At 36.9% G+C, this 72,089-nt stretch overlaps 2 protein-coding genes across 6 annotated transcripts in view; both read left to right on the top strand.

Annotated features, from left to right (window-relative positions):
- Positions 1-17,310: 17,310 nt before the first annotated feature.
- On the top strand, positions 17,311-41,054 carry LOC121314127 (coiled-coil domain-containing protein 106-like). 5 transcript variants are annotated; one of them, XM_041247062.1, is made up of 7 exons: positions 17,311-17,431; positions 17,918-18,025; positions 19,481-19,606; positions 38,130-38,355; positions 38,645-38,830; positions 39,637-39,816; positions 40,346-41,054. In XM_041247062.1, the coding sequence occupies exons 4-7, from the start codon at positions 38,151-38,153 to the stop codon at positions 40,693-40,695; spliced, it is 921 nt and encodes a 306-aa protein (XP_041102996.1). In that variant the 5' UTR covers positions 17,311-17,431; positions 17,918-18,025; positions 19,481-19,606; positions 38,130-38,150; the 3' UTR covers positions 40,696-41,054. The 5 variants fall into 5 exon arrangements, with proteins under 5 accessions (XP_041102996.1, XP_041102999.1, XP_041102995.1 ...); XM_041247065.1 differs by lacking the exons at positions 17,311-17,431; positions 17,918-18,025; positions 19,481-19,606 and adding an exon at positions 36,077-36,171; XM_041247061.1 differs by lacking the exons at positions 17,311-17,431; positions 17,918-18,025; positions 19,481-19,606 and adding an exon at positions 36,086-36,281.
- A 30,635-nt stretch (positions 41,055-71,689) lies between these two features.
- LOC121314126 (myosin-IIIa-like) overlaps positions 71,690-72,089 on the top strand; it is a 70,683-nt gene continuing 70,283 nt past the window's right edge. Inside the window, exon 1 of the mRNA XM_041247060.1 lies at positions 71,690-71,865. Coding sequence (XP_041102994.1) covers positions 71,698-71,865 — 168 coding nt within the window. The 5' untranslated portion in view covers positions 71,690-71,697. The remainder of the gene's footprint in view (positions 71,866-72,089) is intronic.

The raw sequence follows: 72,089 nt of genomic DNA, 5'->3' as shown, positions 1-72,089 counted from the left end.
GCTGCTCTCCCCCTGCCGGTGGAGGTGGCGGAGGCAGAGGCAGCTCCTGCTGCTCTCCCCCTGCCGGTGGAGGTGGCGGAGGCAGAGGCAGCTCCTGCTGCTCTCCCCCTGCCGGTGGAGGTGGCGGAGGCAGAGGCAGCTCCTGCTGCTCTGCTCCTGCCGGTGGAGGTGGCGGAGGCAGAGGCAGCTCCTGCTGCTCTCCCCCTGCCGGTGGAGGTGGCGGAGGCAGAGGCAGCTCCTGCTGCTCTCCCCCTGCCGGTGGAGGTGGCGGAGGCAGAGGCAGCTCCTGCTGCTCTCCCCCGGTGGAGGTGGAGGAGGCAGAGGCAGCTCCTGCTGCTCTGCTCCTGCCGGTGGAGGTAGGAGCGGCGTGTAGTCTCCTGGTGGTGGAGGTGGGAGCGGTGTGTAGTCTCCCCTTGATACAGGGGACTGGTGCGGCTCTCCCTCACTTGCAGGGGACTGGTGCGGCTCTTCCTCCCTTGCAGGAGACTGGTGCGGCTGTGGAGACAGCGGTGGGACCTCTGCCTTCCTCTTCCCCTTTCCCCTTCTCTGCCACCTCCTCACCTTCCTCTCCTGCGGCAGTTCCTCCTCTCCTTCCTGGTAGGGGCAGCGCACCACCGGGTGCCCAAACTCCCCACAGGCAAGGCACCAGCCCTGGTCCTCCAGACCACCGAGGAACTCCTCCAGGTCCTGGCAGCCATCTCTCCAGTCCCAGCCTTCCATGTTTTATTTTTTTTTTTTTTTTTGTTGTTGTGGTTTTTTTTTTTTTTTTTTTTTGACAAAACGCCTCTCCTGGTCTGACGCTTGGAGGCGCTGTTATCCCACGCAGGACACCACGTGTCACAGAGACGGCCGAAGTGGGCGGCGTCAGAACCAGGAAAGGTAAGGCAATACACAAACCACAGGACGGATGAAATGAAATGAAATGATGATGGCGCTTGCTTGCGCCGGTTTATTGCAAAATAAAAGGGTTGAACAAACAAACAAAAAAAGGACACGGCACTGGTAGCCAAAATAAAACAGACAAACAAAAACGGACTAATACTTAACAAAAACGGTGAGCAGCTAGACACACTAACAAACAAGGTGAGTTTTAAATAAACAAGTATCGTGCTGGTCCCACCAGCACGTAATAGCAATTGAAATATCTAACTCTTTCCTCCTCCTCTCTCTCCCGTTCCCTACTCACCGAACACCCAACCCCCAGTATGTGCCAACGTGCATCTATATATACTATTGTGCTGGGATTCAATTACCAATTAATTATTCACTTGAATCCCAGCACGTGAATTAATAAAGTGCAATTCCCCGTGCTCACATATTATTACATTTTACTTGCACGTGAAGTGCTGTGCAATCCTCGTGCCTAAATACACATATACATTTTAAACACTCGTGTTACACAGACCCGTTTATATCCCGTGTACCAATGACTATACACCAACATTTAAACACACCACACGCAACACATAACAGATAATATACACAGGGGCGGGCACTTTGTTACACCCTATAGAATTAACACATTTTGCTTCATAAAGTCAAATGAAACCTGTTAAATAATGTAACGTTAACATATGAAATTACATACCACTTTGTAGTTTTCCATATACTTAACAAAAAACTGACAAATTGAAAAATGTGAAATTTCAAAATCTAACATGAAACACTATACTACTCTCGTAGACTTCTGCGATATCATTCTGTAGTTTCTTGACTACATGATGTTGAATTAAATATCTAAATTATGTTAATTAGTTTTTTTTTTATCTCAATACTAAAATTATAGCTGTATAAACCCTTCTTTACTAATATGATATGTGGAATTCAGTGTCAGATAAATATATAAACGGATCCCTGTACAAAAAGAAAGATGTTTTTTTATTACATCAAACATATTTAAGTAAAAATAAATACCATGTATTTTTTGTGCAGATTTCAAACTGTCGGATCATACCGTACTTGTATTTAAGCTACCAACACTGCTGCATAGCACAGAAATGTTTAATTGCATGATAATGGACCATTAGCTACATATAGTTAAAGCATATTAACTGAAATTGTATTGCATTAAACTGAAAACGGTATCAAAAGTACATGATTAAAAAGTTTATTTCAAATGTTGGGCCTATATATATTGCAAAAGTCTTTATTCTCACGGATGTGACTGCCTGAACGTGACAGACTTAAGAAATGTACAGAATAAAGTTTTTAGATGTACTTGTCATTTCAGTGAAAAAATGCAGCTGTCTCTGCAAACAATCTGAAGCAGTAAATGCTTAGGACAAGCAAGTGTACTAAGTGAATCTTCACAGTGCTCAGTTAATCCACTTGAACAGGATAATCATGAATCTGATTTGCTACACTGCTGCAATCAGGATCATCACAAATCTGATTTGCTACGCAGCTGCAATCAGGATCATCATGAATCTGATTTGCTACACTGCTGCAATCAGGATCATCACAAATCTGATTTGCTACGCAGCTGCAATCAGGATCATCATGAATCTGATTTGCTACGCTGCTGCAATCAGGATCATCACAAATCTGATTTGGTACGATGCTGCAATCAGGATCATCATGAACCTGATTTGCTATGCTGCTGCAATCAGGATCATCATGAATCTGATTTGCTACGCTGCTGCAATCAGGATCATCACAAATCTGATTTGGTATGATGCTGCAATCAGGATCATCACAAATCTGATTTGGTACGATGCTGCAATCAGGATCATCATGAACCTGATTTGCTATGCTGCTGCAATCAGGATCATCATGAATCTGATTTGCTACGCTGCTGCAATCAGGATCATCACAAATCTGATTTGGTATGATGCTGCAATCAGGATCATCACGAATCTGATTTGCTATGATGCTGCAATCAGGATCATCACGAATCTGATTTGCTATGCTGCAATCAGGATCTTGTTTAGTCTGTTTAGCAGATGATGATTTACCTGTGATGATTCACTTCTGGTACGCTGCAATCGAGATTAGAATGTGTACTAACTTTAGTCCAAGCAAGTGGACTAAACCTGCTCAGTCCACTAGTTAATTTGGTACGCTGCAATTGACCCATTTATGTTCAAATATTTGTTTTTATTTACATAGTTTTGGTTGTGTATTTGCGCTTTGTTATGTCGTATATAAACCTATTTATTTTCTATTTTTTTTTTTTACATTGTTTTGGTTGTACAGTTTCATATAAAAATAATACTTTTTTTTTTAAATGTTTGTTTTTAAAAAAATGTTGCTTTTTTTTTTGCAGTTGTGCTTTATATAATATGTCTGTGTATAAACCCATTTCTATTGAAACGTTCATTTATGTTTCGGTTGTGCAGATGTTTTATATGATGGGCCTGGATAAAACTATGACTTATATCCCACTGTTTATCCTTTCATTATAATATTTATGTTGTTTTTAATACAGCTGTCATATTGACCGCTCATGTTGCTTCTAGGTACGTGTATAACCCCGTAGTTCTAGTGTTAAAGGGACATCATGTGACCAAAAAATAAAAAAATAAAAAAAATTTAATGAAGAGCCCTGCATAGAACACAGGGACTGGGATTCAAACCTGAAAACAAAGAGCCTGCATATAACACAGGGACTGGGATTCAAACCTGAAAACAAAGAGCCTGCATATAACACAGGGACTGGGATTCAAACCTGAAAACAAAGAGCCTGCATATAACACAGGGACTGGGATTCAAACCTGAAAACAAAGAGCCTGCATATAACACAGGGACTGGGATTCAAACCTGAAAACAAAGAGCCTGCATATAACACAGGGACTGGGATTCAAACCTGAAAACAAAGAGCCTGCATATAACACAGGGACTGGGATTCAAACCTGTAAACAAAGAGCCTGCATATAACACAGGGACTGGGATTCAAACCTGAAAACAAAGAGCCTGCATATAACACAGGGACTGGGATTCAAACCTGAAAACAAAGAGCCTGCATATAACACAGGGACTGGGATTCAAACCTGAAAACAAAGAGTCCTACATATAACACAGTGACTGGGATTCAAAAGATCTGCTCCTCAGTGCCCTGAGCTCTAGCCAGGCCATACTACCATCTCCTGAGTGCATCTGCAAAGGCCTGGAGCATTGCCAAATGAAATCTTATCATTACGTCCAGTGTCTGAATCCACTCCCAGCTCTTGACTTCAATTTGTTATCTTTCTCCAGCAGTGCGTGAATTTATATTCACTAAAGCATAACTGTACTTCACTGTGGAATATACTATTTAATGAAAGAAAGTGTTTTTTTTTTAGTCTAGAGTATAACTTTTAAAGGTTTCACAGTGTACCCCTGTAAAGAATTAAGCAGTATTTTATTATTTTGCATAATAACATGATTCAGTATGTTTAAAAAAAATACAGGCTGTAAATATTAAAAAGCTAATCGTTTTTTCTTATGATTGGTGATCAAAGAATGCATTTATTTTCATACAGTTTCCAGTTTGATGTATTTTTCTATTAGGTCGTTTGTTTGTCACAGCACTGTGTACAGCTACTGATTTTCCATTCTGGGGAATAGCACATTCCGTTTTTCAAAAATAACTAATTCCGTTTTTCATACTTTTTATCAATTTTCTGAGAATTACACATAAATATAATGTTGATAGTTAAAATAAGTAAATTAATAAGTATTTATTTTGGTACTAATTTAGTCATTTTTTTTTATTTTAAATCAGATTTGGGTTGTAAGTAAAGCACCTGAAGACACTTGCATGTCATTATGTTTATAAACATCATTTGGCTCATTGCTGGCATTAAAATAAGCAGGAAACCGTAATTATATTACAACTGTTCAGTAAACCAATGTCCAGCGCTGTTGTGAGAGAATCATATGTACCATCTGCCACTGACACTGTAGTTCAGCCTACAAATGATGGTATTTGAAAAGACCTGTTTGGCTTATTGCGGGCATTACAATAACAATAAAACATATGAAACAATTTAGCAACAGTCCAGCAATGTCACGTGAGAGGAATCCTATTTGCAGTACTCCACCAATGGCATTTAGCGTTGTACTGGCATTACAATAACTACACTGAACAAAAACATAAACGCAACATGCAACAATTTCAAAGATTTTACTGAGTTACAGTTCATATAAGGAAATCAGTCAATTGAAATAAATTCATTAGGCCCTAATCTATGGATTTCACATGACTGGGAATACAGATATGATACCTTAAAAAAAAAAAAAAAAAGGTAGGGGCGTGGATCAGAAAACCAGTCAGTATCTGGTGTGACCACCATTTGCCTCATGCAAAGCGACACATCTCCTTTGCATAGAGTTGATCAGGCTGTTGATTGTGGCCTGTGGAATGTTGTCCCACTCCTCTTCAATGGCTGTGCAAAGTTGCTGGATACTGGCAGGAACTGGTACACGCTGTCACACACGTCGATCCAGAGCATCCCAAACATGCTCAATAAGACATGTCTGGTGAGTATGCAGGCCATGGAAGAACTGGGACATTTTCAGCTTCCAGGAATTGTGTACAGATCCTTGCGACATGGGGCCGTGCATTATCATGCTGAAACATGAGGTGATGGCGGCGGATGAATGGCACGACAATGGGCCTCAGGATCTTGTCACGGTGTCTCTGTGCATTCAAATTGCCATCGATAAAATGCAATTGTGTTAGTTGTCCGTAGCTTATGCCTGCCCATACCATAACCCCACCGCCCCCATGGGGTACTCTGTTCACAACGTTGACATCAGCAAACCGCTCACCCACACGACACCATACTGTCTGCCATCTGCCGGATACAGTTGAAACCGGGATTCATCCGTGAACAGCACAGTTCTCCAGCGTGCCAGTGGCCGTCGAAGGTGAGCATTTGCCCACTGAAGTCGGTTACGACGCCAAACTGCAGTCAGGTCAAGACCCTGGTAAGGACGCAGGTGAAGAAGCTGGATGTGGAGATCCTGGGCTTGCATGGTTTCATTTGTCTGCGGTTGTGAGGCCGGTTGGATGTACTGCCAAATACTCTAAAACGACGTTGCAGGGGGCTTATGGTAGAGAAATAAATATGAAGCACTTTGATAAAAATGCGCCCTGTTGTCTGACTCGCAGATACACAGGTTCACTGCTGTGTGTCATCTGATTGTAATTTAAATAGCGCCCATTTTAATGTAAACACATAATTAATCTTACCAGTTGTTTCTTTGCTAATTCTGTCTTGCTATTTGCAAAATTTAACAAGAAGTGTGTGTGACCAAATGTCTTTTTTAAACAAACGGTGTATAGTGTAGTGACTACATCCTTTACACAGTAAAGCGATACATTTCATTTAAGGAATGTAATAGCTAGAAAAATTGCTTTTGAGCTTGTTTCTTCATCGTCAGATAATATAATTCAATTAAGAAACACTCATGGTTTAACACTGCTAATTACAGTCTTTATTAAATGCACGTACAGTGGAAAGAAATAAACTAAACACCAATGAAATACGCAATTAATGTAGTGTGCTTACTTTGGGAAAGCCCCACCTTGAGCACAGTACCTTTGTTCTAAGTTTTCAGCATATTAGAAGAATGCAGTGCTTTACCATTTTTTGTTGCTGATGTTTTTGCTTTCTTGTTTTTCTATGTGTTTACAACTGACAATATGATCTGGTATTGACTCGTACATGATCAGTCAAATGACAGCAAAATTTGCAGAATAGTATCACACCATCCTCATGTAGATAATCGGAAAATGTTTGAGTTTCAGCAGAGACACGCAATGAATTACGCAACTTGGCTGGGTGGTGGTGTGCAAAAAATAAATAAATAAATAAATAAAACACTTTGGCCTTAACCCTTTCCATGCTTTGTACTGCAGTAAAGGAGGATTTGTGTAAACAACATATCATCAAACTGCAAACTAGAGTTCTCTGCTGCTTTTACAAAAGAGATGTTTCACCTGTAATTTACCTAGACCTATAATTGCATAAACCATGCAGATTCCTTGGTGTCAGTTTACAACGTTTACATTCTGCACCACGGACATTATTAATACCCTTTGTGCGGGTAGTGACAGCATTTCGAAATGTCTTCTGTTTTACTGCAGGTTATTTCTGCAGCGTGGCAAATCGATTCGCCATTCACATACCCAACATTAATAAGGCTGTTAATTGTATGGGGACAGTTGAAGGTGAAGTAAATATGCCATGACAGATTCCAAATATTGAGGTACTGCAAGGAAGTTTGTATGTCAGCTTACTCTTTTTAAGCTCTTTGATGACCGCTGGATTCCCGTGAAGCAGTATTGCACTTTAATCATAGAAAATGTCATGGTGACTAATACATGGTGGGATTCTGGAGATGGAAGTATATATATATAGCATATAATGGAAATATAATAACTGATTTACAGTATTATTATTATTATTATTATTATTATTATTATTATTATTATTATTATTATTATTATTATTATTTTAATGTATGCACTGCATTTTCTTCTGCAGATAATTATTTATATTTTAATGAATATTTGAATGTATTAGTAATAATTTAAAGGAGCCAACAGTGAACAGAATTCAGAGTAATTATGAAGGTTCTACAGCAAGCCATTTTTTCCCTACTATTTTAAATTTGATGTCAAATAATACATCTTGGAAAATTCCAGCGATCTGATAGGCTAGCAACATTCCAAAAGTGAGCATAAAGCATACTGGAAACTCAGTATGGTACGACTGACATCATGAATGGACTTTCTTTGTGACGTGCCATCCAGCAGGTGAAACATGAGCTCTGATTGGCTGAAAGATCCTCAGCAGTTTCTAATACATTAACAAACATACTATCACGAGTGACCCTAAAACCCATCTTCCCTTGTACAAGGTGTGAGTTAAAGGTGTATGTGGCAGAGATGGATGGCTCTTTGATAGAAACAGCTTAATCACACCTGTGGGTACTTTGACAGACTCACTGAGAGCATAAACTGACCCAAGACTGTCACAGCTACTGAAAGCAGACTGATCTTTGAGATACAAATTGAACATTTGTGAAACTGTAGCAAATATTGCAATGACTGTAATGTATTTTAAAGTCAGAAATATTAAATAAATTGTTAAAACACACTAGTCAGAATTTTTTTTTTTAATAATGTACTCTGTATTAGTCTATGAGAACATTGTAGGATTCCATATTCCTGTTTATTCTAGTATAACAGTAGAAATATATTATTAGTGAATATGTAAGGTCAGGCCGACCTGCTGAAAGTTCCAAACCTCCCTTATCGGGCAAAGGCATCTTTTTTTAATTAGGCTCAGAGCCTCAAACATTTTAATCCAGTGAGAACAGAACGGAAACATCTGTGGAGCACAGTTAATATGCCAGGGACAATTGAACTAGAATAGTTTTGTGCATCTAGAAGACTGTGAGATTTTAAAATAAGAAACTTAATAACTTTAGTAAATACATGAGAATGTTAGTCTATATCAAAGTATAACAGTCCTAAGTTTTAATATTCAAGGTTGCATTTGCTGCTAAGCAGGGGTCTAATAAAAAATTAACCCCTTGCCTTCTGTGTATATCAATGAAGTAAAATAAAATTACAATTTATAAAAGAGACTGCTATATTGAAGTATCTGAATTAGAAATGCATGTCATAGAATCTTTTAGAGTTAAACTGTTACACAAATAACATTGTTATTTTTGAAAGAACATATTACAGTTAAAAATGAGAGAAGTTCAGTATTAACTGACACTGCCAGAATATTGTAATTTTCGTACTGTGTTTTAAAGAATATAAAACCAGCATAAATAATATTGCAGCAAATTATGAACAGGTTATAAGGATTTGAACTAAGTGAGCCATGAGCTCACATTCAATTCATTTTGAAAAGGGAGTTACCTGTATTCTTTAGATATATTGTTCACTTATAGATAGGAGCTGTCAAAACAGAACAAATAATTAGTTTTAACTGGATCTGGATTATTAAAAGTTGTCTGGATATGTTGCAAGCCCTGTACACAAACAATACACTACAAGAATCCAAAACATCTCTGTCTGCCTTAAATGTCTCCTGAGTTTAAGAGTGTGCTCATAGCAATAAAAGAAGTACGTGTGAAATCTGACAATACAGCCTGTCTTGTGTTCTTGACACACATTGAAGTAATTATAAAATAAGTCACTTTTATAATGGCACCAACAAGTATTTAAACATTTTATTGCTAGTTTCTAATATTTTTTTCCCCCTGAAATAATAATAATAATAATAATAATAATAATAATAATAATAATAATAATAATAATAAACTAAATAGTTTATATTTTAGTGTTAACCATAATTCCACTGATTTTCAGTTAAGGCTAAAGAAGGTATGGGAATTGGATTTCTGAAACTTTATTTCGCAGCGGCACTATGTTGTATCATATTCCTGGCTTAGCCTAAATCACCCAGGAACTGTTTACCCAACACTCATTAGATCCTGCATTTAATTAACTGGGAGGTCAATGAAGGCTACATCTCCACATATTAACAAGAACAATGCACACAATTCAGTGTACTTGCCTGTCGCTGATAAATGAGCCACATTAACTTAATATCAGTTCATTCTTATAGGGCTAAATCAATGCATCGCCCCTCAGGGTTTCATTTGCTTACTGCACCATCATTTACTGCAGGAATTTTTTGCAACTTGATTACAGGGTGTTAGACTGACTGTATGTAAATGAAAATGTTCATTATAGACAAAGGACTGACATCATACTTATTGCATTTCTCTCTAAGAGTTTGTATAGGAATTAACTTTAGATTATGTTATCAGGGGAGATCAATGGACCATTATTCGTACTTATCCAGGACACCACGATTCACATTCAATTCTGCCTGCGACAAATATTTTGTAGACTAGCCTACCCTCAAATCTTTGCTCTCTCTCTCTCTTTTATTATTTGAATACATATTATTTTAACAGCCTGTTTTTAACCTGGTATGGGAACAAATTATGATATTCAAACCTGTATAAGGCTATATTTGCTGAGCCATTCGAAAAAAAGGCATAATTCCAGTAGTGACGTCAAAATGGCATATTCGTCTCTCTAGGTTAGACGATTACACTTGACCCTCCTGTGCACCCCAAAATCAATTTCAAACACAACATCCCTCGTTTTCAAATATTCGACAACACTCACAATTCGAGGTTTAGGCACTTTTAACAAATCTGTCTGACGACTTAAACATCCTCCACCAACGGGAACATCAAACAAGCCAGTTCTGACAACGACTAAGAAAAAAAAAAACCCCTATTGAAACAACTTTTCCTTAAAAACACGTTATATTTTGCAGTTCATTATCTAAACAGTTTAATTCATAAATTATTATTCATAAATTCAGTTGCAATTTGAACCTTTAACACCCGTTTATTGTCTTTTTAAATTACATATACTAATATCAATAATAATAATAATAATAATAATAATAATAATAATATAATAATAATAATAATAATAATAATAATAATAATAATAACAACAACAACAACAGATGGTCTTCAGTGTTGAAATAATTCTATCTCGGGTGTCTGTGACAGTTTATAAACTACTCGGCCTAACAGGCATCAAACGCAGATCTAGAGGTTTATAACGGATATTGCAGCTCTGCCATGTCTTGTCTTTTAAGAAAGAAAATCCTACCTATTACAGAAAGCCGACAACACACAGATCTGGTTTGGAAAAAGATTAAAACAAAAAGCAATACTCCCCCCGAGTGGATACAACTTTTATTGCAAGCATTGCCCGTTTTACTTTTTAAATTATCTATATTATTATTTTTGTTATGCTCGCTTTAATCCAATTAAAGCAGACAGTTTTACATTCCGTGCTGACTGACACTAAGATCTGACGTCAGAGCTGTAGGTCAAGTTTCTAGTTCGCCTTTTTTATGGGTTGCTACAGGCAATATAAAGCAAACGTACGGTATACGAATCTATTTTTTTAGGAAAAAAAAAAAAAAAAACCCAAAAAAAAAAAAAAAAAAAAAACAATACACCAAACATGTATAGAATCAAAAGTGATAAACAACTAGAATTTATGAACAATAACACATAACTAATCTTGTTCTTTTAATAGTAGTTGTACCTTTGCTATTACTGTTAACTGATCAAGCTGATGCTACACATATTTGCAGTGCTTGTGATGTGGCATTGACATCAGTGCTGCTGTCCATCGGATGTGTTACCTGCACAGGCCTGGGTCTAGGACTCGCGGGGCAGACAGTTTCTCAACATCCCCGAGTAAAGCAGTTCAGAAATCGAGTCCAGGGCGGTCCCATTAAACCAATAAGTGGGAGGCAGTGCGTAAGTGGCTGGTTTAAATGTTACCATAAATGTTTCTTTAGCATTTTCAATGTTGTAGCCTACTTGCGGGGAATACATACGGTATATCAAATAGTTGCATATTTGCAAACAAATGTACGCTGTGACGTAGCCTACCCTGATCATTTCATAGACAGGCATATGGCATAGTCATTCATGCAAAGCATCATAGTGTAACGATGTGTCGGAGATCTTCATATTTATCGTTAAATTCAGTATGTTCAATATGTGTAATAAACACCCTCATAGCATTCACATTTAAATTAGTCCTGGATGCAGCGTTCCTTGAAGATAAAATACAATGCTGGCATTATTACTTTAAAGATGCACGTTACAAAAAGGAGCACATAGAGTATTAACAGCAAAACAATATGAAGTTGGAAGGTTTTGCATGTTATTATGCCGTTCATCTCAGTCCATGAACATGTCCATGCGACTCAAAACGTCTTCCTTCACTATTTCATTCACTGTACTTCACTGTGCTTTTAACATGGTACACTTTTAATTTGTGATAGTAGTCGTAATAGTTATTGTATTTGTTGAAATTGATGTTTGGTGCAATAGCTGCAAGAAAGACCAACAGTTTCAGTTGTGGATAATTGTAGAAGGATACTGAGTTCCACATCACTACAAAGTCTTTAGCAGTCACCACTGGTAAGTGACACAGCAGCTGCAAGGGGTAAGGGGGACAGAGCTAAAATACTTTCAGAATGACGCAGAATGTCAACAGACTTGATCTTGGTTCCACCTTCTGACAGGGTACACAGAAATTTGAAAGAATCTAGTAAACAGCCCCAGATCATTTCAGTTTCAGTCTAGAGCCTGGTTGTGGGACAGCACCTGCAGTGTTTTCGGTGAGAACTGACATGCTGAAACTCGGTCACTGAATTTTGAAATCGAGGAAGGGAAAGTAGAAATCTGAATTTCTGCTCATACCAAATATTGCTGCTCCTGGTCCGCTGCTTATCTGTCTCATCTATGCACTGAACTGTGGCATAGTGTATAATAACACTGGTATGATCCTCTTTTGACAGCCATTAAGTCGGGGAATGGGGGTATTTTATATAGAGCATAGTGTGTATTTGTGTTGACTGAGTGAGTTAGTTTGCTAATTACTTAATACTACAAATAGTTATAAACATACAGGGATGTTAATATTATTTTCAAAAAGTAATATACTACAGATTACTGGTTTCAAAAAGTAATCTGTTACTTACTGATCACTTTTTCACAGAAGTAATATCTGACTCATTTATACATATTTTGCCAATAATAATTAAAATGCAAAGCACAAAAGTAGTCAAATTGTTTGTCAATATTACTGTAATAAGTTACTCAAAAAAGTTATCTGATTTCAGCCTTCAGCTGATCAGTAAGAATAATTGGGATATTTTATTTTAAAAGGACCAAACTGAAGAGCAATATGGACGAGGAAGCTTTGTATCCTACCTACAGAAATGTTGAGGGCAGTGACAATGACAATGACCATTGTAACTATTGGATAAACACCACAAGAAATCCTGTTTATCACAAGCACATGGAAGAAGGTGTAGGTTATAGGTAAAGCAGTGTATTTGCTGATTACATATACATATGAGTTATAGGTAATATATAATATATATATATATATATATATATATATATATATATATATATATATATATATATATATATATACACACACCATACATACCTACCTACACACACACACTTTTTAAAAGTTTTGTGTGTGAAGTAATAATGTTTTAATTGAAGCTTTCAGGTGAACTATGGTGGAAGGGATGCCATGGAAAACGCTACAAAGCCTGTAGCAAATAAAGGTTATTTGCAAATTTTAAATAAGATATATTGATAAATATTTGAAATAATAGTATATATATTCGTATGAGCTTAACATGCAGCCTACAGCACTCAGTATTCCCAGGTGGTCTCCCATCCAAGTACTAACCAAGCCAAACATTGCTTTGCTTAAGCATTGCTTTGCTTAAGCATTGCATGGTAAGTTTGATTTGAAGAGCTTTTTGTCGTCAGAGACGTTGCCCAGGGGTCACTACAAGGAAGTAGCTCTTCTTGACCTCCGAATTAATAGTGAACAATCCTTATGAATTCCAGTAGAAGAGCTGCTGTTCCAGTGGGGCTGCATGTTCCAGTTCACATCATTCTGAAGCTGAACAGTTTTTGAGTTAACTGTAAAACTATGTGCATCAGGCACAGTTTTGGACGGCTTAGCTGGAAACTTGACTTTGCGTTTGACACTGAACCGTTTGGCATCCATCAAATTTTTGACGGAAAGCCTTGTTTGTCTCCTCGGAACCAAAGTGCGGCTCTGAGAAGCTTTCTTGTTTATAGTAACTCCGCGAAACCTGTGGACTCGTACTGAGATCTCAAGATTTGAACGGTATCGCTAAAATAGGGGTGTGCGGTGGGTGTGGGTGGGGGGGGTTGGTGCTTTTGCAGAGTCTCTTTCAATACTGTACATTGATATTGCTATTGTTTCCAAAATTAAAGTCATGTTTTTCTGGTTTGATTCTAAACTTGCTTTTTCGTTTGTTTAGGTCAGTTTGGTTATCAAGGACCCAGTGTGCCGAAAGTGATGATTCGCAAAACAAATGAGGAGGAAATTAAATTGGTAAGCTATATAGACGAAACAGCATTTTATTAGGGTAATAATTTATTTGAATTGGGTGTATTCTTATCTAGGGAAGTTAATATGTCAGAGTTTAAATGTTGAAATGTTTTTCCAAGTCTTAATAAAAGGGTTGCAAATTTTCACTAAACATTTAACCTTTGTCAAAGATGTGCATGTTAAGTGTAGTGTTTGTAAAGTAACGCAAGGTTATTTATCAGAATAAATGTTCTTTTTACAAATTTGACAACAGTGTTATGAGTACTTGTTGTTATTGAAAGTAGTTAACTAGTAGGTTGTCATGACTTTTTTTTCTAGTAGAAACACCTGAACAAGATGGTGCTCTGTGTGAATACACTTTGTTGACACACGTTTCTAGTTAGGTGTAACACTTCCCCACTATGTTTATCTCTTTATTGTTTCAGCTTGATTACCAGCTGTGTAATAAAGCAGTTGGAGGGGCTGCTCGCCAGGATTCAGAAGGTAATTAAGCATCAAGGAAAGTTTCAGATGACACACTATCTTGACAGCTGATTGAAGTGTGTCATCAGTTACTTACTGTGACAAGGTACTTTCAATTCCTCAGAAAGCACAGTCTCGGATAATGCAACTCCAGGGGTCTGTTCACTTCATCTCGTGGTGGCAGATCCTAATACAGTTGTGACTGAAATCAATAAATGGCCACACAAACGTTGCTCGGGATTGTTTCATAGCCACAAGACCATTTTTACAGTATGACAGTATTTTAGGCTCTGAATGTTTTAAACAAAACGTCTTTGCTGGGGCTTCATTTCTGCAACTCAGATGTGACTATGTATTGCACTGGAATTGGCAGCATGCCGTAGGTGAGATCTGTTGTTTTAGAATGCAGTGAAGTGGAGGTGCTGCTCTGCACTATTCTACTTCTTTCTAAGGATAATTCGAGAGGGTGCCTCGCAGTGTCTGGCTTGCAGTGAGATGGGAAGGAAACATGGAGGAGGTACAGACATGGAAACAAAAACAACCAAACAAACAAAAAACACAACAGCTACCATGTACAAGATAATGCTTTTAAGACAAGCAGGGCACAAATGGAGTTTTCCTTTTAAACATCAGTCTTCTGTTTTTACAGGGTACATTGTGTCCAGGAGACCACGTTGTAATGAATTTGCAGTTTCCACTGAACACTTGCGAGAAATAGTGTACAGAAAAGCAAGGCAGATTGTAGATGGTATTTTAATTTTTTTTAATTTTATTTTTTACAAATGTCACCAGTGTTTTTAAAAATGTTTAATTTGATATCTTTGATATATTTCAGTAAACCAACTCTCACCTCTACCTGGCCGAAAACATGAAACGGTAACAAACCACTGTACAGTATAACAAGGTTTTCTTAAATAGGTGTACAGTAGTGTAGCTGTATTGTAAAACAAAGCTTTACCATTTGCTTGAAGACACCAAATCATCTTCGAATACAATAATACAACCTATCGTTCTTAGATTTTGTAATTCTCAGATTACTTCTGTGTCTGCCAGTCTTAACCCATTAGGTGCCATTGTCCTCATTTGAGGACAGGCTACTTTGTCATTGTTTGGAGCGTTTTTTACTGGCCTCTACCCTAGAGTAAGTTATTATTATAATAATTTACTCTAATTTTCTTAACCGCAAAAGTTAAGTCTAAATGCGATGTATCAGTTTGCATAAATACAGCTTGTGTTCTGATAAATTTGGTTCCTAATGGGTTAAATGCATTTTCCACTAACATCCTGGCATTTGTAATTGAAAGTTTCTTCAGGAATAGGTTAGTGTTCTTTTGCATGCCCCTTTTCAAGCCTGTTTCCCCGTTGTACATTCATCTTGGTTATTTATTCGTTTCAAAATACTTCCAGGGAAATGATGACAAATGGGCTGTTGAAGATGTCAGGAAACAAGGTAAAATTCACACAAAATAAAGCTTTATCCTTCGGACTGCCGTTAGCTAATAGACTTTTTAATGGCATTAAAGATCAATTTTCGGTGGGTATGAAATTGCACAGTGATAATATATAATGTATTCTTCTTGATGTTTAGAATCACTCTGAATATCATTTCCTGTTTTAAGTTTTGGTGAATTTTCAGTAAGCAGAAGTTTAAGTACCCCTGTGGTCTCATGGGCTTTCAAACACGTCTTATCTTTAAGTTCAGCTGGGACACCAAAGTGTAACCATTAACCTGTTCCCTTGCAACACACTGCCCCTAGTGGACATGCAGGAGGCATTTCTTACATTCACTGGAGCATGACATGCAGAGCGATTCTAAACAGGAAGACTACTGGACATTACTGAGGATATTTGTGATATTTCAGACCCATACCAAGTGGCTCTTTAACATGCCAGTTGACTTAATAGTTTTCAGCTTTAACTTCAGTTCTGGAGGATGGACTTCAGCGCGCCCCCCACACACACACATACACATACAGATTCTGTAATGTTTCAGTGAATCATAACTTATAAATTAATCGTCACTTCTCCTGTCTTGTGGTTAATTAGATTCACATCCTTCCACGCCTCCACCTTTTTTCTCCTGGTTAACCACAATGACCCTCAAACCAAGTGGATTTCAGGCCAAACTGTTTAATTTTGTTCCATACGCCATAATCATCAAATAAATACAATTTACAAATGACATGTCATGAGGGGTTGTCCTGAACTAGTGAAGCTGCTTTTAATGGGTTTTAAGGAGTTAAAAGGGGGCCCAAAGGACTAGCAGGGCCCCTGGCCTGTATAGCATCTGGTGCCTGACGTGTTTATACATTATCCATTACAATGCAATATTTATTTATATAACGCCTTTCATCAAATGCGCTTTAGCACAGATATCACAATAAAACAGCAGTACAAATAAGTAAATATGAAGAAAAAAATTAAACTTAGGTTAAAAAAAGCTAATTTATAAAAATGAGTTTTTAATCAAGATTTAAAAACAGTTAAAGTCCCAGCTTTCCTGACAGAAACGGACAAGTCATTCCATAATTTCGGCGCTTTATAACAAAAAGCCCTTCCTCCTGTTTTCATTTTATTAACCTTGGGAATAACCAACAATCCCACATTCTGTGATCTAAGATTGCAATTAGGAATGTAGGGGGTCAGCAATTCCTGTGGATAAATAGGCACCAGTCCATTCAAGGCCTTGTAAGTTATATGGGCCTGCTGAATGCCTCACATTATTGGCATTGTATTACGAAGCGACGTGGTCATAAGTTTGTCTGTGGCCGAGAAAATATTTCAAGAAGCATGTGACAAATAAATAATGAATTAAGTGTTTAAACATGCAAGTAATAACGTGGACTGCGTACTTATTCTTTCACTTCAGACTGGCAGCATTTCATGCCACAGAAACTGGAAGTGAGGTTCACTGACTACCATCCCTGGGGAAAACCAGGAGGGGGTGCCCGGGTAATAGACAGTAATGGCAAGCTTCTGCATCCTGCTGGGAGTCTCAATAGCAGCAGCAGCAAAGTATGGAAGTACCTTGTTAATATAAACATTCTTTTATGAAAGCGCTGTAACGTAAGGCTGTGTAATTTGATGCATTTTCATTCCAGGATTCCTCTCACCAGTTGTGTAGCAGCGTTAGTTTCTTGCTCTCTGTTGCATTGTCTGCTGTTGTCTTATTGTTTGATATCCTTGTTCATGAGTTTCTTTGCTTATTTTGAGCCATGGTCTTTCTCATAGTGCTCTTTTCCTTTTCCCTTTGTCTTCAGCTGTTGTTTGTTTTGTGTGACTAACGTTTATCAAGAGATGTTATAATTGTATAATCCTTTAGTATTACTTTAGGTACTTAGCCTTACTGGGAACTTTTTTTATATTTTACATAATTCAGCATGTAACTGTAACTATAGCATGGCTTTGACATTTTCAGCAAACGTCTGTATTTTTTTTTTTTTTTTGGTGTCATTGTATAAGAGATAATATATGAAGTTCCTTTTTTGAATGGATTTTTAGGAATATAATATTTGGGGCCCAATCACTGAGACTGGGCAGAAGGAAAGAGAGGCAAGGAATGCAATACCCAAGGAAAAACAGAAGATAACATCTGATGCTAATGAACCGGTAGGAAGCATGTCTAATGTTTATTCATTAGATGATTTGCATACTGTAGGTGTCAGAGCAGTATAACAAAGGTCCACACTCATAGGAAAAACAAATTAATTCAAAAAAGGCATTTTCATTATTCTTCATTTCACAGCTTCATTCTTTGAAGGTCAAGCAGATTAAAGTTCTAATCCACAAAGAAAAATCACAAACATGTTTCAGCCAAAAAACCTTCATCAGTGTGTATACACTGGTTCAGTGCCTCGATTTAAATATACTGAGTTTAACAGGTAATTACAATTATGTAAAATATTAGTTCATGGGCACACAACACAAATTACCAACTGATTTACCACACCTGATATATCACAGATATATGTTCATCAATTTTTGCTTAGACATTATTAACATAGTTTTAAGGTTAGGTGCTCTTTTGTAAGTAAAAAGAGGGGGAGTTTGAAAAACAAAACCCAAAGACCTGTCAGAAGACAAAATATGTCAGTGTTTAGTCACTTGATTTGATCTTATTACCAAGAGGGTTAAATGTTAATGCGTAATTAACTAAACATAGTTTATGTTGTTTTGATTTTATAAACAAATAAACGGTCACGCTTGACACTTGACTTTGTAAAGTGTATCATTCAGCCATTTTTCTATATGTCACCGTGACCGAAAACGGTCCAACAGGTGTTTAGACTCTCAAACTATTCCTCCTTGGAAGTCTTCTCTTTAAGGAGGTAAGATGATAAATATTATAGAAACGCAAACAGGAAGAAGCAGTAGTAGTAGTAGTCTTAGACAGTTCAATTTCATAAACTGATTAATACACTAGATTATTGATTCTCTCTCTCTCTCTCTCTCTCTCTCTCTCTCTCTCTCTCTCTCTCTCTCTCTCTCTCTCTCTCCATACATATATGATTATGATTATGATTCTGGCAGTTCTAAGGCCCTGCACAGGTAACTTTGTAAATATAGTGTGAGTGTGTGTGTTTTCAAATAAAGTTCTGGTTATTTGAATTCAAGGTTGGCAAATTCAGATGTGGAATGTGGCAGACAGTGTCATAGGGGACTGGTAACCAAAGAGCTTTTATTTTGGGATTCTGTACCATCCTGCAGGAGTGCTGGAGGAGTGGTGCTGGATGCACTCATGTGGATGGCCAGCGAGGAGGCAGAGCACAGCAGCACAGAACCTCAGATGAAAGCTGTGATTATTACCAACCCCCTAAGGCATCATCTGCCACATTTCACACCTGGATTTGCAGAATGGGATTTAAATCCCATCCCTGCCAAATTTAAATGAAAATAAACAGCTTTATTTACAAAATGACCTGTGCAGGCCCTTTGTCCTGCCACAATGATACACTAAAATACACATGATTTGTTATTATTGCATTACTAAACCGCTGGATGTAGTTTAGAGTTTGTATAGCATACTTGGCAATTTAAACCATACACTTCCATTCTTTTGCACAGTACTTGAAAAAACAGCAGGAAAGAAGGCAGTCGCCAGACTATTATGCTGATCTTGCCCAGCAAGCACAATACAGGAAACGGCAGATTAAAGAAAACAAAGCGAGAGACTTAGCTGCAGAATGCATGGTAAGTTTCCAAAATGCCACAAAGTCTTGACATAAAGTGAGCATACAGTATTGTAGATTACTGAGTGCCATACCCTACTCTTCTAGCCTATGAAATGCTCTTAAATAGGGCTAAGGAACCTGCCTTCTGATAGGTTTGTTTATCTGTTGGTTTTTGCTATTAGTCTGTTTTTTTTTGTGTGTCTTTATATTTGTAAATGCACCTGTGCTGACTCCTCAGAAAAGGTAAGGAGTTACATGCCAATCACAAACACGTAGGATCCAAATACCAAATGGGAGATAAGGAACTAGAACAGGCTGACCAAGAGAAAGACTCATCGCTGTCGGCAACATGACAGTGCGGGGAAGCAATCAAAAAGGCAAACAGGATGCTTGGCTATATAGCTAAAAGTGTTGAGTACAAATCGAGGGAGATCTCCTCGTTCATACATATTCTTGTGTTGTTTGAGTTGTTTTTAAATGAACAGGTGTTTAAAAAGGGAGTTGAAAAACAAGAGTGAACACTATTAAAATAAGGTCCTTACATTGTGCAAATGAAACAGAAACTAGAAACAAAATACTTGTAATTTCAGCATAATGACACAATGCAATTCTGCACATGGAGTAGACCAAGACACGGTGTACCAACTTCCCAAAGAAAACAATCTTTGACCTCAGCTGACATTATGCCACAAGAGCAGGTATAGCTTTACTGTAGAAATGTGTGTTATTGCAACTGAAGTATCCTAAACTTTTATATAAATCTGTATAAAGTGAGCTGCTGCTGTATGGCAGTCAGGTAAATGGATTAGGATTTACAATAACAACATTTAGAAATAACACCTTGGTCTTATTTTCTTTTTGTAGTTCAGAAGACCAGGGTTTTCTGGGGTTCCATTTGTAGTGCGCGGTCGTTAAGAAATGAAGACTATCACAGCGCTTCAAAACAGATTCACATCCATCCCTTCATTTGCACTCAATAAAGAGTGAAAGTTAATAAAGACTGTGAAAATATTTTCTGCATACACATAGAGTAGACTCGCTAATGAAAACCAATTTGGACCAGAGCATTTTTAGATAAGCTTGTTTATATGGATAGGCTCAACAATTATTGATGAATTTTTTTTGACGAGTGTCCGAAATATTCTAATGTTGTTGTTGTTGTTTTGAGCCATGAGAAATATTTGAGAAATATGATCAAACCAGTTGGATACATTTTCCCCATCATGCACATCCATTCATTATGTAGGTACAAATGTGCAGTTTTGAAAGAAACAAATGTTGTATTTAAATAAATCTCTGTTTGCATTTAATGGGTTATTTCACCTGGAGGGTGCAACTGGCCCACCCCACTGGCTTCTATCCTGTCAATAACCAATCAGCTGCTTCCCCCATTTACTGATATGCTTTCAGCCAGTAACCTGCTTTGACCCAGAATACACTGCTGTGGTGAAAAACTTAGGAAGTGCAAGCGTGACAAATTTCCTGTGAGTGTAAGGTATAGAAACTGAGAACTGTCTTTAAAAAAGTGTAGTACCAGTGCAATGGTGATGTTACATACGTGGGTCATCACTAATACTGAATCAGGCACAGAGCAGTGGGTGCTGACACACAGATTTAATTAACACAATTAGCAATGGTAGCCCTAGTGTTGCATTTAATAAAGAAAACAAACCAAAACTAACCTAAAAATAAAAGGCGAGCGCTAGTCGCACAAAAGAAATGTTCCACTCCAGGAGCTTACTACACTACTCTACTCTCTCTATACACTATTTGGGATCAGCGTCCCCTAAACTAATTTACTTCTGTGCTCCCGGAGTCCCAGCATCATTACGGCTTCTCCTGCATCTTCATATGGCCTTGTCTAGTTGTTTCCTTCACGACCCCCATCTTGCATCTTGCCCTTTGTAATACATGTGTTGCTAATGGAAATGCAAAAAAGGAAGCAAGTAAATCAGTAACATACGTCCTGGATGGTATTGCTTGCTTGAGATTTATTTAACTCAAAGTAGTATCAGATATCATGTTTTAAAATAAAAATACATGTTTGCTATAACATTTCTTTAAAAACTGCACATGTGAGACCTATGAAGCTAATGATAGTGCAAAATGGTTTATTGATTTTTTGTAATACCTTAATTGAGAAACTAGTTTATAAAAGGCTTTGCCACTTAATATGATCATTTAAATGTACTCTTTGTTTCTGATCATCTGCATTAACACTGCCGTTACACAATGAACTTATTAGAGGACCTGCACATCTCTGGCTAAAAGTTTAGCATCACTTAGAATTTTAGGATTGAGACATAACTAAAAATGTATTGGACATAATGTAGTTAAAGAAACTACACAACTATATTGCAAGTGTCTACAGGAAGCCATAATAGTAGTACAGTATTTCATGTTAGATTTCAAAATGTCTCCTTTTTCAATTGTTATCAGTTTTTCTTTTAAGTATTTGCAAAAGTACAAAGCGGTAAGTAATTCAATATGTTAACGTAACATTATTGTTAATACCATAGGGTGATGGAAAAGTTTTGGCCAAAGCTGTAACAATAATGACAATTAAACAGTAAGTAGCTCTTTGGATAAGCCAACGTACCTTCATATAAATAAGTGACAGCACCATAAAGTGGCAGATCACTAGAGGGCGCTGTAATATGAAGGTATACACAGGGTTACTAATACATCTATACTTCTGGTTGTAGTATTAGGAGTTACAGGGTACTTTTAGTATATAAGAAACAGAAATACACTGCCACCTAATGGAGTTTGGAATGTATATATGGTTGGAAACAGAAAGCTAAGCTAAGACCATTCCGTAACTTAATACAGAAGGCTGTTAATTTCATCCTCCAGGTGTAGGTAACTCCCTTATTTACACAGTGGAAACAAACTTCCTCTGAATGAATACAGACGTGTCCCAATGTCCTTCCACCTGTCATCGAAGAGATCAATATTACATAACTAGGCAACCTTTTTTAAACCAACTTGGGTATTTACAAATGTTAACAGTAGGTGGCAGCATTCACCAACTGAACAAAAACAGTTCTGTACTACATAAAATACAACTTATTTGATTTTGTTTCCAATATTTTTTAACAAACAGCATAATGTTATTTGGTGAAAATCCTTGATGTTTGTCCTGTTTGAATTACAGTCGAGTAACGCTGTTTCTTGTTCAGCAATATGTTTCTCTAGATGTGTGTATTCAAGCATGGTGTGGAAATAACTGAATATCTTTGCCTGAAGGTGAAAAGTGAGCTGAGTGCAATATGTTCAGTATAATTTTAGTTAGTATCAAAGGGGGTGAAAAAAGAAGCAAGACATGCTTGCAATGGCTTTCTAAATCAGTATTCATGTTATTAAAAAGTACAAGGTTTTCTTAGGCATCATTTTTTTCTAGTCTCATTGAGAGATGGAATGAATCAGATTTATTTTATCTTGTATGACAGCTTACCTTCTAAATAGGGCTGTAATTCACAATTCCACATTAGAAAACATCAATTGTTTGAACTTAGAGTAAAGCGGAAGATATGGAGAAAGCGAAGCAGCTTAGAGTTGAAAATCTCTCTGAATAATTATCAAGGAGAAGGGAGAAGAACAAAGCTACAAACAGAAAGAAAGATGCACGTCTAGTGTACATTCTGTGTTATTGGATGAAAACCAAACTGAAGAAGTTAGAGAAACCACATCCTTAGGACAGCTGGAATAAAAATATAGAAGCTAAGCGAGCTGCTTGATGTAAATCAGATAGTCAAATTCATAAACATTATGCAAGATTATAAAGATGATCTAATTGTGTGATTAGCAGCATGGAAGCAGAACTTGCTATCTTTATATCAGAAGAAAGAACAGATTAACAACTATGAATAAAGAAAAACAAACATCGTGGCTCAGTTCTCCTTCCCCTCGTTAAATGTCTCAATCACGCTCACTTCTTTTGGGGTAGGAGGGATGTTACTGGTTTTTGACTCCTGGTACCACATCCCAGTAGGAGAAGGAAGCAGGTGTGATTTGGTGAACAGGTGATATGATAGGGAAACTGCCATTATTTCCCCCTTGAATTTCAGCCAGATTTTATTTTTACCTTACCGTATTATTCCAGTGGGATTCTTTGTCCAGACCAACACCAGATTTCAACATGCTGTAAATGTTGTTACACATGATATTCTATACTTTAACATCTACATTATATAAGGCAGCACTAGTCAATGTGACTCTGATGTATGAGGATGTATATCGTCACAATGCTTCATTAAGTTCTCGCTGTCTTAGACTGAGCCGAACTGTAGCAGCCAGACCCTAAGATCCTAATAAAGGAATAAGCTCTAAACGACGGTATCATTGCACCAGCAATTCAGATATAAAACTGAATTCAAAATAAAAGGCTTTCTCCATGTGTGCTTCTTTATTCAGAGTTCAAACAAATTATATTTTCTAATGTGGAATTGTGAATTACAGCCCTATTTAGAAGGTAAACAGTCATACAAGATAAAATAAATCCGATCAGATTCATTCCATCTCTCAATGAGACTAGAAAAGACTCACTCTATTATTCTTGAAGAAATTATGCCTCCCTGAAAATTTTTAGTAGTATGCTCAATGCTTATTCTGTGGAAGACGGTGGAGAGTATGAGTCTCTCAAGTGGATGAACTTGGTAATGGTGTATGAGCTGGGTAATATTTCCCATGGATGCCAGCTTGATTAAGGTGGATCAGTGCCATGCATCACATTAAAAGAGGAATGAACAGGTGAATAGGCTGATAACAGTGACTCATTTTGAGCAAATAATAGATCTTAATACTGTTGTAGAGTGAACTAAAGTTGTAGACATTGAGAGTATACAACTTTAGGTTGTTTCTCTATCCTTCACTGTTAACGGCGATGTTATTTAATATTATGCACCAATGCGTGGTGATACATTTTATGCATAAAATTACACGGCTCTTAATTGCGTAATTCACCGGGGTGTAAAACTTCATCAGCAGTATAGAGATATCTAAATAGAATAAATAGGACCTCTATTTGTGAATGTGGACTGAAGGAGAAGCATTGGCAGGAGCCTCTAATCAATTCCCAAGTACGATCTTTAAAACTAGAGAAGGAAAGATGATCAAATTCCATCTTCGTATATTGATGGAAACAACTCCACGTTTGCTGGAGGTGATATGCAAAAGAATTCTCTCATACGGGTTTGAACCCGTGGAACAGCGAAATGAACAGAATCCTAAAAATGTAAACTATAGCTAAAGCTTGTCCTTTCTACCAGCGGACTGAAATAAACAAATAGATACTAGTATGACAAATGTACTGCCAAACAACTAAACATGACTTACATGGTGTAACTGCCATACATTTCTGTTCCCACTACTTAGTTGATTGCCATTTCTATAGTCTGTTGCACCCTTAAAGGGATGCTTTTCTATCTAACCACCGCCTTTCCTTCTCGATCAATCTAATATATTATTGCTAAATGAAAATACCTAATTCAATACAGTATAGTTGACTGGGGACTGTTCAACTTTCATCTGGGAGAAAGTATTGTAGCAAAATATAATGCAATAAACGATATCTTTTTTGTTTTATTTTTGTATTTGATTTAACGCATCATAGATAAATTGGGTTGGTAATATCATTATAAAAAGTATTATTGTTGAACCTAGAACATGTTCAGTTTCACACTAAAACTTTTTTAAAACTTTGCTTATTGATTTGTTAACGTCAGTACAAGTACATTTATATACAGCAATCAGCAGTGTTTATCAAATGAGTAAAATAAAAGGAGTTTAAATGCACACTGCAATTGAAAGAATGCAGTGAGTAGAAAAGAGGCAGAGAAAGAAAAAATAGTTCAGAAAGGAGACGTCCACGAAAGAGTTCAAATGAACAGTTATTTCAAAAAAGTTTTATTGTCCATTAAATAGAGCATAACATGGAAATTTGTCTTCAGCTTTCACCATGGCTCAGTCCAAATAAACAACAATGTACACACAGCATCAATAAATAACAATAATAAAACAATAATGCTAGCGTAAATAGCACAGCTATTGCATTTGACAAATGACCATGCCCATAATGAAGCATAGTATAATTTGGCCCATGCCCTTGTCCATTGGAGCTCAATAGCCACCCCTGGCAGAACTATGATGTAATGTATATTGTTTGATGATAACTAATGCCAGCGGGCAGGACAAGTGGCTCTCTGGGCCCCCTCCCCCCTAGACAAGGTGCACTGCAAGGTGGGGGCAGAGGAGGAGGAGGACCAAACAAAGAAACGACAAGGAGGTGTAGACGTGCTATTGAAGAGACAGTTTGATTACGTGTATAATTAGTGGGTGGATTCTCCTTTCAGAAATGCAACAAAGTTGCCAAGAAAAGGAAAAGAAAGAAAGAAAGAAAAACCCACTAAAACTGAATTCTTGTGTCTTACGGCATTTGTCTTAGACTAGACTCTTGTTTCTGTTTACATTCCTTAAAGAAAGCTTAGCTTAGCTGTGGAGACAAGCTTCCTATCTTCTTGAAACCTGTTTGCATTGACTGAGCTAAAAGAAGAATGTTGTATTACTTAAGTGGAAAATTACAAATGAGTGTTTAGCTACATAGCTCTAACAGAGGTTGATGTTCTTGTATTTAATCTATTTTCTACTTGGACTTGTAAGGTACCTGTAACAGCCATTAAGGGTCTCTCAATCTTTGTGCTTTGGGTTTGAGTTCTCAGTTTTCTCTGGAACTTGGTAATGGATTACACTTTGAACTTAACTCTGCTAGTGTTTGTCTTGAAACGTAATCTTCCATAGTGTCCCAACATGAAATCCAATAACTTATTGTTTCTGATTACAGTAAACCTGGAGAATCTAATTAACCAAGATACTGATGTGTGTATTCAAAACCCTAAGTGAGTCATCTTTAGACACAGCAGTGCTTGACCCTAACATAGCTTCAGCTGACCTAAAAAACATAACTGTGGAAATTAAATGTAGGTCAATCCACTAGATAAATGAGCAGTGTCTTATTAAACTAGTTTAGTGCTTCCCAGGTCATTTCACCTCAGCAGTCTCTTCACGGTTAAGATTCGTACTGGCTGCAAGGGTGGCAGTCATTAAGGAAGCAGCTGGCAGGTAACCGACAGGGGCTGAAGGGGTGGAGACAAACTGAACTTCTGAGACTTCATTAGAGAATGAGTGTGCATGAAAGGAAAATGCATGGAATACTTTGTGAGCTGCAATCTCTTTAAAGACTAAATAACTTTATACACCTTTTTGATTTGCCATTCTATTTCTCTATATAGAACCACATGTTTTCAGTCTGAACTCATGTGATAGATAAAATATTTATTACAGGTTAGACATGATAAGACATTTATGCATATTATACGTTCCTGAATAAAACATTTAATATATAATACATCTTTTCCTCTGATAAGTGGAGAGGCTGACTGTAGGGAAGCCATGTGCAGGGGGCAGGGGACAATGCCTGGTTATTGACGCTTGATGACTTGATTTGACTGACTGATTAAAAGCGAGTTCCCTGCGAATCACCACTTTGCTTCTATGGACTCCCCTGTCTTTATGTTCTGTAGAGAACCATTATGTACTGAATGCAATTCATTTGAAGTGATAGAACCCTCATTCGGTGTACCAGTTTAAATATTTCATGTGAATGCGGTTTTATATATCCGTCTTTGAAAATAAAAAATATGAAGTGATTTGAAACTGGTTTAGATTGTGATCTGCAGAAGGTATCTTAAGTCCTTATGCAAAAATTAGTTTGGTAGACTGAACATAAAAAATACAATTAAAAAGACACATAATTGTATTGAAATTGAAAGTGTTTTAAGACTGAATGGGAAGTTGTGTTCAGGTCCAGATTGAGGTGAGCACGCACAGCTGTGGGGGGGAATGTCATGATGTTCATCATTTGCATGTGTGGCATTTCACTAAACTATAAAAACTGGAGTTGAAATAAAGGGACCTATGCATCAAACTTTTTAAGGAATGTTTTATTTCTCTCAAAATGGGCTTAAAAAACATTCTTAAAACAGTCCTTTATGCTTTTTGAATTTGAGCATGAGGATGATAGGAAATGTAGTTCTGAGAGGTTCATGCAGGTACATGGGAAGCCATCTTGAGGCAAGGAATGCAATTTTAATTTTAAAAAAATGGTCAAAATGTAAAAAGATTAAATAAATGAAATAATATACACACCTTATGTAAACAGTTGTAGCAACACATGGGAACATGTAACACAATACAATAAAAAGGTCCTTTAATTAATATGTACCCTTTAATACATAATTGAATATTGAATTAAACCTAATATTTATATTTAGCAGCTTATTTAAATCTTTTTACCTTGGAACCCTTCACTCCCCTTGATTAACAATACACTTCTGATATTTATATAACTTCTTCCAGAATTATTTAGAGCCTTCATCCATCACCTGTCCATTACAGACTGTATTACAGAGGATCAGTTACCTGTCAGGCATTACATAATCTTTCATTCAAGGAGCACAAGTTGCCATTAAATAACCATTGTTCTCCATAGAATCCCTTGGTTCCCAAGCTAGGGCATTAAAGCTCCTGTTAAAAGCCTCAGGTTTACACCTGTCGCTGTAGTTGCAAACCAGTTGCAAATGAGTCGGAAGTTTAGGGTGAAATTTACTAAATAAGCGCAATGCTATTAGCGACTTTTTAGGGAATGCTTTGTGGCAGCAGTGTTTTTTTGTGGTTCAACCTTAGATGCAAATGTTATAGGCGTTCCTGCATAAGTTTGCAAAAATGGGGTTCTCAAATATTATAATGAGATGCACTAAAGCTGCCAGCAATTGCGACACTTACAATTGCATCAATTTGTTCAGAACTTTTGAAAGCCTGTTTTAAACAGTTGCAATTGTTGCTGGTATTTCCCAGTCCGCTTTTTCTCTTGCTTTGCCAGTTGCGCTCAATGCATTTTTGAGACAAACACCCAAGAACCCAATTTTCAGTAAAGTCAGGGTGTACTTACAAGCCTTGAAAACACACTTCTATGACATTTCTGGTTTTCCCAATGTGTTGGGAGCAATAGACTGCACACATGTGCCACTAACCCCTCCAGCTCATTCAGAGCATCTGTATAGGATTGTGGAAGGGTGGTGGGAAATTCATTGACACACACGGGAGACAGAAGGTTTCTTTGCAACATCGCACTGGTGCCCAGTTTTATTATTTTCCTTTTTGCATTATTTTCTCTATAGCCCGCAGAGGGCGCTATTGTCTGTGGCCTGGACAACGGTAATTAGGACCACAGGGTTACCAACACAGGTATACACCAGCACACTCACAGGTGCTCAAAAGAATAATGAAGACAAAAGGTGAAAGAAAAAGGAAAAATAAAACACGGTAATAAAACTACAAAATAAAGGTGCTGCGCTGGGCAGCGTTACTCCAACCGTTGCTATCCGCACAGCCCAGATCTCTGTCCTACACTCACCCGTTCCCTCAACCTGAATGTACTGTTCAGGGTTCTGCCCAAGTTTTTCCCCACTACTAAAAATTCAGTTATTTTTAATTAATTTGTTGTGCTGCTTATTCTTCTCCGGCCTTGCTCGGTCTGGCAGCAGAGCTTCCGCCAGCTGGCTCGTCTTAGAGGGGCAGGCTGAGGGAACAACAGAGCGTTAACTTATTGGGTCATCAATCCCCCAAGGCCCGCCTCTCAGCCACTCAGAGAAAAGGAAAGCCAACACACCCTCTTCCCCACCTCTCCGTGTCACTGCCATAACTCACAAGCGGATCTACGAGGCTGCTGCCCCCTTCCTACAGTACCACGCATGCGCCAAACAGTCAGAACCATGATCTATTGTGTGTTAATTGTCTAGGCTACTAAGTGCGCCAAGTTAAAAATAATAATTTGAAAAAAAAAAACCCAGCTAAAATCATTTAGTTTCAATTTAAAATAATCTTTTCTTCGCATTGTACACCAATGTGTACATTGTAGCAGCATGCTTTATTTTGTATTACGGATAGCCTACAGGCTAAAGTAAAAAGAAAATGTGCTAGTTATTCATTTGCTTTTACTACTGTGCGGGGCCCTATGCGGTGATGATTAAGTGTGGGTCCAGAACATCAAATTAATGCTACAGTAGCAACCATATCTTAAAGTTAGTACTGTATAAAGGTGCATCATGTAATCCTATGCACCTGCATATACTAACATTAAGATACGGTAAGTAATATAAAATAATATTAAAATGTTAATCAATATTTCAGTTTGTTAGACTTTATCATTTTATATACAGCAATTCACAGCGTCAAAGCACTAAGAATTCCAGCCTACTTATCACATATTAACTTTTTCTAAAATGACCCTGCCCCAATAGGCCTATAAAAAAATACAGCAATGCCCGACTATAAGTGGGTTCTGACAGTGAGTGAGAATAACCAGGCAGAAATAAATACATAATAATAACAAAAATTCCCTCTTTGACACTTGAAACTCCTTGTAATGCCACTTGTTTTACAAATTAACTCCTGGGCATTATCAAATACTTTTTTTCATTTTACGTTCTAAATGTAAGAACATAAATTGCAAGCTTTAGCGGCAGCAAAGTGCTTATCAAATCTGAGTATTTTAAAGTCTTGGCAACTTTCGCTCCCATTTAACAGCATGGCCAAATTTGACAATATTTTTTGAGTCATTGTTGAGTGCAAATATGTCTTGATCAATTTCCGCCTGGAAAAGCTGCGCTCACCAGAAGCACCCACCACTGGAATGATCTGTTGGCTCATTGCACACAAATGTTGCAAAAAGGAGCATGTAAGAACTAACTTTATTAAAGACCCATTCAATTTTGCAAAGATGTTATTCACTGGGGAGAAAATGGCACACTAAAAGCAACTAAGTCTGAGCTGGAGAGAAACACAGATTCAGAAAGGCAGAAGATTCTTCACACATCCCACCAGAATACCAAATGGAGGATTGCACACCTAAGTGGAAAGAAGTAGAGCAAGCTGTGAAAAAGGAAAGGGCACCATCATCTCCTGGGCCTAATGGAGTTCCATACAGAGTCTACAAGTGCCCCTGGTGTTCTAGGAATCCTGTGAAAATTTATGAAAGTAACATGGGAAAACAGGTTGTACCAAGAGCACTGAGCAGGTGGGGTCTTTATATCCAAAGAAACGTATTCTACGAGTATCGGTCAGTTTCGCTCTATTTCCCTGTTAAACATGGAAGACGAGATTTTCTTCAGCATTGTTGCTCAGAGATTGTAATCTTACCTATTGAAGAACTGCTTCATTGACACTTAGTACAGAAAGCTGGTATTCCAGGTTTCCCATGATGCTTAGAGCACATCAGTGTGATCTGACAGCAAATTCAAACAGCTGAAAAGGAATGGAAGGAGCTCCATGTGACATTCTGGATTTAGCTAATGCATACAGTTCAGTACCACATGAGCTTCTTTGGGCCGCATTTCATTTTTTTTTTTTGTACTGAGGACAATAACAAACTTAGTGAAAGCCTACCTCAGAGATTTGCAATTTTGTTTTTCAACTTCAGAATTCACCACTACATGGCATTGTATAGAAATTGGAATAATGGCAGTATGCACCATTTCTCCACTTGCTTTTACCAATGCAATGGAAATAAGTATTAGGGCATCAAAATGGGTAGTGGGAGTAGAATGCTTGGCTTCTGGAATGTGACTGCCACAAATTAGAACATACGTGGATGACATGACAATCATGACTACAACAGTAGCCTGCACTATTTGGTTATTGGGCAAACTAATCAATAACATTGAATGGGCACTAATGCAATTCAAGCCCACTAAGTCAAGGAGCATCTCTATAATTAAAGGTCAAGTAGTAGATAGGTTCTACGGTGAGGCAATACCAACAGTGTCTGAGAAGCCTGTGATAAGTCTTGGGAGATGGTATGATGGAGACTTAAAGGACACAGTTTGTATGGAAGAAGTGAGACAACAAGTAATAAGGGTTGAAGAGCATAGACAGCAGTGCTTTACCAGGTAAACTTAAACTCTGGTGCTTTTAGTTTGGTCTACTGCCAAGACTTCTGTGGCCACTCACTGTGTATGAGTTTTCTTGACAACAGTAGAGAAGCTGGAAGCGTTAATCAGTTCATACGTTAATCAGTTCATACGTCAAGAAATGGTTAGGAGTTCCACCCTGTCTCAACAGAGTGGGACTGTATGATAAAGGGATATTGCAGCTGCCAGTGTCAGCTCTAACCAGGGAGTTTAAGCTTGGAAATGACATTGGCAGAGTCACAAGACGAATGTGTGAGGGAGGCAGCACCGGTGTTGAAAACTGGAAGAAAGTTGGTGGCAAAGGCTGCCCTTTGTATTAGTGATATCATGGCGCAAGTACAGTATGGAAGAGGAGGCCTCGGTCTCAGCTCAACGGAGGAAGCTGGTGGTCAATGAGGTGCCAAAGCAGGAGGAGAGGATTAGGTGCGTGAAGGCAGTTTCCCAGGCCAAGCAGGGAGAGTGGACGAGATGGGAGGTTGTAGAACGACGCAAGATTGGCTGGCGAGATCTATGGACAATGGAACAGAGCAGGATCAGTTTACTCATCAGGCCAACTTATGATGTTCTCACATCACCACAGAACCTTAATCTATGGGTAGGAGAGGATCAGTGGTTTCCTTTATGTTCATCGCCAGCTACATTAAGACACATTTCGACAGAATGTAAGGTGGGTCTTAGCCAAGGATGGTTTACTTGGTGTCATGACCAGGTGCTGCGATGTTTGGCCTTAGCATTGGAAGACAAAAAGAGAATGCCACTACTAACCTTCGACCTGATATTGTTTTGTGGTCTGGATCAGCTCGCTTTGTTCACCTGGTAGAGCTAACAGTGCCATTGGAGGATGCTGAGGATGTGGCGTATGAAAGGATGAAACTTCGGTACGCTCGACTAGCTGCTGAATAGCGAGGATGGTTTACCCATCCAGGTTTACGCAATGGAGGTGGGTTGTCGAGGATTTGTGGCACACTCCACAACCCGGTTTTATCAGAGACATCAGATTCAGTGGTTAGGAGTTGTGACGCATAGTGAAGAACTTATCTGAATCAGCAGAGAGGAGCAGCAGCTGGCTCTGGTTCAGATGAAAACATTCTGGTTGGGGACCTCAAGCACATAGGACACAGACTATAACCGCAACTAATCTTTTCCCGCTGTGCACATGTTTCTACTGTCAAAAAGTCAGGGGGCTTGGCCCACCCACTTTTAAAAATGAGTGGATCCGTTTGCCTATTCTTTTGTTTTTGTTATGATTTTGAAAAAACTGTTTTTCTTTATGCAAATTAGAATGATAAAAGCTACTTAAAATGACCCTGATGTATTTTAATAGCGGTTATGTAATATGTTATTATCGGTATCAGTATTAAGGTCTGTACAACTGAAATATGTTCAATGACACAATGTTTGATTTAGCAGCTGAATGACTCAGACAATAATTGCATTGATTTGTTGATGAACTGAATACTTAAATGTGAAAGATAAGCACATTCAGTTTTATCTAGTGAGTGGGCCAGCTTCAGTGGGCATCACACTCCCCAGAAAAGGATCATTATTGAAGTGTAAATTATAAAGTGCATGTTGAAAAGCTATGATTAAATGTGGGCTGTTCATGAATAATTACTGAGTGAGCTTGTTTGGTTTTTCTCTCCCTCGCTGATTCAGAGGCAGCCATCTTCCCTGCTTGTTGTTTTCGAAAGCAAAAGCACTTACTATAACTCCCAGTCTAAAAGTTTTCTGTGTTAGTTTGATTTTTGTACTTTTATAAAATTTTACTTTTTGCGATAAAACAACATAACATTATAATACTCAATAGTATGATGCTACAAAATTCTTCTTAAATGGTGTTTTGTATTGCAATGAATTATTTTTCATTTTCATATATTAGTATTCTAACAGTAATTACAAATATAATTCATTTTATAAGAAAGCTCCAGCATACTTTATCATTCAATATGACAGCCCCTGGCACACTATTGTTTTATACATATCTATTTATTGCTTTGGGAAGGTTCTGGGAACTAGTAGAAGTCTTTAAGCTGATATGGCCTGATTTGGTTAAGAAGACATATAATCTTTAACGCATGTCATACTGACATAGCCGTCTGTAAATTCTATGAGGTACAGTATATAAAGACCAGAGTCAACAGTGTTCTGTAGTCTTTTCAGTGTTCTGAAGAAACAGTGCACCAGACGAGCCAGCACTGAGTATGAGCTGGAAGCTGCAGTTCACTCTGTGTAATACAGAGCTGGAGAGTTAGCCAGTATAGGACAGCAGAATCCAAGGAAGAGAACCAGGCAGCTGAAGAACAGCACTATACCTCTGTGAAGCCTTACAAGAAAGAGAACCAGGCAGCTGAAGAACAGCACTATACCTCTGTGAAGCCTTGCAAGAAAGAGGACCAGGCAGCTGAAGAACAGCACTATACCTCTGTGAAGGAAGAGAACCAGGCAGCTGAAGAACAGCACTATACCTCTGTGAAGGAAGAGGACCAGGCAGCTGAAGAACAGCACTATACCTCTGTGAAGGAAGAGAACCAGGCAGCTGAAGAACAGCACTATACCTCTGTGAAGGAAGAGAACCAGGCAGCTGAAGAACAGCACTATCCCTCTGTGAAGGAAGAGGACCAGGCAGCTGAAGAACAGCACTATCCCTCTGTGAAGGAAGAGGACCAGGCAGCTGAAGAACAGCACTATACCTCTGTGAAGGAAGAGAACCAGGCAGCTGAAGAACAGCACTATACCTCTGTGAAGGAAGAGAACCAGGCAGCTGAAGAACAGCACTATACCTCTGTGAAGGAAGAGAACCAGAACCAGGCAGCTGAAGAACAGCACTGTACCTCTGTGAAGGAAGAGAACCAGGCAGCTGAAGAACAGCACTATACCTCTGTGAAGGAAGAGAACCAGGCAGCTGAAGAACAGCACTATACCTCTGTGAAGGAAGAGAACCAGGCAGCTGAAGAACAGCACTATACCTCTGTGAAGGAAGAGGACCAGGCAGCTGAAGAACAGCACTATACCTCTGTGAAGGAAGAGAACCAGGCAGCTGAAGAACAGCACTGTACCTCTGTGAAGGAAGAGAACCAGGCAGCTGAAGAACAGCACTATACCTCTGTGAAGGAAGAGGACCAGGCAGCTGAAGAACAGCACTATACCTCTGTGAAGCCTTGCAAGGAAGCTCAGGTTTCGTTTTTGTGTAACAACGTCTTCATTATTTTACAATACAAAACATAAATCCTTGCTATCCGTTACAGTTTAGCTCTCTGTACAGAGTACTATCAGCAGTCTATTTTTTTTTACATTCCCAACAGGTTTAGTTTGTTGAAACCTGCTTGCCACTGATAATACACAACAGAAAGCAGAGCTATGTATTATTGCTCATTTTAAATATAAGTAAGGGCCTCAAAAAACAATCTTAAAAAGTGTTACTAAAATAAATTTAATTTTGGAAAACCTATTTGGGTGGCTATAAGGAAGAATAAATCTCCCATATTCATTTGGTATTGGTAGTGAGTAGGTAACATCTGGGGTACAATTGCATTAGTCTTGTTTATTACAATACAGGCAGTATGTTGCCCACTGTGTTTAGTGTATATGACAAATAGAATAGTAAAAACAGCTGTGGGCCATGCACACACATAAACATCTTGATTTATATGATATTATGTTTCAGGCTTCAATGTAAGTTTCAGTGCAAGTTTACCAAGGTAAATGTGTGCTGTAATTTTGCAGTTTATTAATCTTTGTCCCATGCCGCATTAAACAATGATCATGTTGTTGCCAGGGTCTTTGTATTTAATGATTTATTTTTTACAATGCATGCTTTCCCAGACATCTCTGCGGCTTACCATTCATACTATGACAGTACAGTTTATGCCTTACTATGCGTTTGTTTTCTACTTCATCCTTTTATGCATTTCCTCTCCTAATAAAGCTGTTTAACATTTTGGCAATTCATGGTAGTCGGTTTTAATAAAGTATTTCAAAGTTCTCATAGTAGCAGTTCAATCGTAACCAGAAGATATTTAATATAAGTGTTTCTCTCAATATTCTTTTTTTTTTTTTTTTTTTTTGTCGTTCCTTAAACTCTACTTTTTTGTACAATCACTTTCTCATACCAGGTGTTTAATCCAGTTCACAATAAATTAGCCGTATATGCGCTTTTTCAATTTAAAATATAAAGTTACCTTCTTAGGTATATCGGTTTTTATATTTAAACAGTTTGTGTGAACTCTGGAGTTCGATAAGTTACCATACTAAAACTTTGAAAAAGCATATATGCATTGTAAAATAGACACATAGATAGTAAACGTAGTACAATTACGCACAAAGGTACTGAAGCATACAACACAGGACACTTTATGTACGTCCCAAAGCACTCCAAATCCCAGTGTGCACTTCTAATCCCAGCATTCTGAGACCGACGCGGAAGGAAGGGAAACGCTGCGGTTTCAGTCTGTTTCTTTTGACTGGTCGGTGGTTTTGTCAACGTTGCCAATCACCTCCCCCCCACTCCCCCTATCCCCGGCCTCAGGCACAAAGAAGCAAGCGCTGCTCTGCTTTCGAGGTATGCCGCTTCTGAAAACAAATCGTCCGTTTCCTCTGTATCCTAAAAAACAATTTTTAGTTTAAATAGTGACGAGCTGCCAGCCCTCTGTAGGAAAAACTACATTAGAGGTATGTATGTTGCATTTGATACAACAGTATTCTCGCGTGCATGCATCCCTTCTTTTAATGAAAGTGAAGATGAATATAATTAGCAGATTAAATAAGACGTTTTTAAAAAAGGTATATTTCGTTTTATACACACTTTTTGCAGATACTATGGACAAGACCGTGTAGACGTCCTAACAAAAAACAAACAAAAAATGTGTTTTTGTAGTTAAGTAAAATATTGTTTTACAGTTATATATTATTTTATGATTGTATTCATTTTAATAAGGTTCATCTAATATCAAAACTACATATCTAGTTTCCCTACAGCGTTAGGCGTCGAGTTTATCATTTAGCAAACATTGTTTTGTCTTATGGAAAACAAATTATTGGCTGTCACTATCTCCATGGTGACGGAGTACGGAACACGGGGGTGGGGGGCGTTGGGTTCAGTGGCCGCTTCTTGGTCTAAGGTGGGGTAACTGATAGTGTGGCATCCCTGTTGCACAGCTGAACCTCTGGCATGCCTTCAGCGTGCAATTGCATTCATTTTGTCTTGGCCCGGCTGAACCGACTCCATTTTTAAAGTATGCAATCTTTATTGATTGCCAGCTGCACCGTTTAATTTTTACTGGTATACAAATTAGAAAACCCCAGAGAAGAAAATGGTTGCTTTTTTTCCTTTCTTTTTTCTTACTCTGACACAAAGTAGACAATACATTTAAACACTACAGTATGTATTTTTGCTTTTGTTACTCGTTTTCATGTTTATTTAATATGTGAATCAGATTTTTTTTCTATTAGTGAGTGGCATTTTTTCAATAGAGGAGACTTACCACAGCAAAGTCTTTTTAAAGGCAATCCCAATTTGAAAAAGTTTGATCAATGAATGCTGGTTTATAAATTTTGTGAATGTTCCCTTACAAAAAGAATAAACAGGATAACACTTGAATGCTTCTAATATTATCAGATTCCCTTCAAGTTGCAACTTGTTCTTTGTCAATGGCAAACACACATGATCTACAACTTACTATAGGAAAAATGGGTTGAAGCATAACCACCCAGAGTTTAAGGTAGAACTACTGTCATGACCAAAATGCCAGAGATTAGTTTTGCCTACATTATATCTGTCTCCACCCTCTGTTTTTAGTGAATGAAGGGGCTGATTATTGTAAGTCATGCACAGTACAGGTGCTGGAGCCTATATTGGATTATGGTTAGCTTCCAGGTAAGTGCAACTGTCTAAAAAGTCTTTTAAATAAACGAGTTAATAAAAAACTGCAGGAATGTATAACCGTGTGGAATTGGGGGAGGGGGGGGGGGGGTTCAGTTGTGCAACGTTTAAAGTGTCCTATGCTCTACCTGTCCCCATGCATTTTTCAACAAGACTGCAGTTGCTTTGATAGTTATTATTCACATACCCCTGGGTCAAGACTCATTCATTAATCAACTCTGGGAAGAAACCAAACAAGAACTTGCTTCAAACCACAGAATTTTTCAACGGAACTGCATATCCTTCTTGCATATTGGACTACAGAACATGTGCTCTGTGTGGCTGTAAGGGAGACCTGTTTTTTGAATAACCCACCAGGGTATCGCATTCATTTGGAGAGCTCCTTGGTTTGAGTTGCACTAGAAATGGACACATAGAAGGGACATCTGTTTGCTTTCAGTGCTCAATTGAATTACTCGTATGTGAATAAGAAATTCAAAGCCATCACTATTTTCTAGAAAAAGATCAAGTAGTTCTTCCTCAGAGACACAATGTGTACTGTGTGCTCAGTTAATCCATTTGTACTGCATGTACTCACTTCTATGCAGTAGTTAACACGAGTCCTCATCGAATAGTAATGATCCGTTCTTCTTGTACAGGTAAGAAGGCCTTAAGAAGACATGTCAGCTCTCTGGCCAAAGAAGCCTATAAGATATTCCCCCGAAGCCGAAATACACTCCAGCTCAGCCATGAGAAAGAAAGCAACCGTGAGCAGCATGCACCGGCTGATAAGAGACGATTCGGAGACGGTGCAGTGGGACAGCAGGGCTGCAGCCGCAGCAAGTGATGCTGAGCACGACGATACAGCTAGCAGTGTAGTTTCAAGTAAGCACAAGTCTTAAGTTTTTTACCTTTTGAAGTTGATATATCTTAGTTTAAATCTTTTTTTTTTTTTTTTTTTTTTTTTTTTTTTAAAGGTTTAAGAAAAAATGCTTATGAAATTCTAGATAAGGGCAGCTCTCATAACTTATCCTATAAATAAACAAACAAATACATAAATATGTCTTTCTGTATGTAGATCAAAAAGGTTTCTGCATATGTCAAAATTATTATATATGAATTTTGGATAAGGATATTAAGTCTGCACAATTTGTAATTTCTTTTCTTGTTGCAGCAGAATCCACAGCAGAAGTCCTTTCACCTACTGCCATTTTGACCATAACTAAACTCAAATGCCAACTAGAAAGCAAACAGGAAAGGATCACCTATCTTGAAAAACAGGTTGAAGATCTCCAGCAAGATCGCAGCTTTCTTCGTTCACAAATTGAGAATTTAACAAGAGGTCCAAAGACAACTGAAGGTAAACTCTTGAGACTGCTTGCATTTACATCTTGCCTTGTTTTTTATAAGTACGTACGTGTGTGTGTGTGTGTGTGTGTGTATATATATATATATATATATATATATATATATATATATATATATATATATATATATATACACACATACACACACACACACACACACACACATCACAAGTCTGAGTCCACCATCAAAAGGAAATAAAAAAAAATAATTCAAACAAATATAAACTGTAGTACTTGATTTTTGCATTTATATAATTTAAAACTAAGGTATTTGTAAGTTCAATATAGGCATGAAGTTACATACATGCAAACTATTTATGAGCTCTTCTGAGTTAGAGACTTGCTGTTTTTAATGTACATCTAATTGATTTTTTTCGTATACTTTGTATCAAGCATTCATTGGAAATCTGGTAGAAGTTGGGATTACAACCATTTATCTGCTGATTTACCATTGAACTTTGAAAAGCAACCACAAAAACAAAAAAACACAAAAACAACCACAAAAACAAAAAAAGACCTGTGAACTGAACACTGAAATAAAAGCTAAAGTCATAGCTCTTCAATAAGAAAGCCGCAATCTAAGGATTATTGCAGATACAAAATCTGAGACAGATTTTGCAGGGTTCTGAGGAAGAGTACAGTTTAATCCCTCTTGCAAGGTCAAGGCACCCAAGAAAAACTTCTTCGAAAGCAGGATTGTGTTATTAGTAGAATATAGATTTCCACTGTCTTCAAAAGATCTCTGTGCATAACTGTAAAGTCATTCTTGCACTTAAATATACTTGTTCTTTCCATTCAGATGCTAAGCCGAGGAAAAGGTCCAGAACAACATCCAGTAGCTCAGCATTCAGCATGGACAGCGGCTCTGACATGTCATTGACAACAGTGTCTTCAGCAACTTCCAGTGAGGTCAAAAAAAGAAAGCATCACAAAGACAAAAGGAGGGGCAAGAAATCTAAAGATTACAGCAGAAAAAGAGGTATGACATGTTGATTTATAAAGCATAACATCTAAAGACAAAATAGGACTAACCCTAGTGGCTTTTTATAAGTATCAAGTTACAAAACAAACAGCAACTATGGTAAGATAACAGCGTTATTATAAAATCAATGTTATTAAGTTATTATAGTTTTTTGTCATTTGGTACTCTTTACAAGCCACGATAACAATAGCTGTGCCATTTATTAAAAATGTACCCCTTGGGTAAGATGCTTATAGACACTTAGTTTTGAAAATATTCAAATAACTGTTGATTGAAGAGAGATCATTATGATTTTTTTATGTGATTTTCTTATCGTTATAGTGTACAAAAAACAAAACAATACAATATTACAAATAAATAGTACATGAAACTAGTTGAAACTGCCATAGGAACTGTTATTTTCAGTTTGTTGATTTCTGTGTTTCCAGAGTCAAGAAAATGATGCATTGTATTTTTAAAAGGAAACTGTGGTTTAATTTTGTATGTATATATGTGTGTGTATATATTGCATTTACTTCCTTTCCAGCAACTGGTGTGCAGTATGTCATTCATCGGTACAAGCAGGTGCTGTCTACCTTCAACAAGAAGAAAAGCATGAGCGGAGCGTTCCGTCATTACGGCATTGACCGGAACACCATTGCTAACACCGCACCCATAGCGGAGCTACACCTCGCAGCCAAAGACATGCTGTCGGTAGTGGGACTCTTCAATTCACGCGAAGAGACACTGGTTAAATACGCACAAAAATGTGCCACTCTCATGGAAAATGATGAGAGCCTGTCCCGGAAAATCGAGTTAATGAAAGCTACTGGGGAGCTGTTGCCAATAACAGCCAAAAAATCCAAAATACTTGATGTAAAAGCAGAAAAGCATTAGACAGGGGACAGTAGATCCCTGAAAATGAGGTGGAGTCGCCCGGTCCTCAATGAAAAATATTTAAACTAATGATAATTGCAGACCAATTAAAAAAAAAATATATATATATATTATTTAAATGGTTTGGAGTTAAGAAATCATTATTTGTGGTGCACTTGGGAATGCCTTATTTTGGAAGAGAAGACTTAAAATTCATTAAGGTAAAAAAAAAAAAAAATTAAACATGATTCTTGATTTAAGCTATTGATAAAACTTGTTCTGGGGAGTGACAGAAAGATTATAGAGATGGACAGCCCAAGTGGACAAAATAAGCAAGCCATTAAACAAGGGGCTTGGCTTTAATGGTTTATTATGATACCAGTACATGTTTCACATATGTACATCATACATACATACAACACACACCACACCCACACCCACACACACACATATAATATATATATATATATATATATAATATATATATATATATTATATATATATATATATATATATTACCGCGGGGTACCATTAATAAATTATATTTTTTATAATTTTTCATTTTATTTAATTTTATCCGCTAAAAATTGTTTGTTTTTTTTATTATAGGTACACATTAATAAAATAATTCAAATAGGTGTGTAGAAATAACAACTAAGTATACATCGTGTTTTAACTGTATACATAGTTTTTTTTTATTAAACATATCCGCTTGTTTTTAAACATTTTGACATAAACAGACCTAGCACAGAAAAACTAAGTTACCATCATTTTTAGCGGCAGTAACTGCAACGTACCTGAAGTCCCCCGCTATTTAATTAACTGCCTATTCACAGTAAATACTGCCCATGCCCTCTATAAAAATACAGTAAGATAAAATATATATATATTTATACACGCTACTGTTGCCTTGACAGCTATGATTGAAAGCATTCATTTAAAAATGTAATTCTATGTTTGCATCATAAGATTTTTCATTTTATATGCTGTATTTCGCATTTGCGAAAAGCACAGGTATCGCTCACTCTCTCCCTCTAGATGTAGATATAGATAGATAGAGAGAGAGCATGTCAGTGCTTAGAAATTCAGGCCTGTGATTTGGTTAAAACCTTATATAAGCAAAAATAAAATTAACTATTGCCCTCGCATCCTTACACCACTGGGCAATAGTCTCCGTCTGTGATGTGATTGGTTCACATCACTGTCAACCCCTCCCCTTTGTTGTTTCAAACAAGAAGATAAAATGGCTGAATGAAAAAACAGCTGAACGGCGATTCTGTGACCTAATAGAAAATTAATATCAAAACAAAGTACAAAATAAAAAAAAAAAAAATTTGCAGTATGAACATCAAAAACATGTTCTGTTTGTTATTTTATTATTCACTTATGCTGTATCAGCTATATTTAAACAACATACTATAAAGCTATAAATAATTGCGACCAAAATAGGGATGGAAATACGACTCTCGTTGCATAGCAGTTTGATCCCTTCCTGGTTTTACTAGGATTGTAATAAGATACACCTGAGCATGCTACCTATATACTGTGGCTAATGAAGATTGTAGTAAAATCTGGAATGGGTGAAACTGCTATGCAATAGGTCTTCTTTCCATCCCTGCCAAAATATTTGGCGAATCACGAAATGTTGCCAACCTGCTGCACTGGTAGTAGTGTATTACTTCATTGTATGTACAACACTTAAGATATTCATGCCAAAAATGTTCACGTTTTTTTTTTTTTCCATAAGCAAAAAACGCTTAATGAAACGCTCGCAAATATTTATGCTCAGTATTTAGTCATACTTACTGTCCAAGCTTGCCTGTCATTATTTTGACTGACCAATAGTTTTGACTGGCTATAGTGAATTTGACAATCCACTATAGCCCTCCTCTCCATTCCATAGTTACTGATTTTTATATATATATATATATATATATATATATGTGCGCGCACACACACTGATGCACAATGAAAACGCAACACTCATATTTAATGGATTTAATCAAGTATTGTAAACATAAATATCAAACTAAATCACAAAATGTGAACAAAAATACACACTGTCAAAATGAAAACATTACAAAGTTAGTGTCGGATATGACTTTGAGCATTAAAACAATCCTGGCAGCGTTGACGCACAGACCTGCTCAGCCTCTAGATAGACTGCTGTGGGATGTTCCGCCACTCTTCCTCTGCAGCTGCAGCCAGCTGGTGAAGGTTGGCTGGTCGTGGTTGTCTCCTGTGGATGGTACTGGCGATTTGGTCCAACAGATGTTTTATGGGACTCGGGCAAGACCTGGACACTGTTTTCTTTAAGTCGTGCATTTGTAATCCTAGCAGTGTGTGGTCTTGCCTTGTCCTGCTGGAAAATCAACACTTTTGAATTGGCTTGCAGGAACGGAAAAACTTTTGCCTCAAGGACTTTGTCAATGTATCTCTGAGCAGTAAGCTTGCCCTCAGTCTGCACCAAAAAGGGTTCTTGTGTTAAAAGGAGATTCCTCCCCACATCATCACACTTCCAGTGCCCCACTGGTTGACTAGAATGACGTAACTGTCGGCATAAGTCACCACAACAGGGAGGGCCGGTGTGGTGACCCTCCACCTTCCAGGATGTGACCTGTCCTTCACAGAGCTGGTTTATCTGGACTAGTCTGCTGAGTGTTGAAGCAGAACATTTCATTCTCCAGGCAACATCTCAGACAGGCTGCCTTCAATTATGCCAATAGCAACCAGGCGATCTTCATTACTCAAGCGGGGCATGGTTGCAGCATCATGTCTTTTCGAATGGCTATTTATATAGAAACTCATTTTGGCAATTTTAACTCGACTCAAATACCAAACACTGAGCACCTGGTGTTTTTATAAAATCACATGACTTGAGCTCAGTATTTTGTTATTCCAAGTAACAGTACTACTCAAACAACACACCTATCTGCTCACTATTTAAAATGTAAATAACATGGTACTTGTCCTGTGAGCTACTGATGTAAAACTTAGACTTGCGTTTTCATTGTGCATCAGTGTGTAATATATATATAGATGTAATGTTTTTTGATTGATAGTGATAAATGTACACAACATTCCAAAAGATTGCAATGCACCCAGAATATTTGCACGTGTCTGCTGGTCCTCTGTGGCAAGACAAGAAAATTCCAGGCCACATTAAAACCACCTAATAAATAGATAGCTGTAGTATAGTTTGGCTTAATAAGGTATTATATTTAACTAAAAACTTTGTTACCTTATTTGATTTCTAATCACTGCAAAAAAAAGTTGTTCAAAATATACCTTGTAATGGATTTTTTTTTTTTTTTGTGTGTTTTCTTTTTAAAGACTTGTCCCGTGACCTTTTAATATTTTACTAATATGTTTACCATATGAAACAAACTGACCTCTGGATACACGTGATTAGGAATGGTCAATACAGAGGTTACATAATCTATACAACACACAGATCAGATTCTCTTCATAGTCCATCCAAAAAATCATTATTTGTACTTAAAAAATGAATTAATAATCATTAACTATAAGTAGTGTTCTGCATTTTCGTTTTTTATTTAAAAAAAAAAAAAAAAAAATTACGGGAATTTTTCCGAGTTTATTTTACATATAGTATATTAAAATCGGTAATAAATAGTTTTTAATTGAAACCGGTAAAAATCAGATGGGGGGCGGGGGAGAATCTCAGCAAGCACACTAGATGTGGAGTATGATGCGTAGCAGTTCTGGTTTCTGATTAAGTTTAATGTCTGGCATGTATGATGAAGCAGAATCTGCAAGTCGAGGCCACATTTTCCCACAGTTAGCTGGTACTTTGTGACAGTATGGGCAATCGTTGTGCTGACAGAAATAGTATCTACAGAAGGTATGAACATGACACCAGCCCAGAACAGGTTTATTCACCTTGAAATCATAAAAAAAGAAAATTGACAGAATTTTGTGGTGCAAGCCATCGGGAGATGCCTCAAAAATCGCATCAATCCGTTCCATAAGTTTACCAAAGCATCACCATTTCCTGTGAAGTATTTACGATTAAGATTGCCAGTGTTTTAGCTGATGGACAGTACCTTCTCACCGAGTCACCAATACATAACACTGTGCAGTCTGCAATAAACAGTCCATCAAAGCGCAGTGCTGTGACGAACTCATTACACAGTCATTGTGCCTCTCTTTATTAAAGTGTGTGTAAAAGCTTCATTTGTTTGCTTTTAAACATTCATAAACATTCATAGTTTTTGATCAAGCTAGTAGTTACTGCACCCAGCAATTGCTACAATAATCAGACTTTGATTTGCCAACATAATCAGGTGATAATGTGTTTAAGTAACGGAGAAACATGTTTGAACGTTATTGAACGTCCGCTGTTTCCTAGGATACAGTGTAGGGCTGCTTATTACAACGTCAGAGTCAAAATAAAACAGCATTTTAATCAAAATATTGTGTATTTCCCAGAAAATAGTACCAGGAAAATACTGAACAATAGACAAAAATCAGTAAAAAACAGACATCCTGTTAAAAAATAATCCTGTAATTTTCAGTAAAATTCTGAATAAACCGGAAACGCAGAACACTAACTATAAGCCATTGTCATTTTATACAAGTAACTGCCATTTAAACAACAAATGAAAAAAGCGTTGATTGCAGCTCCCCTTTTCGATAATATAAATGCAGGTCAATCTTATGAGCTGTATCCCACGGTGAGTGGCTTTCAAATGATGTACAGATCAGTGAAATTCACATTAGTCAAACCTAAGTCTTACTTGTCTTGGCCTTATTGCTGTATTTGAATAACTGTTTTATTAACATACTAGTTAAATGGCATGTATTATTATTATTATTATTATTATTATTATTATTATTATTATTATTAGGACATTTACATTTCTAAAGTTAGTTTCACATTTGTATTTTTACATGTATTTAAGTTATAGGTTCTATATTTAGCCAAGAAGAACGTCCCTTTACTGTTAAATGACCGGTAAATAGAATCACTTGTTAAAGCCGTACAGTACAGTGCTTTCATATAGCAAGGATTGTATTGTGATTTTTTTTTTTTTTTTTTTTTAATCTTAACAAGTTCGTATTGTCAGTGTTAAAAAATGTTGAATGGTCAAATCCCAAGTTTTAGCTATTAGACTTGCCATTAGATGGGGGCATATGCTTTGAATTAGTCTGTGCTTGTATTGTACATTTTGCATTACTTTTCAAATCACACAGGCGTGTACAGTTCACTGCAGAAATCCTAGCATCACGCTTGATGAGATTCTTGTATGTCTGAGTCAAATGTCTGATCAGGTTTTTAGAGAAACCTAGGCAGCTCTTATACTATATGCAAAGTGAGTACCGGAGGTGCAAGGATTTAACTGAACTGGTTGGTGTTCACCTGTGTTTGTACTGTACTGGCATTAAGCTACAAACTTAAGATGATTCTGAATCCGGTTGTGTGAGAAATGGCCCAATTGTTTGGGCTGCTGTTGCTGTAGCATGTGAAGCACTGTTGGGCATGTCGGTGTTTGGATTCACTCTCCAGTCCACTGTTCACATTGTGCTCTAGAAGCGAAATGGCAAGATCCTAGAATTTAGAGCATTGTGAATGGTGCTCAGAGGTAATCGGCTCTGTTTTGGTGTAAGGAACTTGTGCTGAATGCCCCTGATCATTTTCAGGAGTTTAAAGCAGTGTAATATAAATCTGTGCCTACTCAGCCACTAGAAGTCTATACCAGTATAGCAAGTATCATTCATTTTTTTCTACAAGAGCCCTACTAGTAGGTTGGCCTGGGTGTGCTATTTAAGCTAACTGGGGAAAGAAAGTGCCTGTCATTATGATGACAAATGTATTCACACTTCCTAGCAAATATATTTCTCTTAAACTGACCAGCTCTTTAAGAGACAGTGCAACTGTACTGCCAGCTTAACACTACAGTACTAGAACTGACCTAAGTGTTTTAAATACCAGTTTATATGTTCTGCTCTTGTCTGTCTCCAGTGTTTTTAAATGCCAGTTTATATGTTCTGCTCTTGTCTGTCTCCAGTGTTTTTAAATGCCAGTTTATATGTTCTGCGCTTGTCTGTCTCCAGTGTTTTTCCAAGTTAGTTTTTAATGTATTTTGGATTTTCAAATGTTTCACATTTACTGATGATTCATGTCACTGCTATGTTGCGAGAACCTTGAGATTGGCATAGGTTTGACAGCAAACCCATGCCAAAGGATGTAGTGCTGCAATTACTGAAATGGAGGTTGACAAATGAGAACTTGTGTAAGTAAGTTTTGAATGAGTGAGCATTATAATGCGTTGTTGGAAATGATTTACTTTTAAATACAGTAGTACTGCACACATTATGGGCCTTTCGCAGTACCACTGCGTGACATGTTTGCAAGGGTAGTGCTTTCTTAAAATAGGCTTCTGTTTGGTAAATAACTTGCCAGCAGTGATCATTGTTCGATGAGTTGAACATTTCTTTGTTTTTAGATTCATAAGCACTTTGTTTTAAACTGATAATTGTGTCTGATTTGTTTTTATAATAATCCTTTCTGTATAATTTGTTTTGAATTAATAAATACAGCCATTTTTTGTTGGAAAATATAACTGCATGAATGTGTTTCATTTGTCTATAAAGAGAATCATTTATTAAAAAGTGCTTTGAGTGTCAACAGAGATGCGCTCAACTGTTATGGTTTAACCCAAGCAGGTCAATACATGGAACTACACTGTTTAAAAACACAAGAAAAACCCACACCTTAATATAGAGTCAGAATATGCACATTTGTTGGAATAAGCTCAATTTTCTATATTTTAGTAAAATCATTTACTTTGTAAAACGAGTGGGTATGTGTTTGAAAACACATTGGTATAATTTATATATATATATATATATATATATATATATATATATATATATATAAAAACCTCTGATTTGTATAACCAGTGCTGCCCTGTGTGCTAAACAATCCGTTTATCTTTGGGGGAAGAGGGTAAAGTGTCAAAACTAGCAGGGTGCTGACATGACCGTATATGAAAGTAAACAGAACAGAGTCAGTCCGTGAAGGTAACAGCATCTACACCCAGCAGCATCTCACAACAGCGGAGACATGGGCTATATAAAGGAAAGTGAGAAATTAGTTAATTGCATTTCCTTAGAACCAACAAACACCATGATAATGTGGCAGGGGGATTTGTCCAGACATGGTATATTACTTTCATTCTGTATTAGGCTATCAACTGTAAATTAACTTATTTATAGGTTGTGGCAATTTTATATATCGGTCTACAATATAGTATGATTTAATATTGTTGGAATAAAGCAGCATGAACCTTGAACACAGAGTAGCGTCTATTTCCTTGTTTGACGTGTTACTGTTTAATCTTAATTGTTTCACAATAATGTTATAATGGTGGTTAGAATAACATTTGATGAATGTTTAATGTTTACCATATTTTTAGCTGTGTTACATATCAATTTGAACATAAAACCTAGACATATCGAGAATAGTGATTACAAAGAATACAAACTACTTATGTTAATATCATAATAATAAAATGATCATTCATTCCTTAGTAGTCTTTTTTTTCTTACTTTAAAACAGTGAATTTGCTAGATTTGGGAAATTACTGTAAAATCACTGATTTTGGCCCTATAAGAAATTACCAGTGCAAAATCAGGCTCAGGCTTGATTAGCTACCAAGTTAAAATGTGTTGGTGACTTATTTAAAAACCCTAAATTTTAATGAGTGCTTAAACAGGAATACATTATTATCAACACATATAATGGGAAACAAACACATCAAAAGTAAACCTTTTGCAAATACATGTAAGGGGGAAGAATGTGACAGTCTTTGTGTTTTAGAAACAAATGCAGTGACATTTCCTACTAAAAGGAATAAGACAGTGTTGCTGTGTAACAAGAAACAAATGCACTGTGGCTGTATTATAAAAAAAAAAAAAAAAACCTGAATGATCCTCTGCTGACTGTGGCGTTAGACTGAATTACAATATTGGGAATCCATCTGTGCTGATTAAAAAGGAATGCCCTAGTCTTCATGTGTAATAAACCAATAAAAAGCATCCATGGCTTGGCAGAATGTGAAGAGAGTTAAATTATCCCCGTGTTCATGGAAATATATCCAAAGTTCAAAATGCTATTGGTGGAACATAATGGTGAAATCAGTGCAATGTAATTCAGTTTATTCACTACAATGCAAATGAAGCAGCACCTGCTCGGAAGTTACATTTCACAGAGCTATTGGTAACCTGACACTACACAACCCCTCCAAAAGAAGACGGACTAGGGAACACTTGAAGGCATTCTTGGGGGTCTATAGTCTCCTTCGCAATCCTCATTAGTTAAACAACTACTTAAATACAGTGCCTGCCTTTCCCATAGTGTCCTGAAGTTCTTTCTCTCCTCCGTCTCCTTTGCAACTGCATTTCCCTTCTGGGGATTGATGCTCACCTTAGAGTTTGCACTCAATTGAGGGGCACGGAAGGTGAAATTCTGTAACAAAACTGCATTCAGTCCAAACTTTATCATTCTCACATTCAGCCCACATTACCTACACTATGTGAGTGTTGTCCTGAAGAAGATTGGAGGTCTGGCTGAAAATGTGATAACCATCTTGGTTGGTGAAATATTACTTTTGCTCATTTGGTTGTGCTTTTTGGTTGTACACTTAATTTAAACATTTCAGGGTTGTTTACTGGCTTTATTTTCATGAATCGCGTTCATAGATTTACAGTCATTTTGGGTCAAATGAATTGGAGCCGGGTATATGGGCATAGCAAGGTCTGAGCTTCTCTGGTATATGGGTATATTTCCAACAGGAGACAGTCTGCTGAAGCAAACATAAAGCGATGGGTTTTAGATAACCAGAAGGGAAAAGAGGTGGAGGAACGTCTTAGGAGCAGCATGACCTTGCCAGGATAAATGAGTGTGACTGCCCAGCCATCCACAGATCCACCGCAAAGATGGGATAGGATTGTGTGCTGTGACAGAATCACGCCTAGAGGAAGGAGGCATGCTAGGTCACATCTCCTCAACTGCAGCGTAGGAATGAAGAAAAGAGGATGATTCAAAAGGGGAAATTATTATTAAAACACATACAAACAGCTTTTTGTTTTTGGAATCATGAGTAGATGATACCTCAGTATTTAAAAAAAAAAATCTGTTTATGTATTTATTTATTTGACTATGTATTGTAAGATATGTTAACATTGAGTTTAAAGCATAGTGAAAGCATAGGTACAATTATAAGGAGTAACCTTAAGTAATCACTAATTTGGAAAAAAAAAAAAAAGCCTTGCTTTTCTAACAAACGGAACGAAAAGATGTTTTTACACTCGTTGGTCCAACTTGCAGCATTGTAGGCCTGAAGTGGTCGTCATCTTTTTTTGAAAATGTTCTTCAGGCACCTGTACAATAAAAAATATTTTTACTTCTTACGTCAGAGAACTACAAAGCGAATTTACTGTGTCATACACCACCCAGTCTCACAATGTTTCGCGTAATAACTGACACAGTAAACTGCAGACACCTTTAGTGTTGTAGTACATCATAATCATTATTATTGTTTATGTTTTTTTTTGATATGTTGTGGAAATCACAACATCACGAATTAGTAATATAGACTGTTACTACACACTCCACAAATTAGTCAGTTAGTTAACAATAAAATATATCGCGGAGAGAGGATCACCTGGTGGTAGTGTTTCGCGAATGTTCTACGTCATTATTCTAATAGGTATTTATGAAATTTATGTCACTTTTAGGTATGAAGTACATATGTCATGCAAAAATTTTTTTTTCACGTATTGCATACTTTGTCAACGTTTTTGTGTCGTTGCATTATCGTCTATAGTCCGAATTTCACATACCTGTCGTTCTCTCTTGTCCACCCAGACTCTTAATTTAAATTCTCGTAGAAATTGTGGTTTAAGAGCATCATGCACCAAAGCTGGGAGAGAGTTTAAAGAGTTGGAGCCATGAAGCTAAACAAGAGTTCTCCAAGTGTGGTGCATTTTTGCTTGGGGATAACAAGCAGGCCAGAGTCGGAGGACCTCAGCTTGCGGGCAGGGACATAGCGGGTCAGCAGGTTGAGGAGGTACTCGGGACCTGTGTGATGAAGGGCATTGTAGGTGAGCAGGAGAGTTTTGAAAATAATCCTGAACTTTACAGGTAGCCAGTGCAGCTGGGCAAGACAGGGGGTGATGTGATCATGTTTTTTACATCTGGTAAGGATCCTGCATTCTGAACTAGCTGCGGGCCGGGAGACGCCAAATACCACGCACTGCCCATATAGAGAGTTATACACTCTCAATGTGAGAGGAGACATGCAACTCAACTCTCCTGGTACGTCGAGGTGTAGACCCTCCCTTTGGATCCCTGCCTGCTTTGAACCCCTCCTCCTTGGGGTCAGGAGCCTTGACAAATCGGACACATAACTGAGTTGACGTAACTCCTTTACTAGGAATAAACTGGCCCGGATTTTCACATGGTCAGTAAAAGTATGGCAAAGTGTAATAAAGCATAGTGAAAGCATAGGTAAGCATGTAAATAAACATGGCAAACAGGGGCAAACTGTTATAAATGCGTTGTGTATAACCATGAGAAAAGAATAATAAAACTGCAAAAACTGCTACATTTCTATAAGGATGATCCTGCTTGCATAGGCCAATAGCTGGAGACCACAGTGCCAATCACACTTAAGCATGTACTCAAAAAGGAAGCAATTAAAATCTTCACGATTCCTCTGGAAGTGTAGACATCTCACTGTAAGCATCCATTTATACTGGTGGCTCTTAACTGCAGAGTGATCCAGTTCTATGGATTAGCTGCTCCCAGCACATTCTGAATGTCCATTACTGGGGCTATTGACACTTGAATCTCCATTACATATTAAGCATATTAAGCCTAAAAATAGTGACTGAAATTTGGCAAATAGACTAGAGCATCCCCCAATAAAAACAAAACAAAACAATGAATCACTAGGAGTGCTTGTAGCAGCTGTGATACAGTAAGTGGCTCCTGCAAAAAAAGACTTGATTGCATGGCATCTGCTTGGATTTAGATCAGTGCCCTGTTACCAGCTGTGTCCACCACTCGCTGGGGTCTGTCTCTTCACTGAGCTTCTTTCTCCTGCTAGAGGATGAAAAGCCTAGAACTGCAGCTTGTGAAGTGGAATGCAAGTTGGTGCACACAAGTTCAGTCTTTATAGATCTAGTACGTGCAATGACTAATACTAACCACTTTTTTCTTTGTTGTGTCAGTATTTCTGTGCCTGGCAGATTAAACAATATTGCTTTTTCTCTATTGTACTGCTGCCATTGCGGGTTCCAGGAAATGCCTTGTTTTGGCATCTCTCAGGCACGTTGATTAAAATGGGGGTGATCTTACAGGGCCTGTGTGAATTTTAAAGCAGAATAATTGTGTGTGCGAAGTTAATGAGAGGCAATGGGACTGGCAACAGTCTGACACGATGCAAGCAGATTCTTCCCTTCAGGCAGTGCAGGTGACCACACCCCCCGCCACTCTGTCCAGGCATCTCGCAAGCTGGGGCTAGGCTGATACACTGTCAAAATCATTTCACGTGATGGAGTCAGACCCTGGCCTGAAGAAATGAGAACCTGGTAAATTAGCACCAATATTATTTTTGTTATGTGTACAATATATTAGCAGTAGTGGTACCACATTCCATTATTTATTGCATAAAATATGTGCAATGTGGTAAACTAAGTTTAGTCAGTGCACAGAACTTTCAAATTGCAATCATGATTTAAACATTGCAAAGCATTACAAATGCAATGACTAATGTACTTATTTTAATTGTTTAAACAGCCAGACTGGGTATTTAGTTAAAAGGAATAACACACAATTCAAATTGCAAAAAAAAGAAAAACTTTCAGTTCTCCAACATGCCAAAATCACAACATATATGTATTTTGTTTCTTCAGATTCTAGACTTCTGGACTATTTTAATAGTCCCATCCTTCAAAAGAAAGAAAATGCTGTTCTACAAAATAGACAGCATCATATTCAATACTGTATGTTAGGTTAGATCAAATATATTTTTTAGCCAGTAAATGTAAAAGCTTTGAATACAGCTACATTTAATTCTAAATGATTCTGAAGTCTGGCAACACACACCTACATTCTAATCTGGGTACTAGCATCCATTTTCAATGCTTTCTAAAAACAATATCTGCAATCTACAGGAATTTTAGAGGAAAATAGATATGGTTTATCTGCTTTATTTTAGGTTGTATTATCTTTTTCTATCAGAATAGCAATTTTCTGTTTTCAGCAAAACTCCAAGCATGAAATGAATCATCACTTTCAGTTGGAAAGCAGTGCAATGTAGGCCCCCCTACTGCTACAGTGGAAATATTGCCTATGCCTGATTATTCCTGGCAAATAGCAATGCTAGCCGCAGGTCTGTTTTGAGAATACATTATATTATCTCCTTTGAAGCCAGCAAAACTATTACCCAACAGCCCCTAAGAATGTGTTATCAGTAACAGCCAGATGGAGTACATCCCAGAAATGTCAATTTCTACAGACCTGTTGATCACACACCAGAGCCAAAAACTTAATTGCATAGAAAATTTGGTGGAGGCAGATTCAAATCTTTTTTTAGTCAGATAATTCCTTGTATTAGCACTTTTGGAAACACACACACACACACACACAAATAAATGCTTCCTTCTGCAAAAGACAGAATAAATATATATTTAGTTAATGTTCATTAATAGATTAGAAGATGTTACATTTTTCTTTTGTTAATGACTAATGAGATTACAGCATAGCTCTGACCTAATCAAGAGGCCAACATGGAGTTAGAAAATCAGTATCTTTGTTCTGACTGTGTACTGTGTGTGCCTGGCAGCAGAGGGTGGATAAAAAACTAAATTGTCAGACAGGATCACTCTGCAAACCTGAATAAAACAGGAATTACACCTCCAAAAACAGAATCTTCAAGCTGCAGTATTCAACAGTGATGCTTAGATTTGTTTCCTGCAATCCCTATGGTCTTCTCAGCACTTTACTTCATCTGAGAGACATATATCAGATCTGTATCAGATCTAACCTTTAATAACGAGCACCTGTCAATTGTGACTAAAATGATGGATCCCTGTACGTATACACATTAATGACTATGCACGGCTCTAGATGGCAGTATAGTCAATTTGGAATTTTCAGGGAAAAAACACAACTACAATCAATATGCCAAGAACTGCAGGATGCATACAGAACTAACTGACATTCAGAATGGGTGGACAGTGGAGATCTGGCTGAAGTCAGTGCAAAATGTCCAAACAAAGGGGAGTTTGCTGCTCAACTGTTTACTGTGTAATTGAGCTTGTCCTAAAGAAGTGGGAAAACTAGTGCCTTCAGGCAGACTAGGTCTTAAAGCCATTCTCTCGGGAGGCAATCCATGGGGGAAGATAAATGGCTGTAGTTCTTTTCAATGTTGACAGTTAGAAAGCACATCTACTACATAATTTAGGCTCAATTAGCTTGCAGTGTGAAAATCAGAAGCCAACTTCTGAGGGTTCTACTCAAACCACAAACATAATGGAACAAATTATTATTGACAGCACACAATTCACATAGTTTCTTTTTTTTTTTGTTTAACCAAGGAAATAATTTTCTCTCAAAATGTCTGACTTAGTAAAACCAAAAGGCTTCAGTAGCTATTTCTTACAAAAGGATTTTTTTGTTCTGTTTTCATTTCATGCTAATTGAAATTATATCTGGTCTTCAAGCCTTCCACCAGAAATAATTGATTTTCACTCAGTGAAAATCATTCCTTATTTCTTTTCAAATCATCAAGAAAAAATGAAAAGAAATAGAGACTGTAATTTCCTGGCAGTCATGCAGTAATTAAAGTAAGTGAAATAAAATAACTGTGAAATAACCGAATAAGATTATTAAAAAAATAAAAATGTCAGTAATTCTCAGTTAAAATACTGAAGAGATTTTGGCTATGAAAAAAAAGGTAGAGATAATTGATAAACTGTTAATATTTATTGTAGCATGTTGGGGAGACGAGTCCAATGTATTGCATTCATTTTAAACAAAGAAGTTTTAATCGAAAAATAAATTTCAGCACATAGAAGGCACATCAAAATCAGGAATCCGAAGGTATATTTTAACAATGAAAGGATACAATTGCAGTCAGCTATATAAATAGTACTGCTTCAAATACACTAATTAATTTAATATAATGTTTAATATAATATTAAACATTATATTAATTTAATATAATTTTTTTTTTACTAGTTTTGTAACATTAACAGTTGTATTTTCCATATATATGGTGTAAAGTCTTATTTTGTGGTAAGGTGGTGGCCCCAGGAGGCTCTATACTGTATATTGTGTTGTGATAGGGAGGGGGGGCTAGCCGTTGACAGACGGGGAGGAACACGGCAGTGTAACTGAAACACAACCATACTCTAAGGTTTTATTGACAAACAAAGAGACTGTGTGGCGCTACCGACAATGGTAAAAATTGTAATTGCTACCCACGGGCAAAATCCTAATTGTGGCATGGAACAAAAGCTACAAACAACAGTACAGGAGATATGAGCAAGGGCTGTCTGCAAGGAACCTGTGGAGAAGGTGAGAAGAGCTTGTGACTTAGTAAAGAGGTCCCCTTGGCTCGCGGAGAGCAGTCCTTATGGAGGCGAGACCAAACCAATCTCCCACCAAGGCTAACGAGCAGGGAAACGAAATAGAATAGCGGATGAATCGAAAGAATGAAGAGAAGTCTAGAGGTCTCACCGACTTGCAAATCGCTTATACTGAGGGAGGTCAGAGCTGCCGGACTTCCAAGGCTTGAAAAAAAAAAAAGATAATGCACAGCAGGTTTGCAATAGAACTTTCCTCAATCAGTAGGAGGCCTTGGCTGCAGTTCCCTGTAAATAAACTAGGATGGCCAGGTGTCTCAGGCAGAGCATCTGCCTCTCTAATAACTATTTACAGAAAATATATACAAAAATAAAGAAACACAAAATACATTTTCATGTGCAGGGCCTGAGCCCTGCCATGTGTGTAAACACAATACTGTATGCACCACCCTCATGCTGAAGCAGTGTTTAGAGCAGTGTACCAGTATTAAGTACAGCAGGGATTATTAATTGTCTGCTGATTGGTTAAAAACAGTGGACACTTTTAGATCATATAACAGCAGTTGGTTCCTTGATAGCTGCAGGAGAATGTGGAATGCTCCTGAAAAGTAGTGTTAAAAATGTATTTCCAGTTCGTGTATTGTACAGAAGAAGCCATATTAGATATTGGACAAAGCCAAATCAGTTAGAAAATATTCATCAATCTTTTTGTGCTTTTGTTAATTATGATGGTTAATATGTCTCAATACCCCAATAGGTCCTACAGTACATGTGTTTGGTGAGTATGATACCTAGAGCCCCATGAAATAATTTTTATTTTTTATACTTTTTCATTTTATTTTTCTCAAATTTTGTTTAATTACAGATGCACATTAATAAAATAATTCAAATAGATGTATATCAATAACAGTATAGTATACATCATGTTTTATATATCAAAACATACATATTTTTTATTAAACACCTGCTTTTTTTACATTTTGACATAAACAGAACTTGCACAGCAAAATAGTAGGGCAGTGTGTGTGTGTATATATATATAATAATTGCACATACAGCAATCGACCCATTAAAAAAAAACGATATGACCTGTACTTCAATCCCATTACACTGAAGCAGGGCATATACAGCAAGCTTGGGGTTCTCAGTGTTTAAACACTAAGCAAAGCAGATTCATTCATTCAAATCCATTCAAAACCAGAACTGAATTTGCTCCAGTGCAAATTGTGCACAACTTGAAGTAAAACAAAGGATTACCATACTAATACAAAATGCAAGCAAACAAGCCAAGAGCAATAAACAGCAAATCTTAACTGCGGTGTCTTTCGACTCCCATTTCAGCTGACAGTTGCAAAATCTGCACATCATTATTCTGTCAACATCAACTGCATACATCCCCTCATGCTCAAATTATTTGCAGCATTGTTTAATTGTTATGCACAGTTTAGGCATTTTAAAAACAAACCTCTTCTCTTCCATCACTATTTTAATTCCCAAACGACTCACTCCAAATTATACACCTGTGCAAGTGCTAGCCTTAGCATGAAAGGCGCTATACAAAATCAGTTTGATTTGTTGATTGATTAGTAAGAGCTTCCATTTCCCTTCAAACCATGTTCATGGTAATGGCTGAGCCTTGACAACTATGATGGCAATTATTTATTTAAAGTATTTTTTGTATAAACCTCCCAATTAAAAATGTCATTCTACTGTATGTTTGGGGTATAATGATTTTTGGTTTTATTTTGTTTTATAATTCATTTTATTCCAGGCTATTTTGTATTTGTGAAAAATACAGGGCTCTGATGATACCTATTAGCGGTGATGACCTATGAGACACCAGTATCCCTGTGATCTCATCTTATAGATATTGTGCTCATCAGCCTCAAAGGCTCCATATTGTATCTGCTGTATTTTAAATGAAAGCCTGTAAGGCACACGGCATACAGAGAGTTCAGTGGTCAGGATTAGGAGGCTGTGTTCAGCCCAGAGACCCTGGATCTCTAACGGTACTTCCACACTTCTAAGAGTGCATCGGGGTTGCCAAGACAACCGCATGTATAGGTTTCGTTAGCTAGAGCAGTGATCCTGATGGGGGCTCCTCAATATGGGGATAGCAAATATACAGACTCTTTAGTTTTGTGTTTTTCAAGAACTTCTATACCATTGATACTACCCTGAACAGCGGATGATGTATTGCAACTAAGACATTTGTAAATATTGTGAATAAATCTGGATGCCTGCCAGCATTTTAAAGCATAGGTCTCTGACAATATCTTTAAAAGCCGATCTCAATGAGCCCATTATACAGTGATTGTGGTGGGGACACCTTAGTTATTCATTTTGTGAAAAACCTAGAAAGTTTGGACTGCCGGTTTGCAGGCAATCAGGCTGTCGTATCAGCAGACAATGTAGATAAATGTATGGTTTGTATGCATCCAAGGGAGACATGATACTGTATATTTTGATAGTGACAATCATGTCAAAACAATCCACAAAGATGTGTAATATCCCTGTGCCTGGGCACTCTGTCCTTTTGAAAGGGGTTATGATAACAGCTTGTACTGATCCATGTCCAAAGAAATGGACTTCTCAGGAGAAAAAATAGATGTTGTGTTTGTCAACACATGACAGGTTTACTGAATGAAGGCAGCGCACCTTGTACTCTTTTTAATTTGACCTCTATGAACAGATGTTAATTATACAGTTCTGCCGTTTTGTTGAACAGTAAGAGATTAATTTGTTTGGCTTCTCATGATTTTTAAGAGCAAGTCTTCTCAGCAAGGACAACCTTACCTGGAAAGAGATGATTGTCATTCTTGAAACAATTTTAGATTTTTTTTTTTTCCCACTCGACAAAGAAAAACACAGGCACAAGCCCCATAATGAAAGTGGCAGCATCTACAATTATAGTGCATTACAGGATCTGGCAGAAACAGGTTTTGCTTTTAAGACTATAAATGGAATCTTGGAGATAGTTTTTTTAATTTTTTTTATTAAAGTAAGAAATAACCTTTTCATGTATTTATCTGGGCTTAAGAGTGTATTCAAGTCAGATTATTATGGATGGGTTTTTTCAAGATATACTGTGGTACAGATAATTAGATTTTTTTTTTCATTAAAAGAATTTCAAAATGAAAAATCATACAAAAAAACTTTTAAGAAAATTCCCCTCATAGGCTGGATGTAATCTCAAGTGAGATAAAACAAACTTAAAATAAATAAACAAAGGTTAATTTATTTTATGTCAACTGTCTATTTCCCCATTGTTAGAGCTTTTGAGAAAACAGGTACTTTGTAAAAAGATTATTTTTGATACAAATCTTTTGTGTTTCTTTTCTGTCTGTGAAAAATCATCAGGAATATCAGTCAATGGCACACAAAGGGCGCAGGCTGGCTAATCTGTGTCTGGTGAGTCACTCAGGAGTGGTGTGTAGTTGCATATTACAGAACTCATCTGGAAATGTGTCTGTGCTGAATATGTTCAATTATATTCTTCTTACTGCACCAGAGGGCTACTGTCCTCTGCAGCACAGAAGATCAACCAAACCCATCAATAAGGAATCACAAAATTCCCTGCTCGGACATTCATATGTTATATCTGGCATTCTATTGATAAGCTAGCTGGTGGCTTCCAGCCAACAGCATTTTTATGCAGCATGAATATATTTATCTTGAAGTTCTACAAACTAATATATTTATAATTTGCAGAATAACAAGCTGAATATATTCTTAATATGTTTTCAGTTGATGTACCATTGTTTTGTTGTTGTTGTTGTTTGGTAGCTGTCAGCAGTATATGCTAAATGATTTAACTACAGATTATAGACTGCTCAGGATCTTTCAGCCAATCAGAGCGCATGTTTTGCCTTTTGTATTCCACGACACATCACAGAGAAACCCTATTCATGGCCGTGCCACTTTCTGTTTTTACCGTGCTGTATTCTCCATATTAGCATGGTTGACTCGCCTGCTTTAAAAAACAACACACCTGAGGCACTTCTTGCAATTCCATTCAACGGCAAAGTCCATTCGAAATAGGGACATCACAATCGAGTACCTCAAACACTTAACATTATTCTCTTCATCAACCTTTTCAATAAAATGGACCAAATATATTAAATAGCTTCAAATGGCATTTTCTCAGTGTTTTTTTTTTTTTTTTAAATGTTTTTACTGCTTTTAAGTTTGGTATTTTTAGTGGTACTTGTTGCTATTAATTAAATACTGGTTTTGTATGTAATTGCATATAATATATAAAGGTAATGGAACATTAAAACTAAATAAAATGAAATTTTATTGTTTCTGTATCTTTATTGTTTGTTCTACATTACAGCAAATCTATACCACTGTGAGTTAAAAAAACAGGAATTGTTGTGTATCAGACTAACATGTTATGCAATAACAATTTCTCATAACAATGACTCATATTTAACAGAATATGTCAAGGGCCACTAAACATCACTTCAGATACCACTGTGTATGTGAGTGGGCTGATGCATTGCAAGTACCGGACAAAACATCTAACTCTGCTAATACCGGCATTGTTGCTCATGGTTTGTTAATGTACAAGAGCCCAAACTATATATTACAAAGCATATAGATGTACACAAGGCTAGGTTGCTTTTACATTTTAGAAACAGTCTAAGAACTGTCAAGAATGTAAAAATAAACAGGTACGTGGTATTAATGAACACAGTCACAACACCACTACTTCCATTGTTTGCACAGTTACTTACTGACGATCACATGCACTAAACTAAATGCAGGGTGAGCCAGAGAATAAACTTACTGTATTATTCCTCAACTTATCATACTATTTAATAAAGAATTGTGCAGCACCAAGGCATGTTATGCTTCCAGAGGCCAATAATGCCATGAATCACCTTTATGAAAGTTTACTATGGTGAATTTATCAGTGTTTTACTTTACCATACTGGATCATGGTTAACCATGGGTACTACAGTAAACATTTCTTAGAAACATGCATTATGTTATGTCATGGTATTCAAATGGTCCAGTATAGTAAAGCACCATGAAAGCATGTTAAAACAGTAGGAAACCATGGGAAAAGTACAGTAAAACCATGGGAAACGATATGAAAACACTATGATACATTCACCATTGTAAACTTTCATAAGGGCAGCGGCAGTCAGAGGGCTTTGTTCCACTTCATAAAATGTCTTGGAAATGTCCTGCATCCAGATCAGCTATTAAAATTCCTATGCGATGTAGTTAAACGAGAGCAACCAATGGTTTCAATCTCACTTTATCAGGAAAATCACAGCTTCTAAATAATCATGAGCAATGTTCTGCTACCACACTTGAAGGCATGGGTAGCAGTAATAGAACATACATCTCAGAGAGTTAAAGACACTCAGCTCTGCCTCGTGACTAACAATGCACATGAGGTGTGGGCTTCATCAGTACACTTCTCCTGTGCTAGTGACTAAAACAGAGGTTAGTAGGGACTGTTAGCAAAGCATTTCAGGCTTCGCTATTGCAAAAAAAAGGATGCTGTTTGTTTACTAGTGATTGTGAACGGACCTCAGGCAGTGAGTTGCCCTGTCTGTGATAATGGACCTCAAATTATACAATTCATGAAGCATCTGAACTTTTATATCATTTGAGGTCTAGTAATGGATGCAAAGTTAACCATTTGATCAATAAAATATTTACTCTTTTTAGTAAAAAACAAGTAAAAGAAAAAGTAAATAAATAAATCATTACGAATTCTATTATATGGCACAGTTGGTGATAAAGCTTTTTTTTTTTTTTGTTTAACTGTAATTGATATGTGCTTTTGAAAATTGTAACAGTAGCAAAAAGCCTCCGTATAGCAAGAAGAAAAAGCACCGACACACCATGGCCTGAACTATCTTACAGAACTAAATGTTACATATTATATTAAGCTTTGAATCTCTCCCAGTTCTAATCTAAACAGAGTCGCTGAAAGATCTCTCTGCCTCCAGGTATCAAGATCACGATTATGCAAAATGCTTATTTCCTCTGTTTACTGGTTACAGCTGGCACTGTCATGCTTCACTACGACTCATTCCTGCTTCTGGTGGCATATGGATAGAAGAGAAATAAATGCCTGGGACCGAGAAGATAAAAGAAAATGCTAATAGGCACGGGTATCAGTCTGCAGCTGCATTGCAACCTTGTTTTTCTGGCTCTTTTTTAAGCAGCAGTACCCTGATCAGAGGTCATTGGTGTCTGGTAGTTGACCGTGTCCAGAAACTGAGAACACAAGCCATAGGTGAGACAAGATCAACTACCAAGGTAATGGGTTGTATTGCAATAGAACTGGAAACAATGTTTTTGTGGGTTTTTAAAACATGAATGTCAAACGTACAGGTCCAGTTACCTGTTAAACAATGTGCTTTCCTTCCATTTAGTTATTTTTTAAAGCCAGACATTATATACTGATGCACAAAAGAAACGCAACAATCGGGTCTAATGGATTTAATAAAATATTTTAAACATAGATATCAAACAAAATCACAGAAAATGTGAACAAAAACACAGAAAAAAGAATTGTGATAGGTTTTCAGTATGAAACGTGACACACTGTCAAAATGAAAACATTACAAAGTTAGTATCGGGTATGACCTCCCTGAGCATTAACACAATCCTGGCAGCATTGATGTATAGACCTGATCAGCCTCTGGATAGACTGCTATGGGATGTTCCACCACTCTTCCTGTGAGGCTGCAGCCAGCTGTCCAGTTCATTTTGGCAATTTTAACTAAACTCAAATACCAAGCGCTGAGCACCTAGTGCTTTTATGAATTCACATGACTTGAGCTCAATATTTTGTTACCCCAAGGAACAGTACTACTCAAACAATCAACAAACCGATCTGCTCACTATTTAAAATGTAAATAACATTATGTATATGCTCAATGAGCTGTTGATGTAAAACTTAGACTGTTGCATTTTCATTGCTTTCATCCTCCAGTTGAGCTTTCTGATTGGTGGATCAGAGTTCTGAGGTTTCTAATATCCAGCCAGCTATATTTATTTTTAAGCCAGCAGGTTATGTTTTCAAAGCTTGATCTTATTTTAAGTAAATCTCCAGTAATAAAACTGGCAGAGGGACATCCAGGGTCGAGTTTTAGGTAGAGCTGGATGTCATCTGCATAGAAGTGAAACATGAGGCTATGTTATGGATGAGGTGACCCAAGGGAAGCATGTAGATGTTGAAGAGAACAGGCCCAAGAACAGATCCTTGAGGGACACCACAGGTGACCGGTTTTGCATCACATATGCCCCACATATATAAGTTTAGGGGTAGCTGTAAAGGTGGACATAGGGGAGGTGGAGGGAAGTTGATGCTAGCAAGATGGCTGTTGGCTAACTGCAATACTGGAAGTTATGCCCTGAGGGAGGTGACATGGTGCTGGGCCATGGTGTCTCTCTTCTTGAACTATACTCAATAATTCAGCGGATGAAGATCTCTTCAATGAAGATGCCCACTGCAACCTTCTTTGGTTCAGCCACCAGTTAACTTCCTCCTCCTGAGCAGGTATAGAGTCTATACCATCTTTTATCAGTCGAGTTACAATGCCATCCCATAAAAAGCACCCATCACGGTCACTGTAACCATGACAGACAACTAGACAAAATAAAAGACAGTAGAGCAACATAAAAGCACAGTCCAATGACACTGAAGAATTCCAGAGTAATTATTCCAGCACTTTACCAAGGCATCTTATTGTAATACAACTAGTATAGTAAGGCTCTCTAAATGAGAGCCTTCTAACTTATTAATTACGGTGAAATTGAGACGACCAAGGCAGAGAGTTGAAGGCCAATGACACCTTACAGTGTTCTGGCTCTTTACCCAGTCATGCACTTGGCATGTGACAGGAAACTCTGGGGGTGGCCCAGAGGTGTGATGAAATTGTAAGTAAAGTATTGGTACAGTATATGTTTTATGTACTGTATACTGTAACATGTAATGAAAGAAACTTCAAAATTATATTACAAAGGTCTACCGGAAGCCATAATAGTGGTTCAGTATTTCATGTTAGATTTTCACGTTTTTCGTTAAATATATGGGGAACTACAAAGTGGTATGCAATTCCATATGTTAATTTAACATTATTCAGCAGGTTTCTTTCAACTTTATGAAGCAAAATTAGTTAATTCCATAGGGTGATCCAAAACTTTTGGCCAGAGTTGTACATATTAAAGAAAAACATATATATTATAGAACTCTTATAGAATGCAAGCCATTTTTTGTGGTTCCCGGGGTAGTAGTCAACTTCACATAAAGTTATAATTGTGCTCCATTTTATCGCTGAGTTCTGTTGTACTGTATGTAAGAGGAGCTACACAACTGATGTGCTTACATGACTTAAGTATTGCGTCCAGCTGCTCAAACTACAAAATGATACATGGTTAATTTCACAAATAAAGTACATCTATGTAGAGCTACAGATCTCATTCCCATACTGCTTTGTACTCACTAGCTGTCTTTTTATAATGTTGCAATCATTGTGAAATGTGAACAGGACTGCGTTGAAATCTTTCAACCACGGACTCCACCAGACAATATCATTTACCAGGAAACTGGAAAATGCACCTTTATCACAATGCAAGCATGTTTCGTACAGCAAGATATGAGATATAAGAAATTAGCACGATATATATATATATGTACTGGAATTATTTTGTGAGCTCCATGTACTCATCGTAGCTGTGTGTATTACTTTAAGAATCCAATCAATTGTGTAATGAACAAAAATTGGTCCTCAAAATTTATTTATTTAATAACTCAATATTAATAACTTTAATAATGTCTTCTGCTTTAGTGTATTATATATGCATGGTATTATATTCATCCAGTGCAATAATGCTTTACTAAGACTGTGTGACAGGTAAGTGATGCAGAACGTAATGTTTCCACTGAAAGATAAACTCTATTTTTGGGGAACTCTAATACTTGTCATGACATGTGAAATGAATCATGCAGTAACTGTAAACATATTTATCTGAAATGCCACTCTTAGAGTTTGTTTTATATTTTAAAAAATCTGCGATCATTTCAGAACATGAGCATTTGCCGTCAGTAATACAAGTGCATTGTAGAGTCTTTTAAGGGTAAAAAAAGAAAATCAAAACTGCCGAGACGTGTAGCGTGCTGTCATGCGTGTAATGCATAACAACATGTCCCAGTGCTGTCTGATAAGTCTGCATCAGTAGGTCTTCATTTAACTTAAAGCAAATGGATTCCTGTAATTAAGGGGAGTGTTATCTGAGAGTTTGAGTTCTCCAGTCACATTAGATTACTTGTTTGCATATTAAAGATTTAAGTGTCTGCCTTACCAAAGAGGTTAAAAAGAATGCTTTAAAATAAGTTTCTGTACGTTTTACTATAGTTAATAAAATCACAACCAACCCTGCACTGAGAATATTTTGGTCTTGTTTTATTACATTAACTCAGGAAATGCAAACATTTCAAATATCCACACTCTAGATAATTGGATCCTGGAACCTGTGCTGTGTGTCAGATTGTATGATTGTAGCTAGACCGTGGAAATAAATTTGAACCACAACCAATGTTGTTTTGCAAATAAGATTTTGTAAGTATTGTTTGGCTTGTGTATTCTGTTTTATGCTGCTGTCTTGTGTTATACACAAGGTTAGAAAACTTTGATTAGACCATTCCTATATGTTTACCTGCTGGTGTGTTTGTGAATACATCAGCTTTCATACTCTTAGTGATCAGTTACTCTCCCAGGCAGTGCCAAGAGAAGATGGTATTCTTTTTAAAACACAATCAACAGCCACGTTTTTCAACCTTTAGACCCCTTAAATTAATTTCCTTTTTATCCATAATGATGGTAACCAAGTAACCATGTGATCCTGTTTTAATACACTTATTCAAACACAGCGGCTGGGCCTTGAACATCATCACCACCCAACAAGGCAAAGAAATTTTAAAAGGATTTTGCGCAGCCCTGTGTTGCAGTACATCCCATAAATACACTGTTACACAAGCTGGATAAATGATGTCACTATGTGTAGTTGCCATGTTTGAATAACTCCATTGTGCTCTTTTATTAGCTCAAGCTGTATTATAGTTTTGTGCCACCGGTCTGGTCTGGCACGTGACAGCTGCCTGACACACTACCTGTATGACCATTAAACTAATTGACAGTTAAATATTTTAACAAATTCTGTGATATTATGTTACTTTTAGTCTTGGATAATACATAATTTAACAAGTCCAGCCCGCACTCATGGATTGTCTCTGGTGTGTTTAGACTTCTGTGATACAGAGATGTGAAAGACTGATACTGAATTATGTGGATTACCCTACCCTAAACAGTAAGACACTTTAACATACATTGGTTGTATTTCTCTTAATGACTATATTTAATGTATTGCAATTTATCTTGGTAGTATTTCCAGTATAAGTTGTCTAAACCTAATAGTAATAATTTGCATGTATGTTACAGATTGTAGACACCTTGCAGATTATTATATTTATTTATTGCATTTATTTATTTATTTATTTATTTATTTTTTACATATCTTGCTCATTCCGTAAAACCTGGTTACATAGATGTGTCCTTCTACTCGCAGCTTCGTTTTCAAAGTGTACCCTTATGTGTTACCATGTTTACTTTGATTTTGAATTTCTTATTTGCATGTGGCTGCCTGAAGTATCCAGGTACATTAAACTAATGCAAAGTGTCTTTGTCCACAATGACTGGAACTTAGAGCAGACCTTACAATAGTTAAACTCATGACATTTATTGCAGGAGAGTAGCTTGAACATGAATTACTTGCATAAGCAACTGTGTTGAACCAGTGGAACAGAGGAATGTCTAATTGTGTAGTGCTCAGCATATTCAATAGATTTTTTGTGTAAACTGTAATCTGCATGTGGCATTAACCCTAAATGGTCCGATATTCCCTTTGGTATTTTCATGAGCTTCCTGTAGTGAATTTGACCTCGACTGAAACACTATGAACTTGTACAGTGTTGTTTACTCATATGTGATCTCCAGTAATTTGGTAACTGGGTTATCTGGTTGTAAACAGTAACTGACACCCCAGGTGTTTTGTTTGACACGAGGATAGAGTGGCTTCTAATGTTGTGAAATCAGTCTCATTTTGTCTTATTCTTGACAGGTCAACTTGTATTGTAAGTTAGATGAAGTTAATTATTAACACAAGAGAATATTTACAGAAAGCAATAGAGGGGATGCACTGTGGGTGCTGTCCATCCAAAATAATAACAAATGCTTGTGCACAAGTTAAACAGACAAATATACAACTGCAAGGAAAACTTACCTTTTAAGGTCAACTCAACCCAGCTTGCGTTCTAGTGGGAGTTATTTTAAACTAGGATTTTGTGCGTTACTGTTTTGAGTTCATAACCTTTTGTTCATGAACAGCCAACCTAGAGCAACATTTCTGTCAAAGTTAAAAAAGCATTGTATGTAGTACTTCCATTTCGTGTTCTGGTAATAATAATAATAATAATAATAATAATAATAATAATAATAATAATAATAACACATGCACAGTAGCATGCTGTATGCAAAGGATTGCAGTCTATCAATACTGCTGTATGGTTTTTTTTAGCTGTCAAAAGGTATGTAAATCAGTATTTGTTTCATAAAATACTTTTTCAGTAGTAGTAAAAATTATATACTGTAGTCTACAGCAATCACTGGCACACACCTAACTATAATCATAACCACAATCGTAATCACAGGGTATCAGTAGGCTACAACTAATAGGTTTTTGAATTTCACAGTAGCATGCATATTAATCAATCATACAGTACACACAGTGAAAACTCCTGATATAAATCTCTAGAAGCCTCTTGATAGAAATTATGTAATATTTATTTGAATACTCGGCTCATAAGATCCATAAGGTAATAATTAAAAAAAAAAAATCAGTAAGGGGAAACCTACATGCATCTATGTGTCTGCTTAGTATGGCCTGTTTAATTCATTTTATTTAAGTCCCAGAAGAAAAGATGTCAATAATTACCACATCGAGGTATTGCAAATCAACCAGTATTTTTAGCCGCACTAACCAGCTTTGGTTTGTAAAGTATGAATGGTGACTAAGTGAAGAAAGGTTCATGGTGCAACGCTCTCTAATACCATAATCATGTAATATTGTGGACTGCTTAGTACAGAGGCCATGCTTGGGATTTCTTTAGAGATTAGCCTAATCCTCATCCCTCTATGTTTACAGTGGCTGCTATAGCTGTATATTGTCAATGAACTATCTAACAATATGGATTATGCTCTGCAAGCTCCCTGTGACAGCTTGGAAAGACAATGTAAGTGATTGTTTAAATGTATTTACTTATATCTGGCCGACCAAAGTTTTATCTGAGATGGTTCCACGTTTTCTGGTTCAAGCAAAGTCAGTTGCATGGATAATGACTCATGTCTGTATTAGTGTGATACTGGCTCTTTTGCTTGCGACTTTAGTAAAGTTAATGATTTCCATCAGGACAGTATCCCTTTTTAAGTTTTTCTGAATCGTTTTTGGGGATTACAGGGTTATGTGAGTTTTTGTTTTTTTTTCCCTGTTGACCTAAAATGTCTGCAAGTTTAACTCATTTGGTTTTAGTTGGTCTCAGAAAATAAAACATTTGTCTGTTGAATTGCCTTTTTTAGGTTTGGACAAACAAGCCTTAAAAAGCCAGGATATCTATTATTGAAATCTGGAAGCTGGTAAAAAAAAAAAAAAAGTGTATTGTATTTAGCCAGGTTCTAGTTTCACTCTGTCAGTTTACCATGAGGCTGTTTAATAGAGCACCCATACTAGGAGCTTCACAGCAGACAGTCAAAGGTAATCCTGAGGTTAGCTACGTCTGGTGGTGGACTTTTCTGCCTTCTTTTGGACATATTTCCTTCTCTTTATACTTAATTCATTTAGGAGAATTATGCACCGCAATTACTAATAAAGGACTACATCTGTTTACGTCAAACAGAGTGCTTTGGAAGCATTAGTTATTCTAAATAATGTATTTGCTCTACGTTTATTTGCTTTTTAGCTATTGTATGTGAAGCTGAAAACGACACCCTCAGAGCTCAGCTGACAGTTCATATCAGTTTGGTGAGTTATTCAGTGTCTGGTGAGCTTATACCCCAACAGATTTGGCAACTGTTGTTATGGGAACAATAACTATGATTACATATATTTTCTACTAGAACCTACCTGGTATAAGAATAATTTTTTTATTAGGGGTATTTAGATTTGTCCCACGAGTATCTACAATATATCTGTGCCACTGCAGGGGAACACAGCTGGCATGTTACTGACATATTTGTAAACTTTAGACTCAGTCGAAATTCAATTAATGGAAGCTGGATGTCTAATACTATAGACTATATATATATATATATATATATATATATATATATATATATATATATATATTCTTTTTTCACATTAATATCTAATGTTGAAATGATTAGTTGCTTAGTTATTATTGCCTGCTCATGATTCATTGCACAGTACAGAACAATGAAACACAAAATACTAAAACAATAAGAAAGCACAATATAACATTTGGTCTTGTGTTTATAACCTGCAAGTCTCCCAATTGCCTGTGGTCTTGCTAGTTGATTGTTTCCAATGTGGTATGTAAATCAGCAGCAAGAGGTACAAAAAAAAAAACAAGTGACTAGGTGGCTTGTATGTAAGCAATCCACAGCAGAAAACGAATGTGTGTTTGAGTGTTAAGCAAAGTGGAGCTCTATTGATCACACCACCAACTCTGCTGATCTATGAGCGATTCCTTTTCAGCAATTCCAGTTGCAACTCGTTGACACAAGTGGAAAATCTGTGTTGATTCAGCTGGAAGTAATTGCAGGTACTTACAATGGTTTTTAAAAATGATGCTTTTTTTCTTTTCCATTTTGATTTGCTTAAAGGGTGGAAGCCATTTTATAGGGATGATGCTGTTGTGTTGTTTATGAGAAGATGGTCCGATAATGCTCTATAAAGTATACCTACTGTTGCACAGGACTCTGATTTCAGATTTTAAATGCCTTTTATGTAGTCTTTATTATTACAGAGTAGCCCTAAACTACTTTCCTCTGTGCTGTAGTACCCTAAGGGTCATATTCAGAACAAAATGTTACACAATTCTTGAGGTAAATTTAAAGAACACCTAAATGCACATTTTTCTGTTTTTGCTTGTTCTGTAACATTTTCAGTTTATTTTTTCTTTTACAAAAAAAACAAAAAAAATGCTTAAGTAATAAAAGCATGGGTAAAAGCTTTGAAGACATTATATCCAAATCTGTTTGTTTAAAAGATTATATACTTATTCACATACCAATTTTACCTTTTTGCTTAAAAAAAAAATAAAATAGGCTAGTCTTTTTTTCTCTTTTCATTATTTTGATAGGCGTTATTTCCATTATTATTAATATAACCTTTATGGAGAGAACGATGTGACGGGTTTTGTCTGCTGCTTGGTGTATCAAGTGACTGATGGGTGAATCCAGAGCAATTAAAACTACATCCAGGAGCAGTATACATTTTTTGTGGTACCTGTGTAGCTAGTCTGAAGTTCATGTATTTTTTGTATGAAGTATCTAACAATGATCAAATGAGATCAGATTGTTTTATTCATGTCTGAATTCTAGGGTTTTATTGAAAGTTATGCTATCTGTACAAACAGACAGACCAGGAACATTTTAATATTTGTATATTGATCTACAGACAGTTTTGGATATGCAAAAGCAAAGTATAATAAAAAGACAAGGATCATTTTCCCAGGCCTAGTATGTTTCCTAAGAAAACAGCCTACTGGTTTGTGTTTTAATCTGCTTGATACCAGTACCTGTCGATTGGATATTATGGTTTTATGGAAGCATTACCGGTACTGGGATTAAAAGTGTTGGTGTGAAAATCTTCCGTCTGTGAGCTTTAATATTGACCACAGAGCAGCCCATTGAAATGTTCTAAAGGTTAACAGCAATTGAATGATTAAAAAACAGAAAAGACTAAGGAAAGTTATGTGGGATGTATCAGGACACATGCTTTCTGAAAATGATGAATTTTAATCCAAGTGGGGTAGAACCTCTGAGTTACACCTTGGCCTTCCCTCCAGGTTTGTTGCAAGTCCCAAATATATATATATATTATATATTATATATATATATATATATATATGACACTATGCTAGATATAACTGTGCAATATACATGTTGTTGTGTTTTGATTGTTGTTCTCGGAAATGAAATTCTTGATGAACCAACCAAAACTTCAAACACTCACAAAGGTTGTGTTTACAACAACAATAGAGGTAGCACGCTGTGGTTGTAGCCCTATATTTATATTAAATATATTTAATATTCCATAATGTCTTTTTTATTATGATGTGAAAAAAAAAGTATGTAGGACAGGACTGCTAATATTTAAGATGTCACTCCTCGTAAAACAATAATTAATTAAATGCACATTGCATTAAAAAGAGTGTGTACAACAACTTTTTAAGTTTTTAGAATGATATTACAGAAATGCTCTAAATTTACTTACCTAATCATGGCTACCTGGGTTCACAGTAACTGCATCATTCTACTTGCCGCATCTACTTTCCTCCAAACTGTTGTGTTCAATGAATTGCGATTCCTTTCCTGGCAACCTGTCTCTACTTTCACCTACAAATCTTACTGAATACTTTAATATCCAGTGTCACTATCTGTTTCTGTTATCTTTGTTTTATTCGACTTAATAAATAATCATTTAAAAAATATAAAAGAAACATGACTTTTTTGGTTAGTGTCTGGTTAGTAATTGTATTAAGTTGATTATGTATGCGCTAGCCGAGGAAAGAGACCAATGCAACTCCATTAAAAAGCCTGTTCTGCACTAGTCCCTCCTTTTATACTGATAAGTATCACTGTAGATGAATCCAAGACTCTGCTATGCATATAATAACTTTATCAAATTATGTGAGTGTGGTTCCATGCTACCTTTTTGTAAGGTTCGGTTCATTTGTATAACTCTGACAACTGGTAAGAACAATCTGTGATGGTAAAATCACATCTAAACCCATCACTGGTTGGTCAAATAACCAGGGAGTAGTTTTGTAAACTGCTTGTTAAATACTGCCTAGTTATTGTTTTTTAAATGCCATCTTTTATGCATATGGGACAAAGTCCTTAAAAACGAAATCAATATTGTACTGTCCTTCCAGCTGTACTTTGATGATGAATATATAGTTACATAGTTTATGTAAAAAGAAAAACAGAATTAATGAAAACTGCTAAAACAGAATTGCAGAGAATTAGACAACTTAGACAAATAAATGGTATCTGTCAGAGAATTTGGAAGCTCCATCAATCTTAGATGTTAGTTTCTTGGTTTTACATTTACAGGAGATCATTCTGAAAGATGTTTCCGGTATCGGGGAAATCCATCGTCTTTGACAGCTTTCCAGATCCTTCTGATACCTGGGAGATTATCGAGACCATTGGGAAAGGGACATACGGCAAAGTCTTCAAAGTGGTGAACAAGATTAATGGAAGCAAGGCAGCTGTGAAGGTTCTGGATCCGATCCATGTAAGTTTTTTATTACTCAGTTTTTAAACATCTACCCTTATAAAAGGTGATACATTTGCACTGTAAATGTTCAGGTGTACCAAGTACCTCTCCATACTTGGGTTTTAACCATGGATTTCCAACATTAAACTTTGATAACTTCAAAATGATAGCACTGTATGAAGGTTTTGGGAATTCATTGAGGCCCTCTTTTCTATGACTGAGACAAGAGCAAGGTAACAATT

The sequence above is a fragment of the Polyodon spathula genome, chromosome 4, assembly GCF_017654505.1.
Source record: "Polyodon spathula isolate WHYD16114869_AA chromosome 4, ASM1765450v1, whole genome shotgun sequence".
Lineage (NCBI taxonomy): Eukaryota > Metazoa > Chordata > Actinopteri > Acipenseriformes > Polyodontidae > Polyodon > Polyodon spathula.
This window is presented reverse-complemented; position numbering and strand designations above follow the sequence as displayed.

Bases quoted from the DNA above. Each gene is read 5' to 3' on its own strand.
- LOC121314127 (XM_041247062.1), top strand. From the start codon at position 38,151: ATGTCAGCTCTCTGGCCAAAGAAGCCTATAAGATATTCCCCCGAAGCC. The intron at 38,356-38,644 runs GTAAGCACAAGT...TTCTTGTTGCAG, and splicing joins AGCTAGCAGTGTAGTTTCAA to CAGAATCCACAGCAGAAGTC. The intron at 38,831-39,636 runs GTAAACTCTTGA...CTTTCCATTCAG, and splicing joins AGGTCCAAAGACAACTGAAG to ATGCTAAGCCGAGGAAAAGG.